This window comes from Gossypium hirsutum, chromosome D05 (genome assembly GCF_007990345.1).
Source record: "Gossypium hirsutum isolate 1008001.06 chromosome D05, Gossypium_hirsutum_v2.1, whole genome shotgun sequence".
In the NCBI taxonomy this organism is placed as follows: Eukaryota; Viridiplantae; Streptophyta; class Magnoliopsida; order Malvales; family Malvaceae; genus Gossypium; species Gossypium hirsutum.
The window spans coordinates 51,307,749-51,379,837 of NC_053441.1; positions in this window are offsets into that span (position 1 = coordinate 51,307,749).

Consider the following 72,089-nt stretch of genomic DNA (forward strand, 5'->3'; position numbering starts at 1 on the left):
GAACTAGCATCAACCTAATGCCGCTATCAACTTTCAGAAAGTTGGGAATAGGTCACATAAAACCTATTGCAGTGACAGTGCAACTAGCTGGTTGATCTTTGGCTCAACCTGAAAAGAAAATGAAAGATATCTTAGTTCGTGTGGATAAATTCATTTCTCTGGCTAATTTTATCATACGTGACTGTGAGGCAGACGAGAAGATTCCCATAATCTTGGGATGACCATTTTTAGCCACAAGACGAACCCTTATTGATGTTTACAAAAGTGAATTGACCATACAACTTAATGATGAGCATGTTACCTTCAGTGTTTTCGAATATATTCAACACAAGGATAAAGAAGAATGCCATATTGTCGATGTGCTAGATGATTTAATTGCGGAAGAATTCAATAAACAAAGCACAATACTTTCTGAGGAGTTTACAGTGATATCTAATGATGAATTCTTAGATAATTGTGACATCAGGGTTGACGCTAACAGAACAGCTCCAATTTTCAAACTATCTATCGATGAAGCTCCTACTCTGGAATTGAAACCATTACCTACTCATCTTAAATACATCTTTCTTGGTGATAACAATACTCTCCCAATTATTGTCTCGTAACACTGGATGTAACTCAAGAAGAGAAATTGGTCCATATTCTTCAGCAACATAAATGAGGTATTGCTTGGAGTATTGTCGATATTCGAGGCATTAATCCATCTTTTAGCATGCACAAGATCAAGTTGGAAGAAGAAGGCAAGCAATCGATTGAGACGAGAAGATGAAGGAAGTTGTTAAGAAATAAATTATAAAGTGGCTTAATGATGGAATTATCTACCCTATTTCTGATAGCAATTGGGTAAGTCCAGTGCAATACGTTCCTAAAAGAGTGGCATCACAGTGGTTAGCAACGACAAAGACGAATTAATTCCTACACGTATTCCTACATGATGGTGAGTCTGTATGGATTATTGCAAGCTTAATGTTGCCACAAGGAAGGACCACTTCCCACTTCCTTTCATTGACAAAATGTTGGACAAGCTTGTTGGAAGAGCCTATTACTTCTTCTTAGATGGCTATTCTGGGTACAATCAAATTTCTATTGCACCGAAGGATCAAGAGAAAACAACTTTCACTTGTCCTTTTGTTACTTTTGCTTTTCACCGTATGATTTTCGGTCTTTGTGATCCACTAGCCACATTTTGAATCTGCATGATGGCAATATTCTTGGATATGATTGAAAATTCTTTAGAGGTTTTTATGGATGATTTCTTAGTCTGTGGGAACAATTTTGATCATTGCGCCAACAATTTGGATAAAGTATTGCAGCGATGTGAAGACAGACATCTTATTCTAAATTGGGAAAAATGTCATTTCATGGCAAATGAAGCCATTGTGTTAGGCCATCACATCTCTAGTCAAGGCATTGTAGTAGACAAAGCTAAAGTGGAAATCTTTGAGAAATTACCACCGCCGACAAGTGTGAAAGGTATTCACAGTTTTCTTGGGCTTGTGGGGTTTTACCAAAGATTTATTAGAGATTTCTCAAAAATTGCAAAGCCTTTATGCTCATTGCTGGAACAGAATAAAAAATTCCTCTTTGACGATGCATGTCTGGAGGCATTCATTCAATTAAAGACGCAGCTAGTAAATGCACCCATTGTCATTGCACCAGATTGGTCTCAACCTTTTGAAGTTATGTGCGATGCAAGTGACTTTGCTATGGGTGCTGTTTTAGGATTACGCAAGGGAAAAATATTTCTCACCATCTATTATGCTAGCAAAACTCATCCAAAGGCTCAAAGCAACTATACCACTACAGAGAAAGAATTGTTGGTTGTAGTATTTGCTTTTGATAAGTTTTTTTCTTATCTTGTCAGTGCAAAGGTTACCGTATTTACTGATACTCGGTGTTGAGATATCTTTTTGCGAAGGAAGATGCAAAACCAAGATTGATACGCTAGATCTTACTGTTGTAAGGATTCGACATCGAGATAAAAGACCATAAGGGTTTAAAGAATCAAGTTGCAGACCATTTGTCTCAATTGGAAGTTGGCAGTGAAGATGGAAACATACTTCAAATTATCGACGCATTCCCAGATGAGAAGTTATTTATTGTAGATGCAACCCTTTAGTATGCGGATTTGGTTAATTATCTAGTGTGTGGAAAACTCTCATTGGGTGTCACATCCCATAAAAAATAAATATTTTTTAGTGAAATAGTGAAGTATCAATGGTACGAGCCGTATTTATTCAAGGTTTGCAATGACAACATTATTCGACGTTGTGTTCTGGAAGAAGAGATGCTTTCAATCCTAAAGAACTATCATGATGCCTCTTATGGAGGTCATTTCAGTGGCATGCGAACTGATGCTAAGGTTCTCCAATTAGGATTCTACTGGCCTTCATTGTTCAAAGATGCCCACAATTTGGTGAATCAATACGATAGGTGTCAGCGTACTGGTTTTATATCCCAACGCAATGGAATCTTGCAGCAACCAATAATTGAGGTTAAATTGTTCGATGTTTCGGGTATGTATTTCATGGGACCATTTCCAAGTTCATCTAGAAATCTTTATATATTAGTAGTTGTTGACTATGTCTCGAAGTGGGTTGAAGCTGTTGCAATCCAAAAGGATGATGCAAAGACAATGCTTAATTTTTTTCACAAGCATATACTCATTCGCTTTGGCACACCAAAGGCATTGATTGGTGATCAGGGTACACACTTTCATTGCAACCAAGTGGTAGCCACACTGAAGAGATATGGAGTTAATAATAGAATGACTATTACTTATCATTCGCAAATTAATGGACAAGCCAAATTATCGAATCGACAAATTAAAAACATAATTGAGAAGGTTGTAAACCCTTCAAGGAAAGATTGGCCTTCCAGATTGGATGACGCTTTATGGGCATTGCGGACAGCATATGAAACTCCATTAGGGATGTCGTCGTATCAATTTGTTTTTGGGAAAGCATGTCACTTGCAAGTTGAATTCGAACACAAGACAATGTAGGCAATTAAGCAAGTGAACATGTACTATGAACCTGCTGGAAAGAAAAGGCTACTGGATATAACCAAACTAGAGAAGATTAGGCAAAATGAGTATGAAAACGTTGAAATTTACAAAGAAAAGAGCAAGCGATGGCGTGATAGAATTATTTTACAGTGACAAATTATTGCAGGTCAACATGTTTTATTATTCAATTCTGGACTAAAACTACACCCGAGTAAATTGAGTTCTCATTGGTCTGGACCTTTCGAAGTTGTCGAAGTATTTTCTCATGGTGCAGTCACAATCAGAGATTTAAATGATGGGCACCAATTCGAAGTGAATTTCCAGCGATTAAAACATTATCTTGGGAATATTGATCACAAACAAGCAGAGCCAATTAAATTGGTTGAAAAAACTTAATTCTTATGAAATTTATTATGTAATTTTCTTTTTATTTTATTTTTATTTAAGTTCATTTTATTATTTTTCTATTTATTTCTATTTTTGTAGAATAATTAGGTATCATTTTCAACGCACTTGGGCTTTATTGTTAACGTAGTTCATACTATTGTATGGTCACTTCTGACTCAGCAAAAATATGGGTAGATCAGAACTTTCAGATCCCACCGTTTGATCAAAAGTCATCTAGACATCTGACCTATCTGAATGGGCGCAATTCACATTGGATGTAACAATTCTTGCTAGATTTATTTCCCTTCAAAAAATCACGCCTTTCCATCTTCTTCTTTCACTCACTATAAACCTCTCTTCACTGTGCCGACTGTAAAACACCCAAGAAGCCATTTTTATTCACTTTCTTTTCCCCAAGTTCGTACCTTTACACCTTTAAACCATCTTCACTCCACAAAATAAACAAAATATGGCAAGAACAAGAGGATTAGTCAAGAAAGCCACGAAGCCTGTTGAAGAACATTCATCCACTGCAACTGCAATTCGTGAGTCAGAATCCTCCATGCCAACGGACAAAAAATAACTGATAATATTTTTAGTAAAAATGGCCAAATACATATTTCAAAAAAATTTAAAGCGAAACTTCCACCCAGAACAGGGCATTTTTCTTTCGCAATAGCAAGACTTCGGCAAAAAAGTCTCCAGAACCATCTCTAAGTTGAAGTAGGAGACTTTCTACACGCATCCTGGAAGCTATTCTCCTTCATTGGTACGTGATTTTTATGCTAACCATTATGACCATGAGTTGGAGTTTATATTTTTTCGGGAAGGTTTAATCCCATAGGATGCTACAAGAATCAATGTGTTGTACAACACTAAAGTAGATGTCGATGAACACTCCAAGTTTATTAAGGATATCATAGACAAAAAAAAGGGACTTGTTGGTAAAGGATTTACGTATCGAATGAGCATTGTGGATGGGTTCACATCAAAAGAATTATAAGATGCACCGCCGCTTCCTGCCACTACAAAGAAAAATCTAGTTTCACTTTGTCAACTACAGGCTACTGCCTTCTACTCACAGCACCACAGTCAATCTTGATAGAATGTGCTTGATACATTCTATTGTCAAGGGTAGAAAGATTGATGTCGGCGTAATACTCCATCAAGAAATTGCTGATTACGCCACAAGGAAAATTGGAATTTTGGTTTTCCCATCTTTGGTGATGCTACTGTGCCTACAAAAAGGGATCGTGCCTCGTGATGATGAAGAGGTCCTAGAAAATAAGGGCCCGATCAATAAAGCCTCTATTGAAAGAATGACTCGTGGCAAAGATACGCTGACTATGAAAGAGGCAGAGACCAGCAAGACAAGGAAGGGCAAAATCAAACTGAAAGCAAGGGAACAAAATTGACTACTGAGACATCATTGTTATGCAAAATGAAGGATATCGAGAAGTTGGCCAATTCCATCAACATTAAGCAAATTAGGTTTGTTGCCACAATAGAGGATATGGTCAGATCATAAAATTTGTTCTACGCTTATACTAGGGCTTATACCAATTCTATTGTAGCCACATTACGTTAGTTAAGCCTGACGTCACTCCCAAAATTTCCAATGTTCCCATCGATCAACTGAGAGTATGTACCTTCCTCCAAGGAAGATGACCTAGGGGACCGAGATAGATCGGTGGAATCCCCTCCCATTGTGCATGTCTCTAATGTTGAGAAAGATGAGGACTCAAGGGATGTTGAGGAGTGTATGCGAAGGATTGATAGATTAATCAAGGGTGACAAAATTGCTACTCAAGAGGCGTCCCTGTTAAGGAGGAAGTTTTTGTGAAAGAGGAAGACGTCTGCGTTAAAGTTGTGAACGAGAAGGCCAAGGAAGAAAAGACTGCAATAGTAGCTGTTGAGAAAGAATCTGTTTAGAACATTGTCAATGCATTGGAGTTTGTGGATACCAATAATGATAATCTGGAGTGGGATGGAGCTAGACAGGCGGAAGCTGCAGAGGTAACAAATGACGAGCACCTAAATTCATTGGCCATAGTGATATATACCTGACCACTCAAGGTGACCCCTCATACACAAGGAGCAGCTGACGATGCCAGGGCAACACTGGCAACACCAGAAAGAACATATGCTTTCTCCCTACTTATTGGTTAATTTGTTCCCATTTAGTTATCTTTAGCACATATTTTAGCAATTTTTAGTTCAGTAATTTGCATTTTATAACTCAGTAGATCGTAGCCTATTTATCCTTAATTTCGTCACATTTTGGTACTGATGTCACACCATGAGTATTTCCAAATTGCGCCTAGAATTGTCGCTGCACCTAACAGCTGTCTGGATAAGAATAAAAATCTGTGAGCTGTCCAGTCTAGTATAGCCAACTTGTACGTACAAGGGCAGCTTGATTCTAACGAAAGGACACATGTTCTATTTGGAAAATATATATTCACATGTAAAAGAAAAAAAGAGAGAGGTTTTTTGGATCATCTTCTTCAACCTATCCCTTAAATCTTTCGACTAAGCCAGCTTAAGCTCCTATGAATGAACCGACGTGAAAAGGTTGCAACTTAGCTCTTAAATAAGAGCCCTGAGTGCGACACAAGAAGGAATAGAGAGATTCAAGTCGAGTTGTCTAGGAACAATATTCTCTACTTGTTTCTTTTATTTTTCTTTTCTAAACACTTGTGACTACTTTATATTTCATGTTAGTACGGAAGTACACATGATTTCTAGGTTAAATGTTATTTTATTCAATCTTGCTTCTACTGTTTAATCTTTTGGTTTGAATCTTTTTAGCAGGGAAGTGTTATTACAGTCACTAACACTGGAAAGTGCAGTGACAGTTCAAGGTAACAAGCATGACAACAGAAGTTGCTTGAGGATTAAAGGAATTTAATCCACTTGTTCTTAGTAGTGTTCCATTGCCATCATTGGAAGGTGTGGTTAATGTGCATGTTTAAGTGCTAAATCAAATATAGAAGTTAAGTCTAGTAAGATATTCATTGTAATATAATGCACCAATCACCTATCCTGTCATACCTTGTGAGCACTTAGTATTCTGTTGAATATTCACGTTGGGATCCCAATTTATCAATATCATATTTTATCTTATTGTTTTCAAGTTTTTGCTTCAACAACTACTCTCACAATTTATCTCATTACTATCCATTTAATGCATTGACATTGATAGACAAAAGACAACCATCCTCGTGGGATCGATATCTAAGAGACTCGTATCTATCTACTATACTTGCATCGATAGTGTACACTTGCACATTATTGCTGTGACATTAAACAGCCGATCAGTGGCCCATACGGCCTTGCACACAGCCTATAAGACTCAAGTTGGCCTAGACTGTGTGTCTCACACGGCCTACCACACGGCCTAGCACACGATCGTGTGGTGTCGACAGACCCCAATTTCGACTTTTGTCATTCAGTATTTTTTTGGGTTTCTCATTACACACCTGGTTCGATTTCTACGAGATTGCAACCACAAGACTCTGAGACTTAAATACTATAAATAAAATAGTTAATTGCAGTATCTATGCACGAGATAGCCAAGAACCAAACTCTTTCAAACAAAAAATTCGTCCATACTCTTACTTATAATCAGACCGCAACCGCACAAAATTACAATGTTAAAGGAGTGCCAAACGTCGTACGACTCTCACCTAAATGCAACGAACTAATTAATCAACGATAACAAAATTTCAAAACATCAATTGCATCCCAAAACCCGTAAATTAAACAATAAAAAAACTAACTAAAACATTACCAAAAAGGAGCAAAATTGAAGACCCAATGAACAACAATCCAATGTTTAATGAGAATTTCTCTCTAGAAAAGAAATTGGTAGAATTTCTCCCTGGAACAGAGATTTAATGACAACAGGTTCCACAAGTTGTTGCAGAACAATCAACTGTTGTGGAAACACAACCACCTCGAAGATCTTTAAGAAAATGTCATGTACCTGAGAGATATGAATTTCTCATTACAACATATGGTGATGTTTTGCTTATGGATTAATATAAGCCTAGGACTTATCAAGAAACGGTAGCAAGCTAAGACTTTGAGAAATGGTTTGAGGCCATGAGGTTTGAGATGGATTCCATGTTAGAAAACCTTGTATTGGTCTTGGTTGACCCACCTGAAGGCCATAGGGTGCAACTGGGTTTTCAAAAAGAAAACTGACATGGATGGTAATGTATAAACATACAAAGGGCGATTGGTCGATAAAGGTTTTCACCAAGTTCATGGTGTCGACTATGATGAAACTTTTTCTCCTTTTGCTATGTTTAAATTTATCTGGATCTTGCTCGGAATAACTACATTTCATGATTATGAAATCTGGCAGATAGATGTCAAAATAGCTTTCCTTAATGGAAAACTAGAAGAGGATTGTACATGGCACAACCTGGAGGTTTTGTCAATTCAAAAGATGTTAGAAAGATATACAAGCTACAAAGATCCATTTATGGATTGAAGCAAGATTCTCGAAGCTGGAAGCTTCATTTTAATGATGCAATCAAAGATTTTGGTTTTATCAAAAAATAAGATGAGCCTTGTGTTTACAACAGAGTTAGTGGAAGCACTATTGTATTATTGGTACTGTATGTAGATGACATACTTATCATAGGAAAGACATACCTACCCTACAATCTGTTAAGGCTTGGTTAGGATGTTGTTTTTCTATGAAGGATTTAGGTGAGGCCACGTACATTTTAGGAGTCAAAATCTATATAGATAGATCAAGGCGACTCATAGGTCTAAGTTAAAGTACATACATAGATAAAGTACTAAAAAGGTTCAGTATGGAAGAATCTAAGAGAGGATTCTTACCTATGAGACATGGTATCTCACTTTCGAAGGAAATGTGTCATTCAACTCCACAAAGGAGAGAGTGAATGAGTAAGATTCCATATGCTTCAACTATTGGGTCTGTCATGTATGCCATGCTATTTACTCGTTCAGATGTATCATATGCTTTAAGCATGATGAGTCGGTATCAAGTAGATCCTAGTGAAGGTTATTGGGTAGAAGTTAAGAATATCCTTAAGTACTTGAGAAGGATTGAGGACACATTCCATATATGTGGAGGTACGAAAGAGAAAAGTGTAAAAGGTTACAGTAATGCTAGCTTCCAAACTAACCTGGATGATTCATGATCGTGATCAGGTTTTGCATTTTGCCTTGATGGTGGCGTTGTGAGCTAAAAAATTTCAAAGTAAGGTACAGTTGTTGATTCTACAATAGAGGTTGAGTAGATTGTAGTTAGTGAAGCTGAAAAAGAGTCTGTTTGGATTAAGAAGTTCATATCTGAACTAGGGTTGTGCCTAGCATATAAGATACTGTAACACTTGATTGTGACAATAACGGAGCCATTGCACAGGAAAAGGAACCTAGATCTCACCAATGATCTAAACATATACTTAGGCGCTTTTATTTCATTTGAGAAATCATTGATTGAGGAGATGTGGAAATTTGCAGAGTACCCACATATGATAACATTGCTGATCCACTGACAAAGCCTCTTACATAATAGAAGCATGATCATCAAACTAAGTCACATGGTATTAGATATATAAGTGATGAACTTAGTGCTAGTGGGAGATTGTAAAGACCAATCATGAGATGATTGTAATCACATATTCATTCTACCTTGTTTATTAATAAAATGCATTGCCATTGTTATTTCAGTTTCACTTTCTGTATGTGTAAATAAACTAATTTATAATAATGTCCCGAGAATAATATGTTTATTCTTAAAAGGTCATTAGTCAAGTATTATTCCGGGCTTGCACAACAATAATGCATTAAGACTAATATGTAGTTGATTGATGACAAAAGTGTTATCATTGACATAGGGATGTCAAAATCAATACATGAGTATATGTTAGAGAACGACATATTGGACTGATGTGATATGAGTATGTTTCTTAGATTATCATATAATAGTCACAACATTACTCATAGTGATAACTATGTATACGATCCTTAGAATTGAGATCATCATTATCCCAACATTGTGAGTCCTATATTTTGATACAGTCAAATGTTTACTATAATAGGTTGTACTATAAAGACTGATGTTGAGTGTGCCATAATCTATGTAGTGGGATATGATTGATCAATATAGGGTTTGTCCCTCTTACATAATGGGAGCAATATCTTAGGCTATTTGATGGAGTGAGACTAGAAATGCATGACCATACTTAAATAAGTTAATATGAGATATTACCGTTATTTGGTTACTGTAGTATGCTTCGGGTATAAAGAAACATGAGATTGGACTTTGCAAGTGTGACTATTCCATGACTTGTGTCCAATCAAGATATAAAGGAAAAACGATATAATACATGAAAAATTTATCACAAAAAGGTTATGTATAACACCCCGAACCCGAGACCGTCACCGGAGTCGAATACGAGGTGTTGACAGACTTTTAAAAATTTTTCCAGACACTGCCCAGTCTGAGTACTAGTCGCTTCAAAAATCATATCTTGAGTTTCACAACTCGAAAATCAGTTTTGTGATTTTTCCCTGAAACTAGACTCATGTCCCCACCTATGTATTTTTTTCTAGAATTTTTGGTCGGGCCAATTAGTACAGTTTATTAGTCAAAGTCTCCCATGTTACAGGGGTCGACTACACTGACCTCTTCCCATTACGACTTGGATATCTCTCTGCACAGAGCTTCAATACTGATGCCGTTTGTTTCTATGGAAACTAGACTCAGAGAGGAAACCATGCATATATGGTATGACCCCTAATTATCTCTGGTAAATTTATAGTGAATTTCCAAAGGCGGAACAGAGAATCCAGAAACTGTTCTGGCCCCGTTCCACAAGAACCCGAATATCTCTTACTGTACTGTTCATATGATTGTTTCGTTACTTCCATATGAAAGTAGGTTCATCAAGGTTCGATTACATAATTTATTCACTATTTAATTCCACTCCTACGAATTTTTGTGATTTTTCAAATCTACACCACTGTTGCTGTCAGCATCTGTTTTCAAGGTAAACTTTACCTATTTTGTGGTTACCATGGACCAACTAGGGTTTTGCCATACATAGGTCCACATGTGATCATAATTAGCCATTCCAATGGCTGATCATTAGCCCAACACTTCCATTTCAAACCATAGTCACATCGTGAAACCATATATACATACATAAACACAAATGGTCTAATGCCATACTCCACTTCTACGAGCCATTTTCGCATGGCTTTACACACATACATCACAATAAGAACTTAAACAACAGGGGGTAGTCCTATACATGCCATATCCAGAGTTCAACTAAAAGAGTACCAAAAGAGCTTTGATAGTGTAGATGACTTCGACTTCGCTGATCCCGAATCCGATAGCTGACGAACAAAATCTATAAAACAGAGAGCCAAAGCAACCGGGTAAGCATTTTAAGCTTAGTAAGTCTCAAGTAATGAAATCGGCTTTGACTACAGTATTACATTCACATAGCTAACTAAGTCACTTTATTAACACACATTCTCATAATCATACTTACTTCACACTTCATCAACATATTTACACAAGGTATCAACCTTTCTAAAAGCCGAAAAATTCGTTAGCCGATCACACGAATACTATTTAAAACGAATCGACTTTTCCAATGCACATGCAAACATACCGTATCGTTCGGGTTGGTCGAGCATATTTATTAAATTAGTTACAGCACAAAACGCTCACATTCAAACCCAAGTTTCTTCGGTATTTAACCGAATACAGCCGCAAACACATTTGCCTTCGGGTCTTAACCCAGACATATCAACTCGCATAATTGCCTTCGGGTCTTAGCCCGGATATATCATCCCGCATAATTGCCTTCGGGTCATAGCCCGGATATATCAACTCGCATAATTGCCTTCGGGTCTTAGCCCGGATATGTCAACTCGCATAATTGCCTTCGGGTCTTAGCCCGGATATATCAACTCGCATAATTGCCTTCGGGTCTTAGCCCGGATATATCAACTCGCATAATTGCCTTCGGGTCTTAGCCCGGATATAATCCAATGTTCACGCACACATATATCAATAATCATAACGCATCCATACCATTTCTTCGTTACTAAGGCTCAAACACGAAACATTTATTAAACTTTTCAAATTTCGGCTCAGTAGCCACACACAAAGAGCATGATTTCAATTGGCTTTATAAGATAGTCTCTAAGCACATTCGACTATCCGTCATAGTATGACTATTCATTTCAATATAATTCAAGTAGGGTCATTACTCGAAGACTTACCTCAAATGTCGTCGAACGACTTCAACGGCTATTCAATTACTTTTTCCTTCCCTTTATCGGATCTAGTTCCCCCTTGCTCTTGAGCTTAAGTTCAACAAAATTTAAAATAGTCATTAATCGACTATTCAAGTATTACTTTCAGAATAATATATATATTGATCCGACTTTCACACACATAGATTATAGTAAGCTTTATATTAATCAATAAATAATTCATCGGCAAACTTTCATTAATGTTTACAACAAAATCACATATTCACTACGAGCTGTTTTCCTGAGCAGTAGTTACTAAATTACTTATAACTGGAGCTACTAGACTCCAAATCACTTGCCGTTAATTTTCCCTGAATATAGACTCGTATATCTTCCACCCATAAAATTTTCAGAATTTTAGGCTTGGCCAATCAATACCAGATTTTTCTTAAAGTTTCCCCTGTTTCACTGTTTGACTATTCTGACCACTCTTCACTATGAATCCAATTTCTCACTTTACAGAATTCCAAATGTGTTGTATTTAATCTCATTTGAAACTAGACTCATTAAGGAGTCTAAGCATATAAATTTTATCTTATAACCGTTTTTGTACAATTTATAATGATTTTCTAAAAACAGAACAGGGAATCCAGCAGTCATTTTGACTCAGCCCCACAATACTTCAAATATCTCTAGATCGGTAACTCTTTTGTTTCTATAGTTTCTTTTGTAAGAAAATAGACCCTTGAAGCTTTAATGACATAATTCACTCAGCTTCTAATTCAACTCCTACAAATTATGGCGATTTTCGAAAATCACCTTACTACTGCTGTCCCAAGTAGATTATTACCAATTCACCATTTATCAACAATGCCGCACACACAAATACATACATACTCCTATGTATATGAACCGTCTATAATTAATTTATAACCTATTCGGCCTTACTACTTAAACTTAGCCTTCATATGTAATTATATATTATGACTTAATACAACAATTTCATATAGGTTTCTTCTAAGCTAATAATAACCGAACCATTTAGTCAAGCTTAAGGCTGATTCTATTTTGTTCATATTAAGGTCACACCTCCCTTAAAAGAAATTCTAGCCTTCTTAACTTTAATTAGCTACTACCTATTCTTTAAACATTAAATACAATGCAATTAACATTTAAACCTTTATACCGAATTTGCTCACACAATAGTCCTTGACCGAAAGTTCTTAGACTCTAGCTACCCTAATGTCATTCCTTGAAACACATCCGAATATCACGTTCAACACCTCCCATCAACAAGTTAAAGTTTCTCAAATTCAATTACTAGTGCTTTTATAAAACATAAACAAAAATACATTAAACATTATCTCCCCAAGAATCAATAGCATAACCGAATACATATATTTTTCTTTCTCCCTACATTAGATTCGGCAATCCCATAAACCATATTAACCTTAACCTTCAAGCTAAAACAATTAACAATTTAACACATCCAACCTATCTATCCATCTAATGTCATCAAACTTCTACTAAAAATTTTAAGTTCCTAGGCCGCAATTCAACCCTCATAAATAACCTAATTTCAATCCAAGATTCAAGTAAAATCTAAACCAATCCTCCAAATTATGCATACATTTTCAAGAGTGGCATAAAACATACCTTTTTGTATCAAAACACCTTAGCCGAAATTCAACAAGAGTTTTTCTTCTTTCTTTCTTCTAGTTTCGGCAATGGAGAAGTAAAGATGAAACACTTTGGTTTCTCCTCCCACTTCTCATATTTTATTTCCTTTAATTTCAATTATTAAATCATTTGTTAATACAAAATTATTTTAATTTTTGAATTAGTGGAGCATATTCCTTCCTTGCCCGGCCACCATGTTTATCATGGGTAAATTGACATGCAAAACCACTCCTTTCAATGCATGTACTATTAGACCATTGTAAAATTAACCTCTCACTTTCCAACAAAGTTTCATATAAGTCCATATTAATAAATTCACATAAAGATGATCAAATTAATGCATGAAACTTTCACACATGCATTTACTCACATCATAAACACAGATATAACTTTTAATTATTTATAAGACTCGGTTTAGCAGTCCCGAAACCACTTCCCGACTAGGGTCAGTTTTGGGCTGTCACATTATGTCGAACCACAACTTCTTGTAACTTGGGTGGCGATAATGCATTGCTAGATACCACTCATTACTTGTAAAGCTAGAAGTGTTCTAGTGTTACTACCAATGTTGCAAGAGGCTACAAGGTCACACCCTAGTGGGATATGATTGATCAATATAGGATTTGTCCCTCTTACATAATGGGAGCAATATCTTAGGCCACTTGATGGGGTGAGACTAGAAATGCATGTCCATGTTTAAATAAGTTAATATGAGATATTACCTTTATTTGTTTATTGTAGTCTCCTTCGGGTATCAAGAAACATGAGATTGGACTTTGCAAGTGTGACTATCCCATGACTTGTGTCTAATCAAGATATAAAGAACAAAAGGATACAAAACATTAAAAATTTATCACAGAAAAATCATGTCCAACCACAACTTCTTGTAACTTGGGTGGTGATAATGCATTGCTAGATGCCACTCATGGCAATAATCACAGAAAAGTGTTCTAGTGTTACTACAAATGTTACAAGAGGCTGCAAGGTTACACCCTATGCTTGAAAAGAACATAATCAAAACACAGTTGGTATTAAATTTAACTGTCACGAGAATTATATTAATTATTGAATTAATTTAATTTGATAGTTAAATAATAAACACAATAAATGTACAAATTCGTTGTACAAGAATAGAAAACATAGTTAAAAATAAATGTATAAATTTGATTCATATAAAATATTAATTATGAATTGTTTACCGAAATTATTAAAATAAAGTGTTATAATAATTTCGGTCAAACAAAAAATATGGAAATTAATATTGTTTTAGAAAGAATATTATATTATGATATTTTTCATATATCTATTTTGTGGCACCAAAAATGGGTGATTCCGGTTTTAATATGGATATTAAATAAAAGGGAATCATAAAACACTAAGGTGAAAGTGTGTTACTAATATATTAGCCATGAAAAAGAAAAGAAACAGAGGTCTAGCAGCTGTATCTTTTTCGAAAAACTCTCTGAGACGTTTGGAGAGAGTTTTTGTCTATTTGTTTGCAACTGGGTGGACTACGTATAGGGCGGGACAATTCAGTTACGGATTTGGACCGGCAGCGTGTGAAGAGGATTAAAAAAGCAGTGGTTCCTTCATATTTTTCTTTAGATTTTGAAAGGTATATTTTCAAACCTTTCCTTCCCAATTCGTTCCTTGTGCACGGATTCCTAGTTTGGCTCATCGAAATATTTTTTCCGCTACGCCACAAGGCGTCCCAGCGACCCAACAACAACGTGCTTCAGAAAGGAAACCTCCTACAACCAAAACTCACACTTACTAAACTTAGCGTACAATTGTTTTTCATAGAGTATTTGTAGAACAATACGAAGATGCTCGTCGTGCTAAGTGTCAATCTTTGAATAAATCAGTATGTCATCAATGAAAACTACTACAAACTGATCAAAATACCGCTAAAATAATCGATTCATTAAATCCATAAATGCAATTGGGGCATTCATCAAACCAAACGACAAAATTAGGAACTCGTAATATCCATAAGGAGTCCTGAAGGCAGTTTTTTACACATCAGTCTCCTTAACCTTGAGCTAATGGTAACCAGAATGAAGGTCAATTTTAGAGAACAAAGATGCTCCTCGAAACTGATCGAATAAGTCGTCGATCCTCGGTTGTGGATACTTATTTTTTACTATCAACTTGTTCAACTGACGGTAATCTATACACATTTGCATCATACCGTATTTCTTCTTGACAAATAATACCGGTGCTCCCCACGAAGACACACTTGGTCTATTGAACCCTCAGTTGAGAAGTTCCTAAAGCTAAGCATTTAGCTCCACAAGTTCCGTTGATGCCATGCGATAGGGTACAATGGACATACGGGCAGTACCTGGTAAAAGATCAATATCGAACTCAACCTCGTTATCTGGAGGTACTCCTAGCAACTCCTCGGGAAAGACGTCTGGAAAGTTTATCATAGTAGGAATATCCTTTACAGAAATCTTTACAGATATAGAATCAGACACAAAGGCTAGGTACGTGTCGTAACCTTTCCAAACTAGCCTTTCAGCTATAATGGCAGAGATTATGTTAGAAGGGTAATCTTGATGCTCACCAATCATAAAAATGTAGTTGTTTTCATCAGTTCACAAAGTAACCATCTTAGAGGCACAATCTTGAATGACTGGATGTTCCCTGAGCCAATTTATACCTAGAATCAGATCAAAGTCGCTGAAAGGCAGTTCCATCAAATTGGTTGAAAATACCACACCTTGAATTTCTAATGGGACCCATCTATAAAATTTGTCAACTTGATTCGATTGACACAAGTGACTAATTATTGAAACCTATCCACCAGTACACTCAGCTGTAATATCCCATTTTACAAAAATAGTACTAGCTATATATGAGTGAGTAGACCCGATATCAATTAGATCAAAATATGAAGCAAAATGAATAAGAATGTACCCGCTATAACGTCAGCGTCATCACTGTCCTCACGACATATCACCGCATAGACCAGTATAGGTTGCCGTGCCTCAATTTGACCCGCACCCTGCCTGGTGCTCTTTGACCCCTACCAGAACCATTACCACCCCTAACCATACCACGACCCCTAGGTGGTTGCTGAGCTACTCTTAGAGGTTGAACGAGACCTAGAGCTAGAGTCTATGGCACAACAGGAACTTGATCTGCTCGATGAGGGCAATCTCAAATAGGATGCTCCATTGACCCACAATGGAGACAAGCTCTTGATTTTCTCCAGCACTCACTCAGATGGCTCCTTCCGCAATCACTAGAGAGCTGAATCTCAGTCATTCTAAATGGTGCCTCGCTCGTCGAAGCCCCATCGAACCTCGCTCATTTTTTAAGGCGCTGTCCAAAACTAGAGGGACCCGAATCCCTATTAAACTTACACTGACTTCTCTCTCGGTCTTACCTCCCGCTCGTATCTGCTCAATTTCAGAAACTCGGCCTCATACTCAGCCACATATCTCTCGCCCTGAACCAGATTTATAAACTCATGTTGGCAAGCTTCCACGTAACTTGCCCCCACATACTTACTCTGGAAGGCATTTTTAAAGTAGTCCCAATCAATATATTCAGGCTGAGCACCCTGCTAAATCGTCAGCTACCACTGATAGGATTTGTCCCGGAGCAGAGATATAGTACCCTTAAGTTTTTTAAAGTGTAGTCGATATCAGTAATAATATTCTCCATGGCCTCTAACTAATACTCAACCACGGTAAAGGTGACTCCAATGACACCCATGAATCCAAAATGGTTCCCAGCAACCCTCTCTAGTGCTCGAATCATAACCTAGGACAGTGCATCGTTCGTAGCTGTCGGCGCCTAAGACCCAGTCTCAGCAATAGGAGTGCCAACAGTCTCACTAGTCTCTAGATTGGGCATGTTGCCCATAGAGGATGACTTTGCTCGAGCTCCTCCTCGGCGTCCACGATACCCATGGGATTCACGTCCATGGCTACCGCATAAACTCATAATACCATTTTATCTACAATATTAGAAGTGCACAGATTAGTTCAGAGTCTTTATCATAGTTCTAATGCAAATTCATATAAGAATATTTAACCAAACAACAGTTTCAATTCCTATATTATCTCAACTAGTCATAAAAACTAAACATAAATACTTATAGGTTCGATGTTGAAGACTCGATATTTTAAAAAATCTATTTTCAAGATTACTCATTTAAACACCGCACACAAAATTGGAGCCCAGAACAGAGCTTGAATGTTAAACCTGACTATGAGACCATTAAATGTAACACCACATACCCATCCTAGACGACAAGGCCAAGTCTGGAGAGTCACATCGAACATTTCTCAAACATAAATTTCGTAACTTAAATTTTAAAATCTTCTAGGGTCAGTCACAAAGGATTTAAAAGAAAAAATAGCAAGCAATTCAAGGTTTATCATCTTCCAAAGTCAAAAATATGAAAATTAACTAATAATACTAGTAGTGCTAAATGTTTTAAATAGTGTGAGTGGGCTTCCAATCCGTCGACTTGCTCAAGACTGTGGGTTACCTGTAATTCATTCAACAACAAAATGAATAAATACTCCAATAAAGGAACCAATTATATATTCAAATAGAGTTATGGATAAACCAGTAAATTTCTAAGTTCAGATGCTGAATCAGATTCAGGTGACAATTCTTTCAATTTAACAGATCAGGATAGTTTAGACAGATGATAAATCGAATCATTTTAAGATATAAAACAGATTAGGGTAGATGAAATTTTCCTAACCCCATCCACTACACACTGTCTCTAAGCAACCCAACACACCAAAATAAGGTATTTAATACCCATCCAACCCTGCCCACCACATAGTGTCGGTCAACACGTTTCAGTAATTGCAGACTAGCTGCAAGATCAGAATAGAGATACCAGTGGTTTAGTCATTGTCTCAGAACAAAATACTTCATCCATTTCTCAATTCCCACCTAGTGCTGATGCAAGTTTCAAATGATAGGTAATACAGAGGCGTATACGACCACTTAGATATATTTCATACTCATACAAAATAAATCAATATCATTAAAGATTTTCATACGCAATATACACACAAATTTTTAATACTCAATCTCGAGTCATAGAATAACAGTTTAAATAGTTTAATTCAGTTCATATGGACCCTACAGTAGGCCTATATTTCATTTCAAATGACACTTGTAGCCCAAGGGGAAAATTCAAAATATTGGTCCACACGCCCCTGTGGTTTCACACGGCCTATATAGTTGGCCCATGTGGTCCTAATTCGAAAATAGTGAGTGACATAGCCTCGACACACGCCGTTGTCCTTGGCCCATGTGAATCTTGTACATCACATAACCACAATCGATCTAGACACACGCCCATGTACCTAGCCCGTACGTCTCTCACACATGAACAGTAAGTTACATGGCCTACCACACAGTCTTGTGGCATTGACAGCCATGTTTTTCGGCTTCCAAAATTCATAGAAAATTGGGTTTTCAGTACACACCTGAAGTAGTTTCGAATTAGGAAAAATGTAAAAGACTCCTGAAGCCTACAACGACCATTCAACAACTCAATTAAAAACTTAGTTGACAACAATACACAATTACGCGCAGAAAAACTATGTCGAAAGTTTTGACGCAAAACCTTCAACGAATTTAGACTTACCAACAAAATCAATAGCAATTACTTGAATTAGTGTGCTGAGAATTGTTGATATCCTAACCTAAAAAAAACCAAACGATCGCTTAAAAGAAGGTTTAAATAATTCGAGTTGAAAGCAAATTCGACAAAAACAAACAAACCACCGTATAACGGAAGTTCTACTATCAATGAAATTCATGAAATTAATGTTTCAATTGGCAGTAGTGGCATGCGTACTTACCCGATCACACAACCAACGTTATAGTCGCAATTCAAAAGCAGAGAAAAGGAAAAAGTAAAAGAACAAAGAAAAAGAAAAATGGAAGAGAAAGACGGAGTCACAGTGACAAAAAGTAAGGGGAAAATTTTAATGTGGTTAATTTAAAAAGATTTAACCAGACACATTCAGGAAAAGGACAAAAATATACAACTCCATTTTGTTTCTGCAAAGACTCGAACACAAGACCAAAAAGTAGACAAATGCTTAACCAGTGAATCAGCAACCTCATTCTTGTCACAAACTTACAACGAATTAAACTTACGTCAATAATTCAAGGGTAAGGATTTAGTCAAAACAAAATAACAAGCCTTAACAAAAGAGAGACTTGAACTCCTAACCTCAAACACATAAGCAAAGCACATAACCACGGATACAGAGACTTAATTACAATGGAATTCAATAGTCAATTTTTAAACTTTTGGGGCGTTACAACTGTCATGTAAAAAAGTAGAGGGGTTAAAATTTGTATTTGGCCACAATTGATAAGCTACATCACAAGTCACCCAACTATAGGCCATTTTGATTTTTTTTTAAATTGGTCACTCAACTATGGAATTTTTTTTTCTTTTTTGGTGACTCAACTATGATATTTTGGCCAATGTGCAATACAAACAACCTATTTATAAGCTTTTTCATCTATCTAAAATCTAATAAGCATTTATCTTCAAATTATTAAGACCAATCTAATATATAATTTTATAAACTAGGATATATCATGTTAAATTATCAAGATCAAAGCAAGATCAAAGCAAGATCAAAACTAGATGCGGAAGCATACCTCAATCCAATGCTGGAGACTACTCAGAGGGTTTTGATCTTCCAAGAAAACAATTTTTCTCTTTGTATATCTCTTTCATAGGAATGGAAAACAAATACAAGATATATATCTATTTATTGGAGACCACTACCTCTTTTTAAATAACTGATTATTAAATCAGTTTTGGGTATTTATAATTTAACCCGTCGTCAAATTATAAATACAGCTTATGGTATCCACACATTATTTCTATGATACTTTAATACCTATGACACTTATAACATAATTGGTCACTTAATTTTGAATCACACTTTATAATAGCATTATACATTATAAATATGTGCCCATTATTGAGGATTTTAATCCAACAGTATATTCATAAGCACTACGTAAATGTATCACTCCATCTTTTTTTTAAAATTATTTTTATAATATGCTTATTATCAAGAAATATAAAAAAATGACTATTGACAATGTTTTAGAGTATGTATCTAATATATTCACATATACTAATTATACAAAAATGCATATAACAAAACTATAAGAGGTGTTTGAAAAGGTTCAAGCATTAATCAATTTATTTGCTCCAGCAAACTATAACGTTACAAAACAAAATCTTATTTCAAAAGAATTAAAAGAAAAATACTTACGGGTTTTGCTATTTAGAGTTCTCTTTATTTGTTAATTTCATGTATGAAATTTGAAAAAAATTTGATGAATGATTTTATTAAAATAATAATTTTTTAGATATCAAATGATTTAACTAATTATATTATTTCATAATATAAAAATTTATGATGTTCATGCATCATAAAATAATGCATATCACAATAAAATATTACAGCAACAAGTCTTATTATGGTGAATGATGGATTCAAAATGAGTCATGACCGTGTGCTCCATAAGTTTCATCACCAATCCTCAATGTATCCATAAGTTCACTTGCAAAACTTGATCTAGCTATATATAGATCTTTGAACTTGAAGACGAGATATTTTTCATACCATTTTTGTATGAATGTAAGTAATATTTTATCTATATGAAACAAGCAATTGGAAAATATCAATATATATAATACCCAAACTATTTTATTTAATAACAAAGAATATACATTCTGATCTTACTAGTGCTATCATCTCTATTATTATAATCACCCTATAATTTATCAATACATTTCGAAAAGTATTTATTTTATTTCCCTGAGTATCGATACTTGTGATATGGTATCGATACCAAATTGTTTACTAACTTCTTGCACATTCGAAATATCAAAAGGTAACATTTGAAAAACCTGAATATCTATATGTCTGCTCCAGACAACAAAATTACAACATAATAAGGCATTGAATTCATTCTAACTAATAACTATTCAACATGCATCGCTTGCCTCATCTAACCATCGTCAAAACGACCAAAATGACAATTCAAAACATCGAAAATATATCCGAGCAAGAATCAACCTGACAGGGTCCAAGTCCTTAAATCCTAAGAGCAAATAAGTTACGAAAATATTCAATACATCATGGCAAAATTCAGCTAAAACATCAAGGCAATGAAAAACCCTAAATTCTACTACACTGCCTTATTCCTACAATTCAAAATAATAATTATAATTCACCTATTCAAATTCTAATACTTGGATCAGTCCCTTGGAATACTTTGCACTGCTCACACCACAACACTATCAGCCTACAAAAGCTTAAAAAGGAGTGGGTGAGCTTTACAAGCTCGTTGAATGGTCAGAATAACCACCAAGTAAACATGAAGTCATACGTTAAAAGAACACGACAAAGGAACATTCACGTGCTATGTTTATCATATCAACATACTATAGCATTCATGCAATATCTAACAACTTATTCAACATTATGACCACACATTTATGCATACATCATAATTTACAGTATTTCATTTAATGATACATTGGCACTTAAGGTTATGAAAAATAAGAGTGGGTTCTATCACCACACATCGGATACACGGATCTCCAACACACCAAATGACTCATTGAGTCGAACATATCCCAAAAGTGTAGCACATAGTTAACACTCTCCAACACACCAAACATGTCCCAATGAATAGAGCTTAGCTAACATTCCCTGATCTCTCCAAACTATCAATTTCGGAGTGATTGCGATAAAAGGTTTGAAATCTAGTTTCTGCCTATTTAGGATAAACGTGAACCTATTTTACTCAGAAAGCCCGTTTTTATTTGGAAAATGTTTTAATGTACTCTGTTTAATCAAAAATTGTTGTTTGTTTACATCCTTCAAATAAACCAAATATTTTGCAGCGAAGTTTCTTAAAACATTTTATTTTGGTAAACCGAGTTTGTTTTCTCGAAAACAGTTGATTGCAAAAAATCAATCATTTCCATAAAGTTGTTTTTATCAATCATCAAGCTAGAAATCCCAAAATAAAATCCAAACCAAAAATAAGTCCCAAAAGTCCAGAGAGTCCAAAATACACAAAACTCTCAAAATAGATATTCAAATATGTCAAATTTTAAGTAAATGTAATTTACGAAGGAATGGACATAATTGAGCTCTCGTCGCACCGACCCAGCTAAGTTTGAGGGTTACCTGAAATTATCAGACAAATAGAGAATCATAACTCAGTGTGTAACTCATAAGAAAATAGAGTTTCAGAATTAATCACATGACATAATAGATACAAACATACATCTGATATAGAATAAGAATCATATAAGAGTAGTATAGATGCAGATATATATAATCTTACCCCCATTCTTTACACACGAGCTACAACCATCCCATCACACCATGTGGGATATAACACACCCACCCAGCCCTACACACCACTTAGTGTCCTTACGACACTTTTCAGAATAATTGTAGCAGTGCTGCCAGTATATTGGTGAGATATCGCCTCACACAAAATACTTCCTCCATATATTAGGTCCTACCCCATAGTCAGATATAAATAGAAATAACAGAATTATCAGATACCAGAATATACATATCATACATGCTCGTATAATAAATGTAGAACATGCTTATACATAACAGATCATACATATTTCATCACAATACGTGATTTTAAATAGTATTTATTTCAAGTTCCATACTAACAGATGTACTACATGTAATGCCCATAATAGATAGGGACAACATGTACGGCTCTAGGGAAAAATTATAAATTTTGGGCCTACACGGCCTAAATTGCCTTGCCTGTGTGGCCTACATGGCCCAAATTGTCTTGCCCATATGGTCTACATGGTCTGGCACACAGCCCAAAATGGCCTAGACCGTGTGTCCTAGACGACCCTGCACACAACTCTGTGGCATTGACAGACCCCAATTTTGGCTTTCATCGTTCGTTAATTTTCCGGTTTCTCATTATACACCTAGTTTAATTTCAACGAGAAGGCAACCATAAGACTCCAAGACTTAAATACATCAAATAAAACAGTTAATTATAGTATCTAGGCACGAGATAGCCTAGAGTCAAACTCTTTCAAACACCAAAAACTCCTTCATACTCTTACTTATAATTAGACCGCAACCGCACGAAATTATGATTTTGAAGGAGAACCAGATGTCTCACGACTATCACCTAAATGCAACGAACTAATTAATAAATGATAATAAAATTTCACAACACCAATTGCATCCTAAAACCCCTAAATTAAACAATCAACGAACTAACTAAAACGTTACCTTTAGGAGCGAAATTGAAGACCCATCGAATAACAATCCAATGTTTAAAGAGAATTTCTCTCTAGAAAAGAAAGTGGTAGAAAGATTGAACTCGGAGAAATTCGAGAGCAACAACAGATCATTGAACCAGAGATTTAACAACAACAGGTTCCACAAGTTATTGCAGAACAATCAACTGTTGTGGAAACACAACCACCGTGAAGATCTTTAAGAGAATGTCATGTACCTGAGAGATATGGATTTCTCATTACAACACATGGTGATGTTTTGCTTATGGATCAAGATGAGCCTAAGACTTATCAAGAAATAGTATCGAGTCCAAACTCTGAGAAATGGTTAGAGGCTATGAGGTTTGAGATGGATTCCATGTTAGAAAACCATGTATGGATCTTGGTTGACCAACTTGAAGGCCATAGGGTGCAGCTGGGTTTTGAAAAAGAAAATCGACAAGGACGGTAATGTATTCGTTAAAGGTTTTCACCAAGTTCAAGGTGTCGACTATGATGAAACTTTTTCTCCTGTTGCTATGTTTAAATTCATCCAGGTCTTGCTCTAAATAGTTGCATTTCGTGATTATAAAATATGGCAGATTGACTTCAAAATAGCTTTCCTTAACGGGAAACTAGAAGAGGATGTGTACATGACACAACCCTGAGATTTTGTCAATCCAAAAGATGTTGGAAAGATATACAAGCTACAAAGATCCATTTATGGATTGAAGCAAGCTTCTCGAAGTTGGAATCTTCATTTTAATGATGCAATTAAAGAGTTTGGTTTTATAAAAAATGAAGATGAGCCTTGTGTTTACAAGAAAGTTAGTGGGAGAAACTATTGTATTCTTGGTACTGTATGTAGATGACATACTTATCATAGGAATGACATACATACCCTACAGTCTATTAAGGCTTGGTTAAGACATTGTTTTTCTATGAAGGACTTGGGTGAGGCCACGTACATTTTAGGAGTCAAAACATATAGAGATAGATCAAGGTTACTCATAAGTCTAATTCAAAGTACATACATAGATAAAGGACTAAAAAGGTTCAATATGGAAGAATCTAAGAGAGGATTCTTACCTATGAGACATGGTATCTCACTTTCAAATGAAATGTGTCATTCAACTCCACAAGAGAGAGAGTGAATGAGTAAGATTCCATATGCTTCGGATATTAGATCTATCATGTATGCCATGCTATGTACTCTTCCAGATGTATCATATGCTATAAGCATGATGAGTTGGTATCAAGTAGATCCTAGTGAAGGTCATTAGGTAGCAGTCAAAAATATCCTTAAGTACTTGAGAAGGATTGAGGACACATTCCATATATATGGAGGTGTGGAAGAGCAAAGTGTAAAAGGTTAGACTAATGCTAGCTTCCAAATCGACCTAGATTATTCATGATCGCAATCGGGTTTTGTATTTTACATTGATGCTGGCGTTATGAGCTAGACGAGTTCAAAGTAAGGTACTATTGCTGATTCTACAACAGAGGCCGAGTATATTGTAGTTAGTGAAGCTAAAAAAGAGGTTGTTTGGATCAAGAAGTTCATATCTGAACTATGGGTTGTGCCTAGCATATCAGATACTATAGAACTTCACTGTGACAATAGCGGAGCTATTGCACAAGAAAAGGAACCCAGATCTCACCAGCGATCCAAACATATACTAAGGCACTTGTATCTCATTTGATAAATCATTGATCGAGGAGATGTGGATATTTGTAGAGTACCAACATATGATAATGTTGTTGATCCACTAACGAAGCCTTTTACACAACTAAAGCATGATCATTAAACTAACAGTAGAAGCATGATCATCAAACTAAGCCACTTGGTATTAGATATATGAGTGATTGGTCTTAGTGCTAGTGGGAGATTGTTAGAGTATGCCCAAAGATCAATCATGAGATGATTGTAATCACATATTCATTCTACCTTGTTTACTAATAAAATGCATTGCCATTGTTATTTCAGTTTCACTTTTTATATGTGTAAAATAAACTAATTTATAATAATGTCCCGAGAATAATATGTTTATTCTTAAAAGGTCATTAGTCAAGTACTATTGTGGGGTTGGACAATAATAATACTTTAAGTCTAATATGTAGTTGATTGATGACAAAAGTGTTATCATTGACATAGGGATGTCAAAATCAATACTTGAGTATATGTTAGAGAACAACATATTGGACTAACGTGATATGAGTATGTTTCTTGGGTTTAGGGTTTAATAGTCACAACATTACTCATAGTGATAACTATGTATGCGATCCTTAGAATTGAGATCATCATTATCCCAACATTGTGAGTCGTATATTTTGATACAATCTAACATCTACTATAACAGGTTGTGCTATAAAGACTAATATTGGGTGTACCATAATCTATGTAGTGGGATATGATTGATCAATATAGGATTTGTCCCTCTTACATAATGGGAGTAATATTTTAGGCCACTTGATGGAGTTAGACTAGAAATGCATGACCATTCTTAAATAAGTTAATATGAGATATTACCCTCATTTATTTATTGTAGTCTATTTCGGGTATCAAGAAATGTGAGATTGGGCTTTGCAAGTGTGACTACTCCATGACTTGTGTCCAATCAAGATATAAAGGAAAAAAGTATATAATACATGAAAAACTTATCACAGAAAGGTTATGTTGAACCACGACTTCTTGTAACTTGGGTGGCAATAATGCATTACTAGATGTCACTCATTTCTTGTAACGTTAGAAGTGTTCCAATGTTACTACCAATGTTCCAAGAGGCTACAGGGTCACACTCTATGGTTGAAAAGAAAAGAATCAAAACACAGTTGGTATTAAATTTAATTGTCACGAGAATTATATTAATTATTGAATTAATTTAATTTGACAGTTAAATAATAAACACAATAAATATACAAATTCGTTGTACAAGAATTAAAAACGTAGTTAAAAATAAATGTATGAATTTGATTCATATAAAAAATTAATTATGTATTGTTTATCAAAATTAATAAAATAAAGTGTTATAATAATTTCGGTCAAACATAAAACATATGGAAAATTAATATCTTTTTAGAAAGAATATTATATAATGATATTTTCATATATCTATTTTCTGACACCAAAAAAAGGTGATTTCGATTTTAATATGGATATTAAATAAAAGGGAATCATAAAACCCTAAGGCAAAAGTGTATTACCAATATATTAATCATGAAAAAGAAAACAAATAGACGTCTAGCAGTTGCATCTTTTTTTTAAAAACTCTCTGAGACGTTTACAGAGAGTTTTTGTTCGTCCGTTTGCATCTGGGTGGACTACGTATCGGCTGGGACAATTTTGTTATGGATTTGGATCGGCAGCGTGTGAAGGGGATTAAAATAGTAGTGGTTCCATCATATTTTTCTTTAGATTTTGAAAGGTATAGTTTCAAACCTTTCCTTCTTAATTCATTCCTCATCCATGGATTCTTGGTTTGGATCGTTAGAATATTTTTTTCGCTGCGCCACGGGGCGTCCCGACGACCCAACAACAACGTGCTCTAGAAAGGAAACCTCCTACAACCAAAACTTACACTTGCTAAACTTAGCGTACAATTGTTTCTCATGGAGTATTTGTAGAACAATCAAAGATGCTTGTCGTGCTCAATCTCAATCTTTGAATAAATCAGTATGTCATCAATGGAAACTACTACAAACTGATCCAAATACTGGTAAAATAGCTGATTTATTAAATCTATAAATGCAGTTGGGGCATTCATCAAACCAAACGACATAATCAAGAACTCGTAACATCCATAACGAGTTCTGAAGGCAATTTTATACAAATCAGTGTCCTTAACCTTGAGCTGATGGTAACCAAAACGAAGGTCAATTTTAGAGAACAAAGATGCTCCTCAAAATTGATTGAATAAGTCGTTGATCCTAGATTGTGGATACTTATTCTTTACTATCAACTTGTTCAACTGACGATAATCTATACACATTCGTATCGTACCATCTTTCTTCTTGACAAATAATACTGGTGCTCCCCACGGAGACACACTCGGTCTAATGAACCCTCGGTCGATAAGTTCCTGAATCTGAGCATTTAGCTCCATAAGTTCCTTCGATGCAATGCAATAGGGTACAATAGATATAGGGGAAGTACCTGGTAACAGATCAATACCAAACTCAACCTCCCTATCCGGAGGTACTCCTAGAAACTCCTTGGGAAAGACATTCAAAAAGTCTCTCAGAGTACGAATATCCTTTATAGAAAGCTTTACAGATACAAAATCAGACACAAAGTCTAGGTAAGCCTTGTAACCTTTCAAAACTAGCCTTTGAACTATAACAGTGGAGATTACATTAGAATGGTAATCTTGATGCTCACCAATCATAAAAATGTCCATGCTTTCATCAGTTCGTAATGTAACCCTCTTAGAGGCACAATCAAGAATGACTCGATGATCCATGAGCCACTCCATACCTAGAATCAGATCAAACTCGCTGAAGGCAGTTCTATCAAATTAGTCAAAAATACCACACCCTTAATTTCTAATAGGGCCCGTTTGTAAAATTTGTCAACTCGAATCGATTGACCCAAAGGACAAATTATTGAAACCTCTTTAGTAGTGCACTCAGCAGTAATATCCAATTTTACAAAAAACAGTACTAGCTATATATGAGTGAGTAGACCCGATACCAATAAGATCAAAATATGGAGCAAAATGAATAAGAACGTACCCGCTATAATGTCAGCATCGTCACTGTCCTCACGGCATCTCACCGCATAGACCAGTATAGGTTGTCATGCCTCAGTTTGACCCGTACCCCTGCCCGGTACTCTCTAACCCCTACCAAAACCATTACCACCCCTGACGATACCATGACCACTAGGTGGTTGTTGAGCTACTCTAAGAGGCTAAACGAGACCTAGAGCTAGAGTCTATGCTGCAGAGGGAACCTAATCTGGTCGATGAGGGCAATCTCAAACAGGATGCTCCATTTACCCACAATGGAGACATGCTCCTGATTTCCTCCAGCACTCACTCGGATGGCGCCTCCCACGGTCACTACAGAGTTGAATCTCAGTCATTGTAGCCGGTGCCTCGCTCGTCGAAGCCCCATCGAACCTCGCTCATTGTTTAGGGCGCTATCCAGAACTAGAGGGACCTAAATCCCTATTAAACTTTCACAGACTTCTCTCACGGTCTGACCTCTCGTACGTACCTGCTCAATTTCAGAAACTCAGCCTCATACTCAGCCACATATCTTTTGCCCTGAACCAGATTTATAAACTCATGTTGGCGAGCCTCCACGTAACTTGCCCCTACACAATTACTCTGGAAGGCATTCTTAAAGTAGTCCCAATCAATCTATTCAGGTTGAGCACCTTGTTCAATCGTCAGCCACCACAAATAGGATTTGTCCCGGAGCAGAGATACTACACCCATCAGGTTTTTAGCAAGAGTACAATCGATATCAGTAATAATACGCTCTATGGCCTCTAACTAATACTCAACCACGGTAAGGGTGACTCCAATGACACCCATGAATAACTCAGCCCCGTTTGACTATAGCCGCTCTGTAACCGACCCTTGGCCTTAAGATCCAAAATGGTTCCCAACGACCCTCTCTAGTGCTCGAATCATAACCTAGAACAGTGCGTCATTCCTAGCTGTCGGCGTCTGAGACCCAGTCTCAACAATAGGAGTGCCAACAGTCTCGCTAGTCTCTAGATTAGGCATTCTACCTCTAGAGGATGACTCTGTTTGAGTTCCTCCTCGGTGTTCACGATGCCTATGGGAACCACGTCCACGGCTACCACGCGAACTCATAATACCATTTTATCTACAATATTAGAAGTGAACAAATTAGTTTCGAGTCTTTATCATAGTTCTAATGCATATTCATATAACAATATTTAACCAAACAACATTTTCAATTCCTATATTATCTCAACTAATCACAATAACTGAATAGAAATACTTATAGGTTCGGTGTTGAAGACTCGATCTTTTATAAAATCTATTTTCAAGATTACTTATTTAAACACTGTACACAAAATAAGAGCCCAGAACAGAGCCCAAGTGTTGTAAACTTGAATCTGATGCCATTAAATGTAACACCCCATACTCGGCCTAGACGACAAGGCCTAGTTTGGAGAGTTACATCAAACATTTCTCAAACATAACTTTCATAACTTAACTTTTAAAGTCTTCCAGAATCAATCACAAAGGATTTAAAAGAAAACATAACAAGCAGTTCGAGGTTTATCATCTCCTAAAGTCTAAAATATAGAAACAAACTAATAATACTAGTAGTGCTAAACATTTTAAATAGTGTGACCGAACTTCTGATCTGTCGACCTGCTCAAGACTGAGGGTTACCTGTAATTCATTCAACAACAAAATGAATAAATACTACAATAAAGGAACCAATTATATATTCAAATAGAGTTACCGACAAACCAATAATTTTATAAGTTCGGATGCTAAATCAGATTTAGGAGACAATTTGTTCAATGTAAGAAATCAGGACAGTTTAGACAAATAATAAATCAAATCATTTTAAGATACAAAACAAATTAGGACAGATGCAATTTTCCTAACCCCATCCACTGCACACCATCTCCTGCCAAACCAACACACAAAAATAAGGTATTTAACACCCATCCAACCCTACACACCACATAGTGTCAATCTGACACGTTTCAGTAATTGCAGACTAGTTGCACGATTAGAATAGAGAAACCAGTGGTTTAGTCATTGTCTCAGAACAAAATACTTCCTCCTTTTCTCAATTCCCACCTAGTGCAGATGCAGATTTCAAATGACAAGTAATATAGAAGCCTATACGACCACTCGGATACAATTCATACTCATACAAAATAAATCAATATCATTAAAAATTTTCATATGCAATACACGCACAAATTTTTAATACTCAGTCTCAGGTCACAGAATAACAGTTTATATAGTTTAATTCAGTTCATAGGAACCCTATAGAAAATGACAATTGTAGTCTGAAGGGAAAATTCTAAATATTGGTCCACAGGCTCGTGTGGTTTCAGACAGCGTATATAGTTGGCACGTGTATTCCTAATTCAAAAACAATGAGTTACACAGCCTAGACACATGCCCGTATCCTTGGCCCGTGTAAATCCCGCACATTACATAACAACAAACGATATGAACATACGCCCATGTCCTTAGCACATACATCTTTCATTTGTGAATAATGAGTTACACGGCCTGCCACACAGTCGTGTGGCGTCGACAACCATGTTTTCGGTGTCCAAAATTCACAAAAAATTAAGTTTTTGGCACGCACCTTAAGTAGTTTCGAAGTATGAACAACGTAGAAGACTCCTAAGTCCTAAAAAACAATCAATAACTCAATTAAACAACTTAATTGACAATACACAATTACGCGCAGAAAAACTATGTTGAAAGTTTTGACGCAAAACCTTCAATGAATGTAGACTTTCCGACAAAATCAACAACAATTACTCGAGTTAGTGCGCTAAGGATCATTTCTTCCAATATCCTCACCTTAAAAAAACCAAACGATCGCTTAAAAGAAGGTTTAAATGATTTGAGTTGAAAGAAACCCCGACAAAAACAAACGAACCACCGTATAATGGAAGTTCTATGATCAACGAAATTCAAGCAATTAATGTTTCAATTGGCAGTAGTGACATGTGTACTTACCTGATCACACAACCAACGTTACAATCGCAATTCCAAAGCAGAGAAAAGGAAAAAGTAAAAGAACAAAGAAAAAGAAAAATGGAAGTGAAAGAAGGAAGGATAGTGACAATAAAAGAAAGTGGAAAATTTTAATGTAGTTAATTTAAAAAGATTTAACCAGACGTATTTAGAAAAAGGACAAAAATATATATCTCCATTTTGTTTCTACAGAGACTCAAACACAAGACCAAAAAGTAGACAAATGCTTAACCAGTGAACAAAAAAGCTCATTCTTGTTACAAACTTACACCGAATTAAACTTAAGTCAATACTTCAAGGGTAAGGATTTAGTCAAAACAAAATAGCAAGCCTTAACAAAAGAAAGACTCAAACTCTTAACCTTAAACACATAAGCAAAGCACATAACCATAGATACAGTGACTTAATTAGAATGGAATTTAATAGACAATTTTTGAACTTTTGAGGCGTTACAACTGTCATGTAAAAAAGTAGAGGGATTAGAATTTATATTTGGCCACAATTGATAAACTACATCACAAGTCACCCAACTATGGGTCATTTCTTTTTTGGGTCACTCAATTATGATTTTTTCTAAATTGGTCACTCAACTATGGATTTGTTTCCTTTTTGGTGACCCAATTATGACATTTGGCCAATGTGCAATACAAACAACCTATTTATAGGCTTTTTCAAGTGCTCATCTATCTGGAATCTAATAAGCATTTATCTTCAAAATTATTTCCTATTCTGAAATTAAGTCCATGTACGTCTTTATTGTGGGACTCCAATTCAGTTATTGTCTTATTTGTTCTACGTTAACTTTTTAGGTGTGAGCGTTCCTACATAATTTTACTGAAATATGAATGAAAGCTTTTAGTGGGACAAGTAACGGAACTTGGAAAATGAAAATTCTCTTAAAGAGTTAAATTGGAAACAACAAATTATGTTAGATTTCTATAACTCTTACCGGTATTGCCCAAATATTGGATAGGATTTAGTTTTTATATAAATTGAACCTTTTTTAATAGGGAGAATGTGGGACGTACGTCACCGACATATTTGTAGTTTCATTCTCGATCTTGATAAAAAGAAGTAATTGAAAGAAAGAAGAATAAGGAAATGAAGTTAAGTCTTTGAATACATCACTTTCGATGAGGATTTCAAGATTGCCTCTCCTCTACGGAAAAGAAAGAGGTAATAACTATTAGATAAGTATTGAAGTAGTGAAAATGGAAAATGAAACAAAGGAGTCCATAGGAAAAGAACTATTACAAATTATAGAGCATGCCCCATTTTAGGATATTTCCTGGCATGATATGTCTTTTCACAACTTCGAGAAGTCAAGGTTCTTTTTCCCTTCAAGCAAGTGTGAATTTAAATTGTAAAAAGACTTTCAAGGAAATGAAATTGTTTCAATTTCAGACCACGCTAGAGTATTCCAATTCCACATTATTGAAATGAACTTTATGTTTATAATAATGATATTTGTGTCAATTTAAACAATGTGAAACAATATCTAGTGCTCGATTTGAGATGGTTGCCGAGTTCCAATGCTATAAAATTAAAAATAACGGCATGTATAAAATCATAGTGTATTAAGTAATGGCTTCTCTTGAACCATTTAATTTTCATAGAACTAAATATAATTTAACTAGGCTTAAATTTAATGACACATTTTGATAAAGCTTTTGGAACAATTTAAAAAAAAAAAGACAAATGAGCAATTTTGGGCCTGTTACGTCTTGTAACCGTTTGTTAGCTTAAGCAATCATATATCCTTAAGCAGACGGAGATGGTAAATCGATCAGTGAAAGGTAATTATTCCATGTCTGAATGCTCTTTGCTATAATTGTCGTTAGGTTTAGGTATTTGAATAGTGGATTTTCAAGAGTCCTTTTTACTAATGCTGAGTGGCAAACTTTTCCCAACACAACAAGTTCGCCGCAATACTTGTTAGAAATACTCCCTGTCTCGAAAATACTCGTGAAAGCTTCTAGAACAGAGGGCAAACCCATTTTAGTTTCACAATTATTTTCCTTAATAATTTGGTCGTTCTCCTTCGTAGCCATTACTACCCCGTAAGTTAAGAATAAAACCACTAATACGGAATAAACATTAAATGTAATACCCAAAACCCGGCCTAGAAGTTAGACCCGAATCTGGCGTGTCACATTGAAGTGTTTTTCGAAAACCATGTTTCCATTAAAAACCCTTCTTGAAAATTTCAAACTTCTTGCCATTTAAAACTTGTATAAAACCCCACTTTGTGTTTGTTTATTTTCAATTGAGGTTTATTAAAAAGTTATTACCTTCAAAACCTTATTGTTACGAAAGCTTAATTTAAAGCAAATGATTTACGAAAATGTGATATTTGAAAATTGAGGTGCGAAAACATAATGTTAGAAAATAGTCATTATTTTGGAAAACCGTGTTCTACTTCTAGCAGATATAAATCACAAAAACATCAAATCCCAAATTTAAAATCCAAAAATTTTAGAGGCCTTATTTCAACCCGAATTAAAATTTAAGTGCTTTAGTAAATGAAAAAAATAGAATAAATCTTGTACAGTTGTGTGGCCATCTCCGAGTCCCTTGCAGCTCCGAACTGTCTAACATTGGGGATTACCTGGAAGGTTAAAAGGAAAGGGTGAGTTTACAAAAACTCAGTGTGTAATCCCCTTTGTAACGCCCCGAATTTGGGCATAAATGGAAATAGGTCTTGAGCGTGGGAACACATAAAAAATTTATGTGTGCAAGAAAATGACATAAATGAACATCTGCTTCAGTGGTTAAGTGATTTGAGTGTGTTCAGGATTGTCAGAGAAGTCCTGAGATCAAACTTAGTCTCTAGAAAAAATTTTGTTTTTCCTATTAAGTAAACCTTGACTTTGGACTGTAGGCCTTATAAATAAATGTGGTAGTTTCACATCACAAAAAGAGCTTGTGGTGTAGTGGCAAGGTGGCGACACAGGTGTGGCAAGGAGGTGGTGTCACAAGTGTGGAAAGGAGGTCAGAGGTTCAAGTCTCACTGCATGCAAATCGGATTATTTATTTCGGTCATTAGGAGGCAAGAGTTGTTACTGGATTTGAACTCTGTGTTGGAGAGTTTGAATGGGTCAAATGAGTGATTTAAGGAGTGGATCATGGAGGAAATTAAGGAGGGGATCATGGAAAGGTAAGGGGAGGAAATCAAGGGAAGATGGGTAGGTGAAAGTTGGTGCCGAAATGGGGTCTTTGCGTTTGGAAATTCGGCTAGTGTGTTGTAGGGATGCCATTTTTCTTTTAGTCATTTCGGTTTTGGCTCATTTTTGGTCCAGTTTGGAAATAGCGATGTGGGTAGTGGTTGATTTTACTCTACTCATTCCTTTCAATTTAGTTCTTTTCACCTTTTACCAAAATCGAGCAATACCCTTTTCTCTACTATTTTTTCTTTTCAACAATTGCTGCTTGTGCCGATTCTCCCTTTATTCTCCTCCTCTTGGCAGGTTTTTTCTCTTTTTGTTTCTCAATTTGACCGAACCAATCCCTTCTCTCCCTTATTTCTTACTCATTCGAAGTTCTTCTTCTCACTTACTTAAAACTGAATTCTCCTTTTCTTTATTTCTTTTTCTGCAACTTTTCATCTCTGTCAACCTTGAGTATTCTTTCTTAATCTGGAATTAGGCCAAATATTAGTTATCTTTTCTTCCTCTTCTCTTCTGATTCAGTCGACATTTGATTCTTATTCATGATCGATTGTCTTCCTTCCCATCTGCTTTAATCCGCATCGTCAAAGGTTTGTTGGCTCTGTGGCCGAATGCTAGTTCTCTTATTGGCCGTGCGTTTTCCTTAGGTTAGTATTTGATTAACGGTTGTTATTGAATATTGATGTTTAATAAAGGTTGTGGTACAGATAAACCACAGGGAGGTGAGATCGTTTCATAATCATTCAGCTTAGGAAGTATAAGCCGATTCAGTTAAGGTAGGTACTAATCTTGGGTTCGGCTTCTGTATGAGAAAGGCTTGTTAAATCTTTTTAATGCAATGGCTAACCGAGTACCTTAATCAAATATAGGTTCTATGCTCGTGGGCTACTGCGTTTTTCTTCAACAAGGTGTATACACACACCACTCCAATCGTAGATCGGCAAATGTCGAAATCTCGAAATACTGAAAAGCCAAAAAGCTAAAAGTACAGCTACAGCTATCACACGAGCGCACGAACGTGTGTGTGGATGAGTCGGTACAACGACAGAGGTCACCACGAGCGATCTCGTGGTCTTAGGCTATTTTTGGGCCAAATGGACCCGAATGGGCCAAGTGGGCCCAATAGGCCCGTGGGCCCTATGCGAGTAAAATTTTCTTGGATGGATAGGGAATAATGAGCCAGCCTTGAAAATCGCATGGCCAAGGGCAATTTTGGGCTAAATGGGGAACACAAGCGTGTGGGCCCACTTGGGCCGAATATGGGCCTTGGGCCCATTTGCACTGTTATGACCATTTAGATTACCTGTGTTACTCGAACTGACTGCAGACCTTCGAAAAGGTTGTTAAGTGATCGTAATTCCCCTAAAGGTTAAATGACTATTTTTCCCCTCGAGGGTAAATGACTGATTTGTGCTATGGTTTGATTGACTTAACTGTGAACGATATGACTGATTCTGAGCATGGCATACTGCATACACGACATACTGCATGAGGTTAGGATCTTGTATTGGAGGAAGTGATTAATATGTGAGGGTCGCACGGTTCGCATGAGACAATTGTAGACCCACCGATGGCTTTAAGCCGATTATGTGATTAACAGCTCTACTGCAATATTGGTTAGTGTCGCAACCAGTGCTACATATGGAGTGTAGGGATGGGTAGGTCGATTTAATCCCCACAGGAGTGTAGGATTGGACAGGAGACGGAGTGCAGGGTTGGTTTGGGTATTTATGCATTGTATATATTGATTCTAATATTGAGATGGGCTTAGGCCAAGATGGCTGTGATATGTGACATTTGATATGGGCTTAGGCCTAACCGAGGCTGATAGGGGTTAAGGCCCATTTGCCACCATTACTGTATTGGGCTAAGGCCCACACTGTACTATTATTGTTAAAGGGCTCAGGTCTAGACTAATTCTATTTCTGTATACTGACTGTTTCTTTAATAAGAGGATTACACACTGAGTTTTTGTAAACTCATTCCGTTGTTAGCCTTTCAGGTAATCCCCAACGTTAGACGGTTCGAAGCTGTGAAGGACTCAGAGAGGACCACACAACTGCATTTGTGTTATTCTGTTTTGCTCATTTACTTGAGCAATTTGATTTTGATTTGGGTTGTAATAAGGCCTCTATAATTTCTGGATTTTTAATTTGGGATTTGATGTGATTGTGATTTATATCTACTAGAAGTATAACACAGTTTTCCAAAATAATAACTGTTTTCTAACATTACGTTTCCGCCCCTCAATTTTTAAATATCACGTTTTCATAAATCATTTGCTTTAACTTAAGCTTCCACAAAAATAAGGTTTTGAAGGTAATAACTTTTTAATAAACCTCGACTGAAAATGAACAAACGCAAACTGAGGTTTTATACAAGTTTTAAATGGCAAGAAGTTTGGAGTTTCAAGAAGGGTTTTTAATGAAAACATGGTTTTTGAAAAAAACTTCAATGTGACACGCCAGATTCGGACCTAACTTTTAGGCCGGGTTTGGGGTGTTACATTTCGTGGTATCAAAGCCAAGTTGTAAAACTCGAGCTGTGAAATGGGCTTTAGTTTTTATTTTAAAGATATTTACAAATGATTTTGAGGTGGTTTTGAAAGATTTGTTTTTGTGGCACACCGAGTCCCCGGCGTCGTACCAAGTAAGTTCTCCTAAAACTAAAATTTGTTTTAAATTGTTATATTGTAAATAGTTACTGGGCTTACTTTAAATGATAGACTATATTGAGACTCATTAGCTAAAGTAAGCTGAGAAACTATAGGAAACTAAAACTGTAGTGAGCTTGCGATTGCGAAAACAACTCTTAACTATTACTTCTATAAAACATCTGCTTAATTAGTGGAATATGAGCTAAATTCATAAAACTTCTAATTCAGATAATACGAGAAGAGATAATGAGCACTAGAAGAGGTGCAAAAGTCCTCGGCAGAGGCTGTGGAAGTGCTAGGGCTGGATCTTCAGCATTAGGCCATATGCCAAATGTTGAACCGAGAGAGGCTCCAACTTCACCGGTACCCGAGACAAGGTCGTTTGATTGAGTGGCTGGGGACGACGCATTGTCTCAAGCAATGTTGAGAATTTTGGAAAGGGTCGTTGGGACCAACAATAGCAGTGGGAGCCGTGGGTCAATTCGGAGCGACTTCGATCAAATGGAGCAGAGATTTTCAAGGGTATCATAGGAGTGCCCTCTAATGTGGCCGAATATTGGTTGGAGGCCACCGAAAGGATAATGGATTACTTGGACTGCACTTCAGAACAAAAACTGAAAGGTGCAATATCATTGCTGGGAGAGGAAGCCTACCAATGGTGGCTTACGTGAAAGAGGGCACTCAACCTGACCGGGTCACTTGGGAGTTCTTCAAGTCCACATTCCAAGGGAAGTACATGGGCGCAAACTATGTGGATGCCCGGAGGAGGGAATTCTTGAATTTGACTTAGAGAGACAAATCTGTGGTAGAGTATGTACGACTCAGTTGGTATGCTAAAGGAATAGTGGCAATAGATTATGAACGTTGTGTACGGTTCGAAAATGGCCTTAGAGATAGTCTTCGAGTACTAATTACTCCCCAAAGGGAGCGGGATTTTGCAACATTGGTGGAGAAAGCAAAGATCGTTGAGGATGTGAAGCGCACTGAGTGCCTAAACCAAGAAAGAGAAAGGGGCAAAAATAAGAGGGATTCTGAGCCCTCCAATTCTAATCAAAGACCTAAGAGAAAGGCCAGAGTGGATGGGTCAGTCAGAGCTGGGCCCCCTGTTCTTGCTACTACGTTACCACCATGTGCTATTTATGGGAAAGGCCATGTGGGCGAGTGCTGGAGGAGGACGAGAGAGTGTCCCATGAAGCAGTCAGAGTGTCCCAGGAGGAGGATTGCAGCGTTGGTTTGGGTATTTATGCATTGCATATATTGATTCTGATATTGAGATGGGCTTAGGCCGAGATGGCTGTGATATGTGACATTTGATATGGGCTCAGGCCCAACCGAGGTTGATGGGGGCTAAGGCCCATTTGCCATCGTTACTGTATTGGGCTAAGGCCCACACTACACTATTACTATTAAAGGGCTCAAGTCTAGACTGATTTTGTTTCTGTATACTGACTATTTCTTTAATAAGGGGATTACACACTGAGTTTTCGTAAACTCACCCCGTTGTTAGCCTTTTAGGTAATCCCCAGCGTTAGATGGTTCGAAGCTGCGAGGGACTCGGAGACGGCCACACAACTGCACTTGTTTTATTCTATTTTGCTCATTTACTTAAGCAATTTGATTTTGATTCGTGTTGTAATAAGGCCTTTATAATTTCTTGATTTTTAATATGGGGTTTGATGTGATTGTGATTTATATCTACTTGAAGTAGGACACAATTTTCCAAAACAATAACTGTTTTCTAACACTACGCTTCCGTACCTCAATTTTTAGATATCATGTTTTCGTAAATCATTTGCTTTAACTTAAGCTTCTGCAACAATATGGTTTTGAAGGTAATAACTTTTTAATAAACCTCGATTGAAAATAAACAAACGTAAACTGAGGTTTTATACAAGTTTTAAATGACAAGAAGTTTAGAATTTTAAAAAGGGTTTTTAATGAAAGCCTAGTTTTCGAAAAACACTTCAATGTGACACACCAGATTAGGGCCTAACTTCTAGGCCAGGTTTGGGGTGTTACACCCTTATTTAAGAAACAGTCTGTATATAGAAACAAAATCAGTCTAGGCTTGAGCCCTTTAACAGTAATCGTACAGTGTGGACCTTAGCCCATTACAGTAACGGTGGCAATTGGGCCTTAGCCCCCATCAGCCTCAGTTGGGCCCAAGCCTAAATCAAATGGCACATATCACATATATTTGGGCCTAAGCCCATCTCAACATCAGAATCAGTATATGCAATGCATAAATACCCATACCAACCCTGCACTCCATCTCTTGTCCAGCCGTACACTCCTGTGGTGATAGAGTCGACCCACCCAACCCTCACACCAATATCATAGCATAGCAGCCAATAGTAATAATGTAGCAGACCTGCTAGTAGTCAGAATGGCTAAGAGTCGTAAACAGGATAACTATAAGTTATAAACAAAATAGCTACAAGCCATAAGTTCAGTAATGTGATTGGCACAAAGCCATTAGTAGCAGTGATATGATCTGTACACAGCCATCAATAACGGTAACATGATTGGCACAAAGCCATCAGTAGCAGTGATATAATCAGCACATAGCCATCAGTAACAGTCATATGATCAACATAAAGCCATCAGTAACAGTACTATGATTGACACAAAGCCATCAGTAGCATCGCAGCAAAGCTACCAGTAACAGTATATGTGGCCAAGCCACCAGTAACAGTGATTGTGGCAGAGCCACCAGTACAATACTTCCTCCATAACAACATCCCAACCCCATGTAGTATATTGTGTATGCAGAAAGCCATGCTCAGATTAAGGCATACAAATCACAGACAAATCAATCATTTAACCACGAGGGGCAAAATAGTCTTTTACCCACTAGGGCATTACGGTCATTTTACCCTATTGGGGTATTATGGTCATTTTACCCTATAGGGGTATTACGGTCATTATACCTATTTTAGGGTTTCAGTACCGATAATGACATTCCCAAATGTCTACAGTCGCCTCGAGCGACACAGATAATCCACACAGTCAAAATAGTGTAAATGGGCCCAAAGCACAATATTCGGCCCAAGTGGGCCCACACGCTAGTGTGGCCCATTTGGCCCAAATTCAATCACGACTATGCGAGCTACATAGCCCAATCCAAATCCTTCTACTCTTCGTAGTTTTTATCCGTGTAGGACCCACAAGCTTAGTGGGCCCATATGGCCCATTTCAGCCCAACGAGGCCCATAACGGCCAAAGAGCACGAGAACGCTCGCGGCGGCCTCTACAGTCTAACACCCATATTCGTGGGCTCAGTTCATCACACAAGCGTTCACATGCCCATGTGGCCTTAATCGTCGTATTTCTAGCTTTTTGGCTTTTGTTGATTTGTAGTAGAGACAGTGTGATTACACATACTTTTGGCTTTACGACAATAATGTTTTATGGTGTACAGTTACACACCTGATTACGTAGAGTACTAGAAATCCACGCGCGATAGAACCTTGACTAGACCGGTCGACTAAGATTTGCCTACTTAATCCAGTGCTCGATGCAACCACCCTTCCGCATCCTAGCTGAAAATAACAAACAGTCGACATCGTACGCCGCTTAAACTTGGGAGTGGAGGCTGCGTGGTCAAACTCAGCCGATACCTTTGCCATCACTTTATTACCAGCACCCTCTTCACCTATCTGAAGTTATGCGATTAATCCCCTTAGATCGTTGGTTGAAAATGATCACCCGTTGCTTGCCGAATATCTGCGCTACAGGTGCACTCCTATCACACACGCTTGCCTAAACCCAAAGGTTGATCATACTCACAAAACCCCTAGGTAAAGGAAATTAATATTCGGTCACAACAAAATATACAACCAACACACTCTAGATTGAGCACAATAATAGCAACAAGGTTACCTTCAAACAATAACGATAGGAACGTTTCGAAATGCTTCAGTATTTCTTGAGTATTCCTTCACTCCTCGCGGAATTCTAGAACCCAAAGAACACAATCGGTAACAAGAGAATCAAGAGGAGAAAGAAGTATTCGGCTTAATACCAAAAGAAAAAGTGATGATAGAATCGGTTAGAAAAAAAATAGTTGTATTCGGCCAAGCACACTAGAGAGAGGAGATGATAAAATGAAAGTACTTGAAAGGCCTAAGATGTGTTCGGTTGGGATTGTGAAGGAATGGGAAGTAGAGAAGAAAGTGAAGAAAGGTGGGGAGAAGGTTCGGCTTAGAAGAGAGTCCGAAAGGAGAAGAACTAGAGAGGAAGGGGAGAAGCACTATTCGGTTTTGAGAAGCAGATAAGTAGAAAGAATGGAAGAATAAAGACGATTCAGCAAATATTGAAAAGTGAATTCGGCAATACTAACCAGTTTTCCCCAAATAGTCAATTCAACAAAACTTCAACAACCCAAAAACGGAGAACAGAAAACTATTTTTGGTACTTAAGAATTTAGATCAACCGACCAAAAGAAAATGACCAAAAAAAATTGAACCAAAATGAAAGGAGAAAGTCTCAAAGCTGAATTTCCCATCCATCCACATACCAATCGACACATCCTTCTACAACTCAAACTCCTCCTTTCTCTCCACAATCCACTCCTAAAAATCCTCCCTAATATCCTCCACATATCACTCCAACCTCTTATCTATCAAAATTTTACTGCAACACAACCACTAGTCGAACCAAGTTGCAAAATTAATTCCCCATTGCACAACCTAGGACTTGAACCACAAACCTCATAGTACACAACACACCAGCTTGCCACTAGACCACAGGCTCTTTTTGTGTCATTTTTATCTTCAATTAAAAAAAGGGTCTAAAAGCCAAAGTCTAGGTTTCTTTAAAAGAAAACCAAAATAAATTGCAAGAGCTAAAACTTGAACCCAAGCTCCCTTGCAACCTTACTGACGCCACAACCACTAGACCACATGCTTCATTGTGTCATTTTTTTTAACACAATAATTTAAAAGGCCTACATCCAAGCATCCAGGGTTTTATCAACTTAAAACCAAAATTTTTGCTAAAGCCTAGGTTTGAACCCAGGACTTTTCCAACTCCTCTCAGGACCCTTAACCACTAAAGCAAATATACTTTTGTGCACAGTTTCCTAACCGTTCCCTTGCTCATGGCCCAATACTTCTAGGCCCAAATTCCGGGGTGTTACATTAAGGCTTGCCATACCACTCAAATCTGATGTTACTAGTTAAATTTAGTTCGTAAAATTAATTTCGAACAAGATTTACAGGGAAAAAAATGGCATTTATAGGAACTGTTTTAACCACATTGGACTAGAATACGTTACAATAAAAGAAAATGTTCAATATTTCAGTTTAATTAGAGCATCCAATATTTCAGTTTAATTAGCATTAATTTTAATTACAAAAAATCTAAATATTAATTCAAAGACACATTTATACTTCCCTTTATAATTCTTAAATGGCATTAAACGGATCACGAAAATAAAGTTCAACAAAGATGATTCTGTAGTACAAGTGTTTCTGCGTTGAAACTGGGATTGAACGATTACGTCCACTCCAAACCAAACACTTGGATGATAATATGGAGGAAACCACATATGGAAAAAGTAATACGGGATACATCACACTTGCATTACAGGCACACATATTCGTTATGTGTGTTGTCCTATTTTTTTAATTTTTTAAAGTTGTGTAGGCACTTGTTATGTGGATGGTTAAAAATTCACATGTATCTTATAACTTTGTTATGTGAAGTTGAGCTATACCAGATTCCTCTGCCAGTGATATGTATGTGCCACAATGTAGAAATAATTATGCAAAGCGTAAAATGTTATAACTTTGTTGTTATTAAAAAGTTTTTATCACACTTATCATATTTGTAAATTGGAAAATAGAAACTAAATGATTGAAATTCAAAATTAATTCATCAAAAATATTTCTCGTTTTGAAATTATGTCCATGTATGTTTTTAATGTGGGACTCCAATTCGGTTATTGTATTCTTCGTTCTACGTTAACTTTTTAGGTTTGAATGTTTCGAACTAATTCTACTGAAATATGAAAGGAATCTTTTAGTGGGACAAGTAATGGAACTTGGAAAACGAAAAATTCTCTTAGAGAGTTAAATTGGAAACAACAAATGATGTTACATTTCAATAACTCTTGCAGGTATTGCCCAAATAATAGATAAGATTTAGTTTTTATATAAATTAAACCTTTTTTAATAGGGAGAATGTGGGACGTACGTCACCGACATATTTGGAGTTTCAATCACGATCTTGATAAAAAAAAGTAATCTAAAGAAAGAACAATAATGAAATCAAGTTAACACTTTGAAGCGTTACATCGCTTTCGATGAGGATTTAAAGATTGCCTCTCCTTCAAAGAAAAGAAAGAGGTCATAACTATTAGATGAGTACTGAAGGAGTGAAAATGGAAAATGAAACAAAGGAGTCCATAGGTAAGGAACTACTGCAAATTATAGTGCATGCCCCTTGCAGGATATTTCCTGGCGCGATATTTGTCTTTTCACAACATCGTGACGTCAAGGTTTTTTCCCTTAAAGCCAAAGTGAATTTTGAATTGTATATTCAAGGAATCGAGATTGTTTCAATTTCACATAATGCTAGAACATTCCAATTCAACAATATTCAAATGAACTTAATGTTTATAATAATGATATTTGTGTCAATTAAAATAATGTGAAACAATATCTAGTGCTCGATTTGATATGGTTACCGAGTTCTAATTCTATAAAATTAAAAATAACGACATGTATAAAATCATAGTGTATTAAGTAATGGCTTTTCTAGAACCATTTAATTTTCTTAGAACTAAATATAATTTACCTAGGCTTAAATTTAATGACACATTTTAAAGCTTTCGAAACAATATCAAAAACAAAGAAAAAGAACAATTTTGGGCCCGTTACGTCTTGTAACTGTTTATAAGCTTAAGAAATCATATATCCTAAAGCAGACGGAGATGGTGAATCGATGAATGCAAGGCAATTATTCCATGTCTCAATGCTCTTCGCTATAATTGTCGCTGGGCTTGGGTATTTGAATAGAGGATTTTCAAGTGTCCTCTTTACTAATGTTGAGTGGAAAACTTTTCCCAACATAATGAGTTCACTGCAACACTTGTTAGAAATACTCCCTCTCTCGAAAATACTCGTGAAAGCTTCTAGAACACAGGGCAAACCCATTTTAGTTTCACAATTATTTTCCTTAATAATCTGGTCGTTCTCCTTCGTAGCCATTATTGCACTGCAAGTTAAGAATAAAACCACTAGTACGGAATAAACATTAAGGCTTGCCATATTGCTCAAATCTGATGTTACTAGTTAAAATTGGGTCTTAAAATTAATTTTGAACAATATTTGAAGGGAAAAAAACTGGCATTTATAGGAAGTGTTATAACCACATTGGACTATAATATGTTACAATAAAAGAAAACATTCAATATTTTAGTTTAATTAGAACATTCAATATTTTAGTTTAATTAGCATTGATTTTAATTACTACAAATCCAAATATTAATTCAAAGACACACATTTATACTTCCCTTTATAATTCTTAAATGGCATTAAACAGATCACGAAAGGAAGGTTCAATAAAGATGATTATGTCCTACATGTGTTTTAGAGTTGAAATTGGGATTGAACTATTACGTCCACTACAAACCAAACACCTGGACGATAATATGGAGGAACCAACATATGGAAAAAGTAATATGGGATATAGCACACTTGCATTACAGGCACACATATTCGTTATGTGTGTCATCCTATTTTTCTAATTTTTTGAAGTTGAGTAAGCACTTGTTATGTGGATAGTTAAAAATTCACATGTATCTCAAAATTGAATGAGCTATACCAGATTCCTCTCCCAGTGATATGTATGTGCCACAATGTAGAAATAATTAGGCAAAGCGTAAAATCTTATAACTTTGTTGTTGTTAAAATTTTTTTATCACACTTATCATATTTGTAAATTGGAAAATGGCAACTAAATGATTGAAATTCAAAATTAATTCATCAAAAATATTTCCCATTCTGAAATTAAGTCCATGTATGTTTTTATCGTGGGACTCCAATTCAGTTATTGTATTCTTCGTTCTACGTTAACTTTTTTGGTGTGAGCGTTCCGACCCAATTTTATTGAAATATGAATGGGAGATTTTAGTGGGGCAAGTAATGGAACTTGGAAAATGAAAAATTCTCTTAGAGAGTTAAATTGGAAACAACAAATGATGTTACATTTCTATAACTCTCGTAGGTATTGCTCAAATAATGGATAGAATTTAGTTATTATATAAATTGAGCCTTTTTTAATAGGGAGAATGTGGGACGTAAGTCACCGACATATTTGGAGTTTCATTCTCAATCTTAAAAAAAAAGAATCTAAAAAAAGAAGAATAAGGAAATCAAGTTAAGACCTTGAAGCGTTACATCGCTTTCGAAGTAGATTTAAAGATTTCCTCTCCTTTACAGAAAAGAAAGAGGTCAAAACTATTAGATGAGTATCGAAGGAGTGAAAATGGAAAATGAAACAAAGGATTATAGTGCATGTCCTTTGGAGGATATTTCCTGGTGCAATATGTGTGTTTTCACAACTTCGAGAAGTCAAGGTTTTTTTCCCCTTAAAGCCAATGTGAATTTATATTGTATAAAGACTTCCAAGGAATCGAGATTGTTTCAATTCCACACCACGCTAGAACATTCCAATTCCACATTATTGAAATGAACTTAATGTTTATAACAATGATATTTGGGTCAATTTATACAATATGAAACAAAATCTAGTTCTCGATTTGAGATGGTTACCGAGTTCTAATGCTATAAAGTAAAAAATAATGGCATGTATAAAATCATAGTGTATTAAGTAATGGCTTCTCTAGAACCATTTAATTTTCTTTGAACTAAATATAATTTAACTACGCTTAAATTTAATGACACATTTTAATGAAGCTTTCGGAACAATATCAAAAATAAAGACAAAAGAACAATTTTGGGCCTGTTACGTCTTGTAACCGTTTGTTAGCTTAAGCAATCATATACCCTTAAGCAGACGGAGATGGTGATCGATCAATGCAAGGCCATTATTCCATGTCTGAATGCTCTTCGCTATAATTGTCGCTGGGCTTAGGTCTTTGAATAGAGGATTTTCAGGAGTCCTCTTTACTAATGCTGAGTGGCAAACTTTTCCCAAGATAACAAGTTCGCCGCAACACTTGTTAAAAATACTCCCTATCTCAAAAAAACTCGTGAAAGCTTCTAGACCACAGGGCAAACCCATTTTAGTTTCACAATTATTTTCCTAAATAATCTAGTCATTCTCCTTCATAGCCATTACTGCCCCGCAAGTTAAGAATAAAACCACTAGTACGAAATAAACATTAAGGCTTGCCATGCCACTCGAATATGATGGTACTTGTTAATTTGGTTCATATAATTAATTTCGAATAAAATATGCAAGGAAAAAATTGGCATTTATAGGAAGTGTTATAACCACATTGGACTAGAATGCGTTACAATAAAAGAAAACATTCAATATATCAATTTAATTAGAACATTCAATATTTCAATTTAATTAGCATTAATTTTAATTACTACAAATCTAAATATTAATTCGAAGACACACATTTATACTTCCCTTTATAATTCTTAAATGGCATTAAAATGATCACGAAAATAAGGTTCAATAGAGACGATTATGCCATACATGTGTTTCTGCGTTGAATCTGGGATTGAACTATTACGTCCACTCCAAACCAAACACCTGGACGATAATATGGAGGAACCAACATATGGAAAAAGCAATATGGGATATAGCACTATCACATTAGAGGCATACATATTCGTTATGTGTGTCGTCCTATTTTTCTAATTTTTTTGAATTTGTGTCGGCACTTTTTATGTGGATGGTTAAAAATTCACGTGTATCTCAAAATTGAATGAGCTATACCAAATGCCTCTGCCAGTAATATGTATGTGCCACTAGTATGGAATAAACATTAAGGTTTGCCATACCACTCGAATCTGATGTTACTAGTTAAATTTGGTTCTTAAAATTAATTTTCAAACAAGATTTGCAGGGAAAAAAATGGCATTTATAGGAAGTGTTATAACCACAGTGGACTAGAATACATTACAATAACAGAAAACATTCAATATTTCCGTTTAATTAGCATTAATTTTAATTAATACAAATCTAAAGATTAATTCAAAGACATACATTTACACTTCCCTTTATAATTCTCAAATGGCATTAAACGGATCACAAAAATAAGGTTCAATAAAGATGATTATGTCGTACTTGTGTTTCACCGTTGAAACTAGGATTGACCTATTACGTCCACTCTAAACCAAACACCTAGACGATAATATGGACGAAACAATGTATGGAAAAAGCAATTGGGATATAGTACACTTGCATTACAGGCACACATATTCGTTATGTAATCGTTTGTTAGCTTAAGCAATCATATATCCTTAAGTAGACGGAGATGGTGAATCGATCAATGCAAGGCAATTATTCCATGTTTGAATGCTCTTCGCTATAATTGTCGTTGCACTTAGGTCTTTGAATATAGGATTTTCAAGAGTCCTCTTTACTAATGCTGAGTGGCAAACTTTTCCCAACACAACAAGTTCACCGAAACACTTGTTAGAAATACTCCCTGCCTCTAAAATAGTCGTGAAAGCTTCTAGAACACAGGGTAAACCCATTTTAGTTTCACAATTATTTTTCTTAATAATCTGGTCGTTCTCCTTCGTAGCCATTACTGCCCCGCAAGATAAGAATAAAACCACTAGTACAGAATAAACATTAAGGCTTGCCATGCCGCTCGACTCTGATGTTACTAGTTAAATTTGGTCCGTAAAATTAATTTCGAACAAGATTTGCAGGAAAAAAACTGGCATTTATAGGAAGTGTTATAACCACATTGGATTAGAGTACATTACAATGAAAGAAAACATTCAATATTTCAGTTTAATTAGAACATTCAATATTTCAGTTTAATTAGCATTAATTTTAATTACTACAAATCTAAATATTAATTCAAAGAGACACATTTATACTTCAATTTATAATTCTTAAATGGCATGAAACGGATAACAAAAATAAGGTTCAATAAAGATGATTACGTCGTACATGTGTTTCACCATTGAAACTGGGATTGAACTATTAAGTCCACTCCAACCCAAACACCTGGACGATAATATGGAGGAAACAACATATGGAAAAAGCAATATGGGATATAGTACACTTGCATTACAGGCACACATATTCGTTATGCGCATTGTCCTATTTTTGTAATGTTTTGAAGTTGTGTACGCACTTGTTATGTTGATGGTTAAAAATTCACGTGTATCCCAAAATTGAATGAGCTATACCAGATTCCTCTTCCAGTGATATGGATGTGGCACAATGTAGAAATAATTATGCGAAGAGCAAAATCTTGTAACTTTGTTGTTGTTAAAAAGTTTTTATCAGACTTATCGTATTTGTAAAATGGAAAATGGGAACTAAATGATTAAAATTCAAAATTAATACATCAAAAATATTTCCCGTTCTGAAATTAAGTCGATGTTTGTCTTTATCGTAAGGCTCCAATTCAGTTATTGTCTACTTCGTTCGATGTTAACTTTTTAGGTGTGAGCGTTCCAACCCAATTTTACTGGAATATGAAGGGAAGCTTTTAGTGGGATAAGTAATGGAACATGGAAAATTAAAAATTCTCTTAGAGAGTTAAATTGGAAACAACAAATGATGTTACATTTCTATAGCTCTCGTAGGTATTGCCCAAATAATGGATAGGATTTTGTTTTTATATAAATTGAACCTTTGTTAATAGGGAGAATTTGGGATGTACATCATCGACATATTTGGAGTTTCGTTCTCGATCTTGATAAAAAAAGTAATCTAAAGAAAGAAGAATAAGGAAATCAAGTTAAGACTTTGAAACGTTACATCACTTTCGACGAGGATTTCACGATTGCTTCTCCTTTACAGAAAAGAAAGAGGTCATAACTTTTAGATAAGTATCGAAGGAGTGAAAATGGAAAATGAAACAAAGGAGTCCATAGGCAAGGAACTATTAAAAATTATAGTGCATGTCCCTTAGAGGATATTTGTAAAATGGAAAATAGGAACTGAATGATTGAAATTCAAAATTAATACATCAAAAGTATTTCCTGTTCTGAAATTAAGTCGATGTTTGTCTTTATCGTGGGACTCCAATTTGGTTATTGTATACTTTGTTCTACGTTAACTATTTAGGTGTGAGCGTTCTGACCCAGTTTTACTGGAATATGAATGGAAGCTTTTAATGGGATAAGTAATGGAACATGGAAAATTAAAAATTCTCTTAGAGAGTTAAATTGGAAGCAACAAATGATGTTACATTTCTATAGCTCTCGTAGGTATTGCCCGAATAATGGATAGGATTTTGTTTCTATATAAATTGAACCTTTTTTAATAGGGAGAATGTGGGACGTATGTCACCGACATATTTGGAGTTTTGTTCTCGATCTTGATAAAAAAAGTAATCTAAAGAAAGAAGAATAAGGAAATCAAGTTAAGACTTTGAAACGTTACATCACTTTCGACGAGGATTTCAAGATTGCTTCTCTTCTACAGAAAAGAAAGAGATCATAACTTTTAGATAAGTATCGAAGGAGTGAAAATGGAAAATGAAACAAAGGAGTCCATAGGCAAGGAACTATTAAAAATTATAGTGCATGTCCTTGGAGGATATTTCCTGGCACGATCTGTGTCTTTTCACAACTTCGAGAAGTCAAGGTGTTTTTTCTCTTAAAGCCAATGTGAATTTATATTGTATAAAGGCTTTCAAGGAATCGAGATTCTTTCAATTCCACACCACACTAGAACATTCCAATTCCACATTATTGAAATGAACTTAATGTTTATAATAACAATATTTGTGTCAATTTGAACAATGTGAAACAAAATCTAGTGCTCGATTTAATATGGTTACCGAGTTCAAATGCTATAAAGTTAAAAATAATGGCATGTATAAAATCATAGTGTATTAAGTATTGGATTCTCTAAAACCATTTAATTTTCTTTGAACTAAATATAATTTAACCAGGCTTAAATTTAATGACACATTTTAATGAAGCTTTCGGAACAATATAAAAAATAAAGACAAAAGAACAATTTTGGGCCCGTTACGTCTTGTAACTATTTGTTAGCTTAAGCAATCATATATCCCTAAGCAGACGGAGATGGTGAATCGATCAATGCAAGGCAATTATTCCATGTCTGAATGCTCTTCGGTATAATTGTCGCTGCACTTAGGTCATTGAATAGAGAATTTTCAAGAATCTTCTTTACTAATGCTGAGTGGCAATCTTTTCCCAACACAACAAGATCGTCGCAACTCTTGTTAGAAATACTCCTTGTCTCGAAAATACTCAAGAAAGCTTCTAGAACACAAGGCAAACCCATTTTAGTTTCACAATTATTTTCCTTAATAATCTGGTGATTCTCCTTCGTAGCCATTACTACCCTGGAAGTTAAGAATAAAACCACTAGTACGGAATAAACATTAAGGCTTGCCATACCGCTCGAATCTAATATTAATAATTAATTTTGGTTTGTAAAATTAATTTCGAAGGAGTGTTCCAGGGAAAAAAAACTAGCATTTATAGGAAGTGTTATAACCACATTGGACTAGAATACGTTATTATAAAAGAAAACATTCAATATTTCAGTTTAATTAGAACATTCAATATTTCAGTTTAATTAGCATTAATTTTAATTACTACAAATCTAAATATTAATTCAAAGACACACATTTATACTTCCCTTTATAATTCTTAAATGGTGTTAAATGGGTCACGAAAATAAGGTTCAATAAAGATGATGATGTCGTACATGTGTTTCACCATTGAAATCGGGATTGAACTATTACGTCCACCCCAAACCAAACACATGGATGATAATATGGAGGAAACAACATATGGAGAAAGCAATATGGGATATAATACACTTGCATTACAGGCACACATATTTGTTATGTGTGTCGTCCTATTTTTCTAATTTTTTGAAGTTTTGTACGCACTTGTTAAGTTTATGGTTAAAAATTCACGTGTATCTCAAAATTGAATGAGCTATACCAGATTCCTCTGCCAGTGATATGGATGTGGCACAATGTAGAAATAATTATGCAAAGCACAAAATCTTATAACTTTGTTGTTGGTAAAAAGTTTTTATCACAGTTATCATATTTGTAAAATGGAAAATGGCAATTGAATGATTGAAATTCAAAATTAATACATCAAAAATATTTCTCGTTCTGAAATTAAGTCGATGTTTGTCTTTATCGTGGGACTCCAATTCATTTTTTGTATTTTTCGTTCCACGTTAACTTTTTAGGTGTAAGCGCTCCAACCCAATTTTACTAGAATATGAATGGACGCTTTTAGTGGGATAAGTAATTGAACTTGGAAAATGAAAAATTCTCTTAGAGAGTTAAATTGGAAAAAACAAATGATGTTACATTTCTATAGCTCTCGTATGTATTCCCCAAATAATGGATAGGATTTTGTTTTTATATAAATTGAACATTTTTTAATAGGGAGAATGTGGGATGTACGTCACCGACATATATCGAGTTTCGTCCTCGATATTTATAAAAAAGTAATCTAAAGAAAGAAGAATAAGGAAATCAAGTTAAGACTTTGAAGTGTTACATCACTTTCGACAAGGATTTCATGATTTCTTCTCCTCAACGGAAAAGAAAGAGGTCATAACTTTTAGATAAGTATTGAAGGAGTGAAAATGGAAAATGAAACAAAGGAGTCCATAAGCAAGGAACTATTACAAGTTATAGTGCATGCCCCTTGGAGGATATTTCCTGGCACGATATGTGTCTTTTCACAACTTCGAGAAGTCAAGGTTTTTTTTCCCCTTAAAGCTAATGTCAATTTATATTGTATAAAGACTTTCAAGGAATCGAGATTTTTTCAATTCCACACCACTCTTGAACATTCCAATTCCACATTATTGAAATGAACTTAATGTTCATAATAATGATATTTGTGTTAATTTAAACAATGTGAAACAATATCTAGTGCTCGATTTGAGATGGTTACCGAGTTCCAATGCTATAAAGTTAAAAATAATGGCATGTATAAAATCATAGTGTATTAAGTAATGGCTTCTCTAGAACCATATAATTTTCTTAGAACTAAATATAATTTAACTAGGCTTAAATTTAATGACACATTTTAATAAAGCTTTCGAAATAATATAAAAAATAAAGACAAAATAACAATTTTGGGCCTGCTACGTCTTGTAACCGTTTGTTAGCTTAAGCAATCATATATCCTTAAGCAGATGGAGATAGTGAATCGATCAATGAAAGGCAATTATTCCATGCCTAAATGCTCTTCGCTATAATTGTCGCTGGGCTTAGGTCTTTGAATAGAGAATTTTCAGGAGTCCTCTTTTCTAATGCTCAGTGGAAAACTTTTCCCAAGACAACAAGTTCGCCGCAACACTTGTTAGAAATACTCTCTGTCTCGAAAATACTCTTGAAAGCTTCTAGAACATAGGGCAAACCCATTTTAGTTGCACAATTATTTTCCTTAATAATCTTGTCGTTCTCCTTCGTAGCCATTACTGCCTTGCAAGTTAAGAATAAAACGACTAGTACGGAATAAACATTAAGGCTTGCCATACCGCTCAAATCTGATGTTACTAGATAAATTTGGCTCGTAAAATTAATTTCAAACAAGATTTGCAGGGAAAAAAACTGGCATTTGTAGGAAGTGTTATAACTGTAAGAGTATACCCAAAGATCAATCATGAGATGGTTGTAATAACATACTTGATTTGCCATGTTTATTAATATAAGGTGTTGCCATTATTATTTCTATTACTTTTCTGTGCTTACAAATAAACTGTTTTATAATAATGTCCTGAGAATAATATGATTATGCTTAAAACATCCTTAGTCAAGTATTATAGTTCACTAGGACAACAATAATGCATTAAGACTAACATGTAGTTGATTGATCATAAAGAGTTGTCATTGATATGGATTTTCAAAATTAATGCAGGAATATGTGTGTTAGAGAACAACATATTGGACTGACCCGCTATGTAACACCCCTATCCCGTGACCGTCGCCGGAATAGGTAAGGGGCATTACCGGGCTTGTAACTCATGTCAGAACCGTAAAATTTTGAACTTTTTCTTGAAATAAAGGTCATTCATTTAGATAAGTACAAAGCACGGCCAGGGATAAAATTTAAAATTCTCTAAGTAAACATTCAAAAGATGCCATTTTCACATGGCTTATATACATTAACCAAAATATTCTTCCGCCACTAGTCTATTTTATACATGCCATAAGATAATCCAAAACATAGCAGTACCAAACAGTGGATAGTGATAGTGTGACTAGTTGCTGACGATCCCCGAGCCTGTAGCTTCGCAATGAGATCTATAAAACAGAGGAAACAGAGTAAGCGGAGTAAGCATTACAATGCTTAGTAGTTTTAAGCAGTGTCAACAGATAACAATCAAATTATAACATAGTTGTTCGTATTTTTATTTCACTCTTCCTTCGGGCATACCATCCCTTTACCGAATATGCACATCTCATCATATACAATAGGCAGATAAACTTTCACATAAAAGTGAGCTCATGTGACATAGATATATCGTATGATTTCACATAACCTCTCACACTAATCCGATGTCACATAATCATAGGAATAGTCTCATAGATTGCTCTCGTATGCATCACATAACTACCTTATGATTTAGTGCAAATCAAGCTCACATATAAACTTGGAGTACATACCTGTTTAACCTTTCGCATTGAATATATGTATAAGCAATTCTTATTACGAAGTCTTACCCGGACATAATCTCCACACGAAGTTATCGGGTCTTACCCGGACAAAATCCCCACACGTAGTCATCGGGTCTTTAGAGCTCGGATATAGTACGAGCACAAAGCTTACGGACATTAATCAGTGATAATATTCTCGCATAAAGCTGCGGGGTTTTAACCCGGATATAGTACTGACACAAATGCCCTTCGGGACTTATCACATTTATACACTTTCACATCTATCACGTTGGCCACTCGGCCCTGTCACATATATACACATTCACATTCATCACATCGGCCATTAGGCCTTATCACATATATACACTTTCACATTCATCACATCGGCCATTAGGCCTTATCACATATATATACACTTTCACATTCATCACATCGGCCATTAGGCCCTATCACATATATACACTTTCACATTCATCACATCGGCCATTAGGCCTTATCACATATATACACTTTCACATTCATCACATCGGCCATTAGGCCTTATCACATATATACACTTTCACATTCATCACATTGGCCATTAGGCCCGTTCACATATATATACACTTTCACATTCATCACATCGGCCATTAGGCCTTATCACATATATACACTTTCACATTCATCACATCGGCCATTAGGCCTTATCACATATATACACTTTCACATTCATCACATCGGCCATTAGGCCTTAGCACATATATACACATTCACATTCATCACATCGGCCATTAGGCCCTATCACCTATATATACACTTTCACATTCATCACATCGGCCATTAGGCCTTATCACATATATACACTTTCACATTCATCACATCGGCCATTACGCCATACTATCATTTCATATTCGAATACTCATAAACTTACAATATCACGATTTAGAATTCAAGTATGGGTTTAATCAATAGCTTATGAGCAACTAAAACAAGTTTATCAAGGTTCACAACATAATCTCAAATTCAGCACAAGCTGTTTTTCCTGAGCAGTAGTCACTAAATTATTTATAACTAGAGCTACAAAACTCCAAATCACTTTCCGTTAATTTTTCCTGAATATAGACTCGTATATCTTCCATTCATAAAATTTCCAGAATTTTAGGTTTGGCCAATCAATACCAGATTTTTCTTAAAGTTTCCCCTGTTTCACTGTTTGACTAATCTGACCACTCTTCACTACGAATCAAATTTCTCATTTTAAAGAATTCAAAATGTGTTGTATTTGATTTCATTTGAAACTAGACTCCTTAAGGAGTCTAAGCATATAAATTTTATATTATAACCATTTTTTTACAATTTATAATGATCTTCTAAAAACAGAACAGGGGATTTCGGAATCATTCTGACACCGTCTCACACAACTTTAAATATCTCATTATCAGAAATTCCTTTGCTTACACGGTTTCTTTTTTAAGAAACTAGACTCATTAAGCTTTAATTTCATGTCTCATTCAGCCTCTAATTCGAGTCCATAAATTTATGGTGATTTTCTAAAGTCACGTTACTGCTGCTGTCCGAAGCAGACTATTTCAAATTACCCTTAAATTCCCAAGCTCAAACACTTAAGAACTTACCATTTGAGCTTAGAACATATCATGGCCACATCATATCTTATTAAATCAACTCATCATGTCCTATTATAATTGAATTTACTCAACGTTTAAACACTTAAAACTTACCTCGGATGTGGTCGAACAATTTCGGCGGCTATTCGATCACTTTTTCCCTTCCCTTATCCAACTTTGGTCCTCTAAGCTCTTGAGCTTAATTTAACAAATAAATTGATTTAATCATTTGAGCATCATAAGAGGAACTCAAGGTACTTAGCCCATATATACATACATTAGACATTAAAGTCACATACATATGAAATCATAAATCAATTCAACATATTAGCCCACACTCTCTTTTAGCCGATTGTCTAAGCCAAGATAAAAGCATCAATATGCTTGCCTCTAGCCGAATACATGCAACACCAATCTTCTTCCTATGGCCGAATATGCATATCTATGTTGAGGCCGATTATATGCTTAATACTTCCTACAAGTATAGTTACTTGTATTGCTTATATATCATTTTGTTTCAAGTTCAAAACTCGGGTAATACGCATATATACACTAGTAATCAAATACTAACATTTTGCACTTCACCTTACTACCATTTTACATCTACTTTCTACCATGGCCGAATGCATCAAGACACCATACCATTCAATTTTGGTCATGGGTTACACAAAGAACTTAATGTCTAACTCAAAAATGCCAAAAAGAAAATCCAAGAGTCATCAATCACCATCACATGTATCATTACAAAGCTTTACACTTAGCATGCAAATGACATCAACACAAATCCACCTTAGCCGAAACTTAACTCATCTTCATGCCTCATCACCACAACATCAAACATCAACCAAGAAGACAACACCCATGGCCGAATATCATCTCCATCTCATAGCAAAGATTTAAACCATGGGCTAGGTAGAACTCAAACTAACAACTAAAAACATGCATGAATCTCAAGGACAACATCAAACATACCTTAGTCTGGCAAACCACCATAGCCGATTTTCTCAAGCTCTTCCCCTTCCTTTCTTTCCTCTATTCGGCCAAAGATGTTCAAGAATGAACACTTTTTTTTTGTTTTCTTTCTTCAATTCACGGCAAAGGGGTGGGTGAAACATGGATGAGACAATTTTTTTCATCATCATTTACCTTTCCATTATTATTTTATTACCCATACTCCTTATTTTATTTTATTGTTTCCTCCCATGATGCACCAACACAACATGTCTATGACATGTTTTGCCCATCACCCTTTGTCCATCCTAATGTCATGGCCGGCCACTACTAGATGGGGGGAAAAATTGACATGCAAGTCCCCCCTTTTTCAACATGCACTAATAGGTCCTTATGTTTTGATCTATCACATTTCAAAAATGTCACACATAAGTCCTATTGACTAAATTCACATGAAATTTACTAAATCGAAGCTTAAAATTTTCACACATTTATTTTAGACAATAAATATCATATTCAAATAATTTGGTGACTCGGTTTAGCGGTCCCGAAACCGCTTTCCGACTAGGGTCAAATTAGGGGTGTCACAACTCTCCCCCCTTTAGGGATTTTCGTCCCCGAAAATTTCCACCGATGCATAGTTTAGGATAACGTCCTCTTATTGAATTATATTCATATAAACATTAGCTCATCGATAGCAATTGTAATTCATTATTGATTTCACATCGATCTATAAAATTATTTTCTTATCTTAAAACAAATACATAAACATTTCTACAAGTATGCACAAATATCTCATTTTCTTGATTTCATAAGCAATAATCACTTAACTTAATTCACAAATGCATTTCAAACACATATTAAGCACATATTAACATGTATAATTCACATCATCAACCCACATATTTGTAACCCACATTTTCATTCATGAATAAGCTGTAACCTAACCGAAAGTACACATATACTCAAACATCCTAATAAATATCCTTTATAACTTTATCACATCTCAATATTCAACTTAACTCATTTCCAAAAGAAAAGTCAACTTCCACGTACCTGAACATTTAGTTCATTTAGCACATTCAATCATAGTTAACGTTACCCGTATACAGTCGAATAGGCATAAAGCCTAATATAATACACTGGCATGAGATTTATTCTAGCGCATAACTCGTATATCCAAAATTATCAACATTCATCAAAAATTCTTTCAAACTTTCGAATGTCGAAACTTAATCAAAATAATTTCTTGAACAAGATTAACAAAATAGTGTCCATTCAGCAATAGCACATATAGCTCTTACAATGCCATATCCTAGATATGGTCTTACATATTCTCACATATCGAGCCGATGCCATGTCCCAGACATGGTCTTACACACTATCTCAAATCAATGCCTTCGTCCCAAACGAGGTCTTACATGAATTCCACTTCACACACTTAGTGCCCACTGACCGATCTCGCACTCATAGTGCTCGGTTAAAGGAATTCGCACACACACAGTGCCTCTAATTATTCACATACATAGTGCTCTTATTCATTCGTTAATACACATTGATATGACTTAACCAAGTCTATAAACATCATGTATGTACACTTTTAAACATATCATCTCATTTAAATTTGAATTTGTATAGTAATGAGCACTTAAACTTTGCTCAAATTACCGGCACGAAGCCTACTAGGCACGAAGGCCCGAATACACGTCACCAGCATGATTACTCTTCGGGACCTAGCCCGGATATAACACCAGCACGAATGCTCTTCGAGGTTTAGCACGGATATATTACTAGCACGAATGCTCTTCGGAACTTAGCCCGGATACATCACTAGCACGAATGATCCTCGGGACTTAGCCCGGATATATCACTAGCACGAATGGTCCTCGGGACTTAGCCCGGATATATCTCTAGCACGAATGCTCCTCGGGACTTAGCCCGGATATATCACTAGCACGAATGCTCCTCGGGACTTAGCCCAGATATATCACTAGCACGAATGCTCCTCGGGACTTAGCCCGGATATATCACTCTCAATTCTCATGTGCATATACACATATAGCAATACACATTAGTATATCATTTACATTACTTGAATGCAAACACAACATGCTTATCGACCATTCAACTTCCAGTTCCATAGCCACATACAAAAATCACATTTATACTCATAACACTCTTTCAAAATTGCATCACTTATACCCTTATAATTCAATCCAAATCGAAATTCAAATACGAGTACATGATACGTACCTGATCAACTTAATAATTTAGGCATATCTAAGTGAAGTTATATCGCAAATTCTCATAGTCAGAAGCTTGCTACAGCTCTATCGGGATCAAGATTCATTGCAATACAGCAAACACATTTTAATAGCCAAAAATCATCACACTATCATTTTATCACTTTATGGCATGTATAAATAGACTTACGCGTGCTACGTTAATCCTAGAATCGACTAAACTGTAGCTCTGATACCAATAAAATGTAACACCCCTATCCCGTGACCGTCGCCGGAATAGGTAAGGGGCATTACCGGGCTTGTAACTCATGTCAGAACCGTAAAATTTTGAACTTTTTCTTGAAATAAAGGTCATTCATTTTAGATAAGTACTAAGCACGGACAGGGATAAAATTTAAACTTCTCTAAGTAAACATTCAAAAGATGCCATTTTCGCATGGCCTATATACATTAACCAAAATATTCTTCCGCCACTAGTCTATTTTATACATGCCATAAGATAATCCAAAGCATAGCAGTACCAAACAGTGGATAGTGATAGTGTGACTAGTTGCTGACGATCCCCGAGCCTGTAGCTTCGCAATGAGATCTATAAAACAGAGGAAACAGAGTAAACGGAGTAAGCATTACAATGCTTAGTAAGTTTTAAGCAGTGTCAACAGATAACAATCAAATTATAACATAGTTGTTCGTATTTTTATTTCACTCTTCCTTCGGGCATACCATCCCTTTACCGAATATGCACATCTCATCATATACAATAGGCAGATAAACTTTCACATAAAAGTGAGCTCATGTGACATAGATATATTGTATGATTTCACATAACCTCTCACACTGATCCGATGTCACATAATCATAGGAATAGTCTCATAGATTGCTCTCGTATGCATCACATAACTACCTTATGATTTAGTGCAAATCAAGCTCACATATAAACTTGGAGTACATACCTGTTTAACCTTTCGCACTGAATATATTTATAAGCAATTCTTATTACGAAGTCTTACCCGGACATAATCTCCACACGAACTTATCGGGTCTTACCCGGACAAAATCCCCACACGTAGTCATCGGGTCTTTAGAGCTCGGATATAGTACGAGCACGAAGCTTACGGACATTAATCAGTGATAATATTCACGCATAAAGCCTGCGGGGTTTTAACCTGGATATAGTACTGACAGAAATGCCCTTAGGGACTTATCACATTTATACACTTTCACATCCATCACGTTGGCCACTCGGCCCTGTCACATATATACACTTTCACATTCATCACATCGGCCATTAGGCCTTATCACATATATACACTTTCACATTCATCACATCGGCCATTAGGCCTTATCACATATATATATACTTTCACATTCATCACATTGGCCATTAGGCCCTATCACATATATATACACTTTCACATTCATCACATCGGCCATTAAGCCTTATCACATATATACACTTTCACATTCATCACATCGGCCATTAGGCCTTATCACATATATACACTTTCACATTCATCACATCGGCCATTAGGCCTTATCACATATATACACTTTCACATTCATCACATCGGCCATTAGGCCTTATCACATATATACACTTTCACATTCATCACATCGGCCATTAGGCCTTATCACATATATACACTTTCACATTCATCACATCGGCCATTAGGCCCTATCACATATATATACACTTTCACATTCATCACATCGGCCATTAGGCCTTATCACATATATACACTTTCACATTCATCACATCGGCCATTAGGCCTTATCACATATATACACTTTCACATTCATCACATCGGCCATTAGGCCTTATCACATATATACACTTTCACATTCATCACATCGGCCATTAGGCCCTATCACATATATACACTTTCACATTCATCACATCGGCCATTAGGCCCTATCACATATATATACACTTTCACATTCATCACATCGGCCATTAGGCCCTATCACATATATACACTTTCACATTCATCACATCGGCCATTAGGCCCTATCACATATATACACTTTCACATTCATCACATCGGCCATTAGGCCCTATCACATATATACACTTTCACATTCATCACATCGGCCATTAGGCCCTATCACATATATATACACTTTCACATTCATCACATCGGCCATTAGGCCTTATCACATATATACACTTTCATATTCATCACATCGGCCATTAGGCCTTATCACATATATACACTTTCACATTCATCACATCGGCCATTACGCCATACTATCATTTCATATTCGAATACTCATAAACTTACAATATCACGATTTAGAATTCAAGTATGGGTTTAATCAATAGCTTATGAGCAACTAAAACAAGTTTATCAAGGTTCACAACATAATCTCAAATTCAGCACAAGCTGTTTTTCCTAAGCAACAGTCACTAAATTATTTATAACTGGAGCTACAAAACTCCAAATCACTTTCCGTTAATTTTTCCTGAATATAGACTCGTATATCTTCCATCCATAAAATTTCCAGAATTTTAGGTTCGGCCAATCAATACCAGATTTTTCTTAAAGTTTCCACTGTTTCACTGTTTGACTAATCTGACCACTCTTCACTACGAATCAAATTTCTCATTTTACAGAATTCAAAATGTGTTGTATTTGATTTCATTTGAAACTAGACTCATTAAGGAGTCTAAGCATATAAATTTTATATTATAACCATTTTTTTACAATTTATAATGATTTTCTAAAAACAGAACAGGGGATTTCGGAGTCATTCTGACACCGTCTCACACAACTTTAAATATCTCGTTATCAGAAATTCCTTTGCTTACACGGTTTCTTTTATAAGAAACTAGACTCATTAAGCTTTAATTTCATGTCTCATTCAGCCTCTAATTCAAGTCCATAAATTTATGGTGATTTTCTAAAATCACGTTACTGCTGCTGTCCGAAGCAGACTATTTCAAATTACCCTTAAATTCCCAAGCTCAAACACTTAAGAACTTACCATTTGAGCTTAGAACATATCATGGCCACATCATATCTTATTAAATCAACTCATCATGTCCTATTATAATTGAATTTACTCAACGTTTAAACACTTAAAACTTACCTCGGATGTGGTCGAACAATTTCGGCGGCTATTCGATCACTTTTTCCCTTCCCTTATCCAACTTTGGTCCTCTATGCTCTTGAGCTTAATTTAACAAATAAATTGATTTAATCATTTGAGCATCAAAAGAGGAACTCAAGGTACTTAGCCCATATATACATACATTAGACATTAAAGTCACATACATATGAAATCATAAATCAATTCAACATATTAGTCCACACTCTCTTTTAGCCGATTGTCTAAGCCAAGATAAAAGCATCAATATGCTTGCCTCTAGCCGAATACATGCAACACCAATCTTCTTCCTATGGCCGAATATGCATATCTATGTTGAGGCCGATTATATGCTTAATACTTCCTACAAGTATAGTTACTTGTATTGCTTATATATCATTTTGTTTCAAGTTCAAAACTCGGGTAATACGCATATATACACTAGTAATCAAATACTAACATTTTGCACTTCACCTTACTACCATTTTACATCTACTTTCTACCATGGCCGAATGCATCAAGACACCATACCATTCAATTTTGGTCATGGGTTACACAAAGAACTTAATGTCTAACTCAAAAATGCCAAAAAGAAAATCCAAGAGTCATCAATCACCATCACATGTATCATTACAAAGCTTTACACTTAGCATGCAAATGACATCAACACAAATCCACCTTAGCCGAAACTTAACTCATCTTCATGCCTCATCATCACAACATCAAACATCAACCAAGAAGACAACACCCAAGGCCGAATATCATCTCCATCTCATAGCAAAGATTTAAACCATGGGCTAGGTAGAACTCAAACTAACAACTAAAAACATGCATGAATCTCAAGGACAACATCAAACATACCTTAGTCTAGCAAACCACCATAGCCGATTTTCTCAAGCTCTTCCCCTTCCTTTCTTTCCTCTATTCGGCCAAAGATGTTCAAGAATGAACACTTTTTTTTTTGTTTTCTTTCTTCAATTCACGGCAAAAGGGGGGGGGAACATGGATGAGACAATTTTTTTCATCATCATTTACCTTTCCATTATTATTTTATTACCCATACTCCTTATTTTATTTTATTGTTTCCTCCCATGATGCACCAACACAACATGTCTATGACATGTTTTGCCCATCACCCTTTGTCCATCCTAATGTCATGGCCGGCCACTACTAGATGGGGGGAAAAATTGACATGCAAGTCCCCTCTTTTTCAACATGCACTAATAGGTCATTATGTTTTGATCTATCACATTTCAAAAATGTCACACATAAGTCCTATTGACTAAATTCACATGAAATTTACTAAATCGAAGCTTAAAATTTTCACACATTTATTTTAGACAATAAATATCATATTCAAATAATTTGGTGACTCGGTTTAGCGGTCCCGAAACCGCTTTTCGACTAGGGTCAAATTAGGGGTGTCACACGCTATGAGTATGTTTCTTGGATTATTATGTAATTGTCACAACATTACTCATAGTGATTAATATGTATATGATCCTCAGACTTGCGATCATCATTATCCCAACATCGTGAGTTGTATATTTTGATATAGTACCGTAACTGGTTTTTCTATAAAGGTTGATATTGTATATGCCATAACCTATGTAGAGGGATATGGTTGATCAATATAGGGTAAGTTCATCCTGCGTAATGGGAGTAATATCTTAGGCCACTTGATTGAGTGAGACTAGAAATGCATGGTCATGCTCAAATAAGTTGATATGAGATGTCATACTTATTTATATATCACAGTCTACTCAAGATATCAAGGAACATGGAATGAACTTTGCAAGTGTGACTATTTCATGACTTGTGTCCATTCCAGAGATAAAGGACTTAAGGATTAATGCATGAAAGGTTAATCACAAAAAGGTTATATCGAATCATGACTTCTTGTAACTTAGGTAGCAATGATGCATTGCTAGATGCCACACATTGTTTGTAACATTAGAATCATTCTAGTATTACTGCTAACGTTACAAGAACCTACAGGGTCACACTCTATGGTTGAAATGAACGGAATAAAACATAGTTGTACACATAATGATAACATAATTCTATTAATATATGAATTTGGTTCGTATATAAATTTATATAAATATAGTTTATCGAAATCCTTGTTATAATTAATGTAATTATCATTTTCGGTTAAAAACATTATTATATTTATTTATGATTATGATTATTATGTCCAGATAAAAATTTTATGAATTATGATTCATTATATATATATCAATTATAAAAGGGTGAGAGTGAGTTAGTTTTTAAAAACCCTAAAAAAAACCTTTGCTTGTGAGGTCTAACAGCCGTCAAGCAAAGAATTCTCCATAATGAATTTTGAGATTTATTCCGTTCATTGTCAAATTGGGTGAATTATGTAGAGGTCGAAATCATAAAAGGTTGCAGCTTGGTTCGATAATAGATCAGAATTCTCGTTGATGAGGCATCGCTGTCTACTCAGATTGAAGTTTTGGTAATTTCGAAACCTTTATTTCACCCTCATTCGTTCCTAGCACATGGATCTATGGGTTTAATTGCTGGAATTATTTATTTTTTATTAATTTTTACTGCGCCAAGGAGGTACCGGCATTCCAATAATAACCACATTGGACTAGAATACTTTACAATAAAAGAAAACATTCAATATTTCAGTTTAATTAGAACATTCAATATTTCAGTTTAATTAGCATTAATTTTAATTACTACAAATCTAAATATTAATTCAAAGACACACATTTATACTTCCCTTTATAATCCTTAAATGGAATTAAACGGATCACGAAAATAAGGTTCACTAGAGATGATTATGTTAGGAGCATGAGATAAGTGAAATAGGAAAATTTTAAGTTAGGAGCATTTTGGTAATTTGGTAATTAAAATGAATTAAAAGGGAAAAAGATGGCAAATTGTGCTCATCTTCTTCATTTGGCCGAAATTAGCAAGGGGGGAAGCCATAGTTAGGGTTTTCAAGCTTCCAAGATCCATAGTAAGTGATCCCAAGCCCCGTTTTTAATGTTCTTTACGTTTTTGAAGCCCCGATAACTTGATTTAGCTTATTCTAGCAATAATTTAACCTAGAGTTCATATTTGGAAAAATACCCATAGGTGAAATGTATCTATTTTGATGTTTTATGGTAGAATATGAAGTCTTAAATTATATTAAACGATTTGTGCTAAGCGAATTTAAGTGAAAACGAGTAAAACGACATAATTAGTAAAAATACCTAATGTTCATAAGTGTTAGAATGGGAATTTGATGTTACAATACAAGGGAAAAATGTTCAGCATGTCATAAAACATAAGAATATAAGATGAATTTTAATTTTCGAGCTTTGGGGAAAAAGTGTAAATGTGTAAAAGTTTAGGGGCAAAATTGTAATTTTGCCAAAGTTAGAGTCGAGGGCTGTTTTGATAAATGTGAGTATTAATTAAAATAAATTTTCTATTATAGATCAAGAAGAATGAAATTCGGGGTTAGATCGAGGAAAGAAAAAGGTTGAAGACTAAGTTGATGGATTTGGTCATATTTTGTACTGAGGTAAGTTTATGGTAAATAAATACAATATTTAAATAATTATTATTAATGCTGCTATTTTCTAGAAATTATGTATTTATTTTCTGAAATTATTTAATTTTGACTCAAGTATGAGATGATAGAGAATTAGTGTTAAAAAGTCCCGTTGAAACATAAGGAATATATCAAATACAATTGTCATGACATTTGGGAAAAGAGATCCCATGTAAGACCATGTCTGGGAAATGGCATTGGCATCATTGAGGTTATGAGAGGTCCCATGTAAGACCATGTCTGGGACATGCCTTGGCACCGAGATGAGAGGTCCCCCGTAAGACCATGTCTGGGACATGGCATGGGCATCGATATGAGAACTCCCATGTAAAACCATATCTGGGATATGGCATTGGCAGTACAAGAAACATCCTGTGTAAGACCTTGTTTGGGACATGGCTTTGGCATGTTATTATCAGAAAAGAGACCCAAGTATCCTTATATTCGAATGTGGCTCAATGGGCTAGTAAACAAATTATGTTTCATGAAAGTTCAGGTAAAAGCATAAATAGCAAATTCAGGTGAGTTATAAGAGTTAAGAACATATTATGTTATCAATTGAGGACCAACATTTCAGCAAGAGAAGACTAAGTTATAATCATGAGTTATCTAAGTAAACAAGTAAGTGAACGAGTAAGAGAGTAAGTAAAGAGGAAATTAAAGATCATGACATTTGAGTATAATTATTTGTGTTAAATGTTGTTATTTATTTGCTTGTAAACTTATTAAGCTTTATGCTTACTTCTTTTATTTTTCTTCTTTTATAGTATTGCAAAGCTAATTCGGGGATCTTAAGGACGTCGGAGAGCGCTCACACTATCAACAACAACAACTCGGTATTTTATGATGATCAATGTTTGAGCTATGGCATGTATAGGGACTTAGTCATATTGAATGTATGTCCTTATGATATTGCTAAAGGATGATGTGTAAATATGTAATAATGTTTAGCTATTAAAATGGCTAAGTAAGAATATGTTTGGTATTATGAATGCCTAGGTGATAGTTTATACTTAGAAATTATGAAAGAGTAAAATTTTGTAATGAAACAATTTTGGGACAGCAGTAGTGATGTGACTTTGAAAAATCACCAAGGATAGTATAAAATGAATTAGAGAGTGAATGATATATAGAATTAAATCCTATCGAGTCTATTTTTATATAAAAATAACGGTATGGGTAAAGGAATTTTATATTCTGAGATATTTTAATTTTGGTTAGACAGGGTCAGAATGGTTTTTGGAGTCCCAAGTTCTAAATTTAGAAAATCATTAAAAATTGGAAAAAAAAATAAGTATGAGTTATAATTTATATGTGTATATTCCTTAGTGAGTCTATTTTCTGTAGAAATAAGTGAGAACACCATATGAAAATCATACGATGAGAAAATTTATTTTTAGTGAATAAAGGTCAGAACCGTCTGACAGTGAAATAGGGGAGACTTTAATGAATAAACTGTACTAATTGGTTAAACCAAAAATTATAAAAATTTTATGGAACGATAATATATGAGTCTAGTTTTAGGGAAAATTTACAGATCTAAATTTTGAATTTCGTAACTTGAGTGATAGTTAAATTAGGAACTACTGGGCAGGTGCACGGCATTATGGTGAACAGTGAAATAAATTTTAAAAGCAAATTTTTATGCCCCGAACTAATAAGTTAAGTCAAGTAACGCCCCATGCTCAACTCCGAAAATGGTCTCGGGTAAGGGGTGTTACGGGGAGAATGTGGGACGTACATCACTGACATATTTGGAGTTTCGTTCTCGATCTTGATAAAAAAAGTAATCTAAAGAAAGAAGAATAAGGAAATCAAGTTAAGACTTTAAAGCGTTACATCACTTTCGACGAGGATTTCAAGATTGCCTCTCCTCTACGGAAAAGAAAGAGGTCATAACTTTTAGATAAGTATCAAAGGAGTGAAAATGGAAAATGAAACAAAGGAGTCCATAGGCAAGGAACTATTACAAATTATAGTGCATAAAAGGTTGAAAGGATATTTTGTAATTCACCTTAGCAAAAGGTTGAATTATGTATGCTATTTTTGACGTGCACGGTGTTTGAAATGCATAGTTATAGCCCAATGTCCTATTTGATAAAAGGTTGTAATTTTTAAAAATACAGCCTGCGTGTTGTGCCTTAGTACTATTCTCTTGTATTTCTCTTCTCATCTTACTCCCTCGTATGTAAAACGAGTTTTTGCATATTGTAATTTGCAAGAGTTGCTGTGGGCTAGACGAGAAGGAAGATGGGCCAACTAGTGTGGACTAATAGCTTTTGAAATGACCTACACCTTTAGGTTTCCTTTTGGTTCTCCCATTGGCTTGGGTTGAACCACCTTAGTTTATGGGCTATTAACGACGTACACCTTTAGGTTTCCTTTTGGTTCTCCCATTGCCTTCGGTTGAACCACCTTAGTTTATGGGCTATAATTATTGCATTTATTTATTGCTTTATTTATTCATGTATGAGATGCTATGGATGTCTAAAGCATGACAATTTTAAAATTTGTTAATAATAAACCCCATTAATTGATGAGATCAATTAAAAGACTAAAAGGACTAAAGTAGACCATAATTGGTGAGATGCAACAACCTTAATAAAATCCCTTTATTAAAATATAAAGTCAGCATAGTACTAGTACTTATCTTGGTTAAATGCGAAGAATAAACAAGTGATATTCACTGGTTAAAACTTGGTTAATGACTTAACTAGGTTACTCTAATAGGATTAGAAACCTAGAGGCAAGTAATTTGGGTAAATCATAAGATGATTAGAACAAGAGTTGTTCACCAAATATTAGGAGTTACATACGATGTAATTAGCAAGTTTTTCTTACCTAAATAACATAATCTTGACAGTAAAGCCAAAGCTGGCTTAAGAGGAGGTGAAACATAGATCCTTAACCCACTAGAAATACTTTCGAGAGAGTCTTTCTGAAATAAAATAGTGGAAACATCTTTTAATAAAGTCCTATTAATGATTGATATAAACTTGGTAAATTTAGTCACACACATATTTTATAGTTGTAGATATGGCTGCAAACACTAATACACTCTCATTGCGATCAGTCCTTAAGAAGGACAAATTGAATGGTTTGAACTTTATTGACTGGTTCCGTAACATAAGGTTTGTCCTCAAAAAAGAACGGAAATTATATTTCGTTGAACAACCAATTCCTAATGAACCACCCGCTAATGCCTCGAGGGTTGATAAAGATTCTTACAAGAAGCATCTCGATGACATGGTAGACGTTGGATGTCTTATGCTTGCCACTATGAATCTTGAGCTTCAGAAGCAATATGAGGACATGGTTGCTTATGATATGATTGAGCACCTAAAAGAACTTTACCAAGGGTAAGCACGACAAGAGAGGTTCGATACCTCTAAAGCCCTATTCCAATGTAAGCTGGCTGAAGGAAGCCCAGTAGGACCTCATGTCCTTAAGATGATTGGCTATATTAAAAGCCGGTCTAAGCTTGGGTTTCCATTGAGCCAAGAGTTGGCCACTGATGTTATTCTGCAATTGTTGCCGAATAGCTACAACCAGTTTGTCCTCAATTTCAATATGAATGAGATTGACAAGACTCTGCCATGGTTGCTTAGTATGTTACGAACTACTGAATGCAATATAAAAAAGGTTGGACCCAAGCCCATACTGATGGTTTGTAACAACAAGGGCAAAGGAAAGGCAAAAGTTCAGACAAAGCCCAAGGGCAAAGGTAGGCCCAAGCCTGGAAAAGGAAATGCTGCACTGAAACCTAAAGGTGGGGTGTCTAAGGAAGGAAACTGCTTTCATTGTGGTGTGACTGGACATTGGAAGCGAAACTGCCCTATCTATCTTAAGAAAGTCAAGAAGGCCAAAACAAGAGGAACATCTGCTTCAGGTATTTATTTTATTGATATTAATTTATCAACTACTACTTCTTGGGTATTAGATACTAGTTTTGGTTCTCATATTTTTACTTCTGTACAGGGACTACAAAGGAGTAGGACTTTGGCTAGAGGAGATATGGACCTGCGAGTTGGAAATGGAGCAAAAGTTTTTGCATTAGCTATGGGAACATATACTTTATCTTTGCCTAGTGGACTTGATTTATATTTAGAGGATTGTTATTTTGTGCCCAGTTTGACTAAAAACATTATTTCAATTTCTTGTTTAGACAAAATTGGTTTGGAGATAAATATTAAGAATAATTGTTGTTCCTTTTATCTCAATAATGTTTTCTATGGTTCGGCACAATTGATTAATGGTCTCTATATTTTAGATCAAATGAATCTCATTTACAACATAAATACTAAAAGATCTAAAATAAATTACTCAAATCAAACTTATCTATGGCATTGTCGTTTGGGCCACATAAGTGAGAAACGCATATCCAAACTTCATAAAGATGGTATCCTGGATTCATTTGTTTTTGAACAATTTGAAGTATGTGAATCTTGCTTATGAGGAAAAATGACTAAATCTCCTTTTACTGGTAAAAGTGAACGAGCCAGTGATTTATTGGGCCTAATACATTCTGATGTATGTGGACAAATAAATACACAGGCTAGAAGTGGATTTCACTACTTCATAACTTTCACTAATGATTTTAGTAGATATGGGTATGTTTATCTCATACACCATAAGTCTGAGTCCCTTGAAAAGTTCAAGGAATACAAAAATGAAGTACGAAATCAACTAGGCAAAACTATCAAGACACTTCGATCTAATCAAGGTGGAGAGTATTTGAGCCTAAAGTTTGATGAACTTTTGAAGGAATGTGGGATTGTCTAACAACTTACTCCTCCTGGTACTCCTCAATGGAATGGAGTTTCTAAGAGAAGAAATTGAACTCTATTAAACATGGTTCGATCTATGATGAGTCATGCTGATCTACCGACTTCCTTTTAGGGACATGCACTTGAGACAAATGTTTTTACACTAAATCGTGTTCCATCTAAATCGGTTCAAAAGATGCCATATGAGATGTGGATTGGGAAACATCCCTGTATGTCTTTTATGAAAATTTGGGGTTGCGAAGCTTATGTTAAATGTCAGACGTCCACTAAGCTTGAGCTCAAATCTAAAAGGTGTATTTTTGTGGGGTATCCGAAAGAAACCAAAGGATATTATTTCTTTAATCCCACTGAGAACAAAACGTTTGTTGCTCGGACTGGTGTCTTCCTAGAGAGAGAATTTTTTTCCAGAAAAAGAAGTGGGAGAAAGATTGAACTTGAAGAAATTTGAGAATCACAAGATACCACTAAACCAGAGATAGAACAATAGAAAATTCCACAAGAAATTGAGGAACAAGTAACTGCTGTAGAAACACAACCACTGCGTAGATCTTGAAGAGAACGTCATGCACCTAAGAGATCTGGATTTTTCAGTACAACGTATGGTGACGTTCTTCTTATAGATCAAGATGAGCCTAGGACTTATCAAGATGCGGTGATGAGCCTAGAATCTGAGAAATGGCTTGAGGCCATGAGATCTGAGATGGATTCCATGTATGAAAACTAAGTATGAACTTTGATTGACCCACCCGAAGGGGTTAAACCTATAGGGTGCAAATGGGTTTTCAAAAAGAAAACCGACATGGATGGTAATGTACAAACATACAATGGGCGATTAGTCGCTAAAGGTTTTTGTCAAATTTATGGTGTTGACTATGATAAAACCTTTTCTCCTCTAGCTATGTTTAAATCCATCAGGATCTTGCTTGCCATAGCTGCATTTCATGACTATGAAATTTGGTAGATGGACATCAAAACAACTTTCCTTAACAGGAAACTTGAAGAGGATGTGTACATGACACAACCTGAAGGTTTTGTCAATCCAAAGGATGCTATAAAGATATGTAAGCTACAAAGATCCATTTATGGATTAAATTAAGCTTCTCAAAGTTGGAATCTTCGTTTCAACGATGCAATCAAAGAGTTTGGTTTTATCAAAAATGAAGATGAGCCATGTTTTTACAAGAAAGTTAGTGGAAGCACTATCACATTCTTGGTACTGTATGTGGATGACATACTTATCATGGGAAATGGCATACCTACCTTGCAGTCTGTTAAGATTTGGTTAGGAAGTTGTTTTTCTATGAAGGACTTAGGTGAAGCCACTTACATCTTAGGAGTCAAGATCTATAGAGATAGATCAAGACGACTACTAGGTCTAAGCAAAAGTACATACATATATAAAGTACTGAAAAGGTTCAGTATGAAAGAATCTAAGAGAGGATCAAGATCTATAGAGATAGATCAAGACGACTACTAGGTCTAAGCAAAAGTACATACATATATAAAGTACTGAAAAGGTTCAGTATGAAAGAATCTAAGAGAGGATTCCTACCTATGAGACATAGTATTTCACTCTCAAAGGAAATGTGTCCTTCAACTCCGCAAGAGAGAGAACACATGAGTAAAATTCGATATGCTTACGCTATTGGATCTATCATGTATGCCATGTTATGTACCCGTCTAGATGCCTCATATGCCTTAAGTATGACAAGCAAGTACCAAATAGATCTCGGTGAAAGTCACTAGACCACAGTCAAGAATATCCTTCAGTACTTAAGAAGAACTAAGGATATGTTCCTAATATATGGAGGTGAGGAAGACTTAAGTGTAAAAGGTTACACTGATGCCAGCTTCCAAACCGGCAAGGAAGA